This window comes from Falco rusticolus, chromosome 1 (assembly GCF_015220075.1).
Source record: "Falco rusticolus isolate bFalRus1 chromosome 1, bFalRus1.pri, whole genome shotgun sequence".
NCBI lineage: Eukaryota > Metazoa > Chordata > Aves > Falconiformes > Falconidae > Falco > Falco rusticolus.
The window spans coordinates 91,535,171-91,607,259 of NC_051187.1; the positions used below are offsets into that span (position 1 = coordinate 91,535,171).

A 72,089-nucleotide genomic window follows, 5' to 3' on the forward strand; every position below is an offset into this window, starting at 1 on the left:
ATGAAATCAAAATTAGAAATATATTTTGCATTGGATACATGGGCGCACATACAGAAATGAGATAGTTAAATGCTCTCAAGCACTGGGACCAGCAATCCACAATTTTTTTGATTTTGAATGGTAAATGGTCCACTAATATAATCCTAGGAGATGAGAACCAACAGGATATTTAGAGAGAAATCACTGAGAAATGACGTTTCTCTTCTTTGATATTTGGAAATCAGCGGGAGGTAGGAACTGTTACCTTGAAAGAAATGAAATCCTGCTCACCTGCAAATTGGTGCCATCTTTCCTCCTTCATTCACAGCAACTGTTTGATCCTGGCTGGCTTATAATTTTAGTTTTATAAAAATAAATACTACATTCAGTACTGTCCTTAAGAAAAGATGGAGCGTTTTCATCTCGTCCACTGCAGGCGGCTGAAGTAAAGTGTCACCTCTGTTTGCCGTGCTGTGTGTGCTAGCTGTAACACACAGGTTAGTTTGCCATCTGGCTGGTGGTAGGTTGCTTTTGAGTGATTAGATTAGGTGTGTGATTTGTTTTGCCCTGCTATATTGGGACTGGGCATTTTTTATTTTTGTTCTGGTTTTTGGCTGGGGTTTTTATTTGTTCGATTTGGTTGTTTTTGAGTACAAGAACAACTAGGAAGGTCATGCCACTTTTAAATACGTACACAGCAAAAGCAGAGTCTGATTTACAATTTTTGGGAGTATATAAAGTGAGAATAAATTAATTTTCAATGTTGCTACATGGGCACTATATTTATACTCAGAAGGCCACCATGCAAGTATTTGTGTTTTCTCACAAACTGGATCACTTTCATACTGGCAAGACTCCTGATACAAATACATTATGGATACAAAGGAAAGCAGACTTTGAATGCAAATATTTTGTTTTGCTTTCAAAACAAAATAAAAAATACAAATCCTAGCGCTAGTGGGTTGGGGATGAGGATGTTTACAGGATAATTTGAGTGGGGACTAAAACAAAAGGAGTGTTTTCATAATTTCTGATCAATAGATGTTTGTACAGCACCATGAAGATGAGAGCATGTTAAGTATTATTAATTAATATTCTTTCAAGATATTTATAAGATATTTATAATATTTATGTATTTGTGACAACAAAAAAGTTTCAATATAAAAGTGAATTATCCCAGAAAAAATGCCAAGCTTTTGATCTGCTTATACATCACATCACTGCAAGCCTTTTCCTTTCAACCTAGAGTTACATTCAAAAGCAGACAGATATACAGCTGACGTTTCAAACTGAACGACACTACGATAAACTAGGGTTTCTCTAGAAGATAAAATACATCATAAATCGGTGTAACACTTACCTCATTTTAAATATTACTGTCTCCTTTTATCAGGTAACACTATATAACCTCCCCTTACCTCCTTTCTTCCCATATTTTATTTGGTATATTAATTCTGAACAATGATCACAACCAGAATTTTTTTTAATTAAAATCAAATATATGGCTTTAGAGGCTTAGGTTATCTGATAAAAATATTTTAATTAAAAAGATACCAAGTCTTTTGATTCCCTGATGAATTGATAATAATTGAAACGTACAGTGTTAATTTTAATCTGCAGCCAGTTGTTTAAATAAATAATTCTTAGCCTTCTTCAAAGTCAAAAATTAAGAAGTAAAAATAAATCCCTTAAAGGGAAGGGGAATTTCTGGCCCAATGGACTTTTTTATTGTAGATTGTCAAAAAATCACCCATTATTAGAAAAAGCTTGTTATATTTACTTATAAAGTTATTTTGTTTTGTTTTGTTTTTCTAAGGATAAGGAATTACTTGTCTGACTACAGTACCTGAGTTGTTCCTACTTTCATGGCATTCTACAGGAACATTACATCTCTTACAAATATATTTGCTTTACAAAATGCTGGCTCCATCATGATCAACTGGGAACCAGATTTGCCTGAAGTGAGGATTCCCCCCAGGCCTTGCCCAGAGTATGCAGGCAACAAGGACATATTTCAAACCAAGAAAGCTATTTGCATGTCCCAAATAGGGTTGTTGTGTAGCAGCTCTGCAATGCCCTGTTAGAACAATATGGTTTAAGGAGAGGGTAGGAAATAACATTCTAACACCTCAAGAAAAAAATCAAGAGCATACAAAACCAGGAAAGAGAAAGTAAACATTGATTTTTAATTTTTTTAAATTTTTATTATTAATACTGTAAACCACTATCAGAACATTTTTCTCAGGTATTTTTGAGAACTTCTGGGTCAAACTTCTATTTGAAAATATACTTCAGTACAAGCTTTTTAAGATGGATCAGAAGTTTAGGAGTAGTTAATTATTATTTTGAATTGACACCCAGTGTAACATGATTTTGAAAATTGGGACTGAAACCAAAGTATAGCTTTTGAGTGGCAGCTACCATGTAAGAATTTCTATATAAGAAAAGTTGGAAATGCAAGATACATGTGCATAAGTTACTGAAGCATTTTTTTCCCCTTTGAGACTGTTCTATTTAATTAGATATTAATTCCAGGTGGGATGTCACCTGGAATTCTTTCATTTAGAATGATTGATTTTTAAGATCTAATCTATTTTTATAAATCACTGTATTGTGATTTTGAATGGAGCATGACTCTATTCAGGACAGTGATTTAATTCTGTTGTGACTATTTTGACCTTAAATATTAAACACGCATGGGATACTCAGTAACAACTACTAAGGAAGGCTCTTCTGAATAAAAAAAATTCTAGATTTACTTTTTTACAGAAATTTGAGATGTCTTTATTTTTCCAAATCTGATGATGACTAACCAAAATCAACTAACTACAATCAAAATCAACTAAATTCAAATAAACTGTTATGTTTTCTTTGTTGTCAGGGTTTTTGAGGGTTTTTTTTACATAAAAGTTTAGGTTAATCTAAACATGCACTGTCTCCAAACCACTGGTAAAATAAAAAGCTTGGGAACAGGGAGATGCTGTGTGTGCCTTTGAATACTATGTAAGAGTAAAAAAATGTTACTGTGCTTCCCACAGATAAAATAGCACCAACTATGCACGGTAGCAGCCCAAGTACACTGAGAGCGTTTGTGCAGATGTCAGGATATGGAGGGTTATTCCCTCCCTTTAATATGCCTTCTGCCTAACGAGCCACCTTATTTAGGCAGCTCAATAAGTGTTGCAGTTTTCAGAAGTGCAGGACACTTTCCACTAGCATTAGTGGGAATTGTTGGCCAGACTTTATTTGAGGGCCAAATAAGATCCTGAGAGTCCAGCTGTAGGCATATACCTCTAATGCTTTTGTTCAGCAGCCTGACCTTGAAAAATTTCTTACTCTATGCATAGTTGATTACTGTCAGTCTTTCCAGATCTTGCAAATATTCCCAGTGTCAAGATTTTGCCCAATTGCTTTCTTGTGTATCAATTTTCACTTTGCACACATTGTTTTGCCTTGATCCTGTAGTAGGGGAAGGAGTAGTATTAATTTATGCATACTATTTGTTATTTTATATGTTATTTCTGAAAAAGTTTCATAAATTCTAATAAGATTTGCCATTTTTAATATTTTCTGAACATGTGTGTGTGTTTAGGGTATGAGACAGGATGAAACTCAAATTGGTAAATCAATGAAATCGGAAAACAGAATTTAAGAAACAGGTAGTTAACTAATTTAACTCTGACATTAAATTAAAAAATGTTGGTGTCTAAAGTGATGTTGCTATTTTCTCATCATTTAATTGACACTTTTTTCTTCCTTGTATCCACCTGATTACCACCAGGTAACCATAATAACAGAATTAAGGAGGCATTCTGGACAGGTATTTTAAATCAACATTGATCCTTGGTGAGTAGTATTCCCAATTTAAGGTAAAATGGATTTGTTATCAGCCCCACAAAAACATGTTTGGTTGGTACTTTTTAGTCTTTTTTAGCTCTGTAGTAGGAAAAAATAGATGAAGATCAGTGTGCAAAGCTCGCCTTCCCCCTTGGTTGATAGTGTGGTTTAGAAACAGGTTTGCTGCAACCAGACATCCAATGGCTTGTCTTTCATCTCGTGTCTGTGCTGTTTGCTCCACAAGACAATGGGAACAGCCAATATGAAGAAATTTGGGCTGCTTAAAAGTTATGTCAGCCTGTGCTTTTCTTGAGTATAGCTTAAAACAACATATTTCTTCTCTCCTCTGTGATTTTTTTTTCCCTTTAATGAATTGATCTTTTTATTATCTCCCTTCACAGAAGGGCAACATTTGTTTCTTTATTTTTGTTTTGTTACTACAATAGATAACAGGATATTGCAGTCTTTGTGATGATTTAGAACCAAGGGGTGGGGGGGAGGTGTCTGTCTTTCCTTTTTTTTACGTGCTATTTCTTTACCTCCTTTGCTTTTGGTTTTGCTCATCTTGGATTGACCTGCACATGTGCTGTAGACAGTCTTCTGGCTTGCATGCATACACGCACATGTGGTGCATATACCAACAGGATCCACCACGAGAGTCTGCATGCATCCCTGCAAATAAAACTGCTCTCTCTTTTGAAAATGTGGCTTACTGACATGTCTCACAACAAACAAAAAAACCCGAAAACCAACACAACCTCAAATCCAGCATATCCTGAAAGAGGAATGCTCAAAAGCAATGCTAATGTCTGGGGCAGAGGTCTGTGCTCGTGACTGCTTGTAGCTTCCCATTTCTCTACAGGAGAAATCCTAGTACTGTGTGGGTTAGTCTTTCAGCTTTGAAAAAGACACACACACATTGCAGCAACTGCACCCTGAATACGTGCTTAGTGCATGTTTTGATGATGAATCAATTCATGTTAAGAGCGTTTTTCATTTTCTGATGATAAAGCACAAGCAATCATACAGATCACAGAAGAAAATAGTTCTAAAAATTTACATATTCACCAGTTAAAATGTCAGTGGAAAAGTCTTCTAAATAAGTACATTAAATTGTTTACTCTTGATTTTTGAAAATAATGTTATTGTTTTGAAAAAAAAATCGCAAAATTTCAGAGGAAAATGACATCAATTCCTTTGAGATAACGTCTGTCATTCTGGTTATATGTTGAGCAAAACTATAAACTCATGGAGTTATGTCTGCTTACATATTTAGGTCAGAAATTAGTTTTATTTATGAAATTGACTTTTTTTTAAAGCAGAAATAAAGGAAAAAATTTTAAACATCACAAATATTGCTGCCAAGCTTTGCATTTTATAAGTCTCTCTATCATTCTTTAAATAACTTTATTCCCACATCAGGGAAAAAAGACCCGACTTCTGACTGTGCTTTACTGCTAAAGGTATGAAATTTTTTTTTAAAAGGAAGTGTAGGATCAATTTACTGTTAAATGTATTACAGAAGTGAAATATTAAAACACTGCAATGGTATGTTGGAAGCATTTAATTTTGATAGGCATGATGTATAGCTAGGGAAGTAAGTGTACTCAAATAATTATGCTGTCTTTGAAAGACTAGGCAATTTAAAAGTAGATTATCCAATGAGACCGAAGTACTAGTTGTCAAATTTTCAGGAAGTAATTAAACAAGCAGAGGGTCTCTCTTTTTTACTGGCCGTTTCTGGGTTACATAGGGATTATGAAGAGAGACAAGAAAAATGACAGAGCAGGCTAAACAGCACATCAAACTCCCCTTGAAGAAAGCTTTTTTTTTTTTTTTTTTTTCCGACTTACAAGTAAGCTAGGTAATATTTTGCAATATTTTTTGTGCAGGTATATAAGAAAATGTGCCCTTTGGAAAAGCAGCAGACAGCATGGACATCTTTTTTTTTTTTTTTTTTTCCATACCTCTCAATGAAATCTGTGTTGCCCCAAAAGACTAGTTCTCTGCTTAGCCGCCTTTTTTTTTTCTTTTTTTTTTTTCTTTTTTTTTTTTTTTTTTAGGGCTTTTGTTTAGAACTCAGCTCTTCTGGTCGGCTGCCATCTGGCACTCTGCCTTTTCTTTCCAAAAGTAGGGCTGCAATTGTTTCTCCAGCTGCTGTCGGTGCTGCCTGAGCCTTCGCACAACTCCACACCACTCACGGGGAGCCTCAGTCCTCCTCCAGTGTACACAGCTCAGCTTCGTAATGCGCTGGTTTTTCCAGTTCACACACTGCAACACGTAATAGTTGCCTCTGGGTTTCTCAGCAAGATTATGTCAGGTAATGAGCAGATATTTACACGGGTCTTGGTTTGGCTAAGAAATTTTGGTGTCAGACCCTTGGAGCAGAGAGCAAGGGTCCAGCACGGGGATGCAGTTATATGATCAAAAAACACCCACTGGCCAGCGGCAACATGGAGGGCAGGGCTGTGTCTTTAACCCCACCTATTTCCACTTGCCTTGCTTAGGGATGGACAAAATTGCTCAATTTTTAATGATTTGTAAGCCTAAATACTTCATGGAGAAGCAAGATAACTCCATGCATCCTTTGACTTCTACTCAATTTCTTAAATTTCTTTTAAACACAGAAATTGTGGTTTCTCCTTTAACACACACACATACACACACACCAAAAAAAAAAAGAAAAAAAAAAAAAAAGAAGAAAAGTATTCTAGCCCTTTCAGGTTTTGAAAGGCACTGAGTCTGTCTTCCATTTCCTCGGTGTCTGAGCAACAGTAACACAACCATGTGCAGCTCTTTTTTATTTAGAGTCAATATAATTGCAGTTGATAAGGAACTTGATCCAGCGATTACTAGATGGTATTGTGAGAAGATATCTTTTGGATGAGCCACCTTGGGGAATTTCTGCAGAGAAATCTATGCTTTCTGGATCCTAGGTGGGGTCAGGGTTTAGTTGCAGTTATGCTGAATCAAATTCAAGGTACACAGGAAACTTTAGAATCAGAAAGTACACAGTTACAGAATTTAAGTAATATGAACACCAACTGAAAGCAGAATTAAATACCTGAGTCTAAAACTGTGATTCATAGATCTTAAAGCTTTTAGTGTGCTTAATTCATAGTTGTAGCTTTTCATTCTTGTCCCCATAGTCAGGTTTCAGCAGTCATAAACAAATCACGCAAAATGTAGTGGTTTTGTAAATTCTTCTGTAACCAACCTAGGAATCAACCCTTGAGTATCTAGGTAGTAAGTGCTGTATCAAATCAAGAGGGTTTCTGACTTCAGAAAGCTGAGAAAAAGGCTGATTTATCTGCAGTATGTATTCTGGAGCATGTCTAATAATACAATGTACTCTGAAACTTAATTGCAGGAAAAAAGAAAGGTTCAGTAGTTCGTTCTTGTCTTTACTTGCTTGCCAGGGTCCTCTGGTAGTCAGGCTAAAATGGGAAGGTCAAGCTACCCCAGGAAAAAGAATAGCCAACTTCAGTGTAGTTATAATGTTTGAATACTTTGAACTATGGTTTAGTTTTGAATTCTCTAAAAACATAAAGAGCCCTGAACAGTAAGTCCAGCTCAAGGCTGGGCTTTGGCACATAGACACTCATATCAATCTCATATCAATTGTTTTTAAGTGAAATAGAGCTGAAATCTGACGCTCTTCAGAATATACATTAACTTTAATGGTGTTTATGAATTTGTAACAATGAACGATCTAGCTTTTGGCAGTAATGCTGTACTCCTGCTGTTTTCTTAAAAAAACTCAACAACATCCACACAAAAAAAGAAACTCTGATTAATAGAGAGTAACTCCATTTCAGCCGTGCCCTGTTTTGTCCAAATGCCATCTCATCACCAGAGTTATATTCCTAAATTTGTATACACAGAGCTGATCTTCAGGGAGGAAAATAAAGCTCAGCATACCGTTGTGCACTTTTGTGTGTGCATTGCTCCTTTTCTTTCTCTTCTGGACAGGCATGTAGTGACTTTCTAAAAGCAGCCTAGCCGCTGTTTGCAAGATAGCCAAACTATTAAGCATTGCCTGAATAATGAGATGTACTACTTCTACCACAGGGCTCACAAGCTGTTTGGCAGGGTTGTTAACTCAGGCAAATAGAGACATTCTGCTTCTGCATATCTATGCTGACTGTACAAACCAGCTCACATCAGTCTGCACCACCCTCCCAGCTCTTCTTGGTCTAGCACCAGGACAGTTCTTCAGGAGCCCTGGCTCCTTATATGCTCCTTTGGGTAACAGCTCACCATCCATCTCATGACAACACCCATAGAACATATTTCCAAAGTCTGTAAAAGCAGGAATGTAGGAATCTTATACATGAGTGTCCAGCCTCGAAAATGGCTTTCATGCTTATTCTAATATTTCATCCCTCTTTCTCTGTGTACTCCAGTAAAGCAGATGCAAGAGGAGAAATCATCCCAGAAGGTGAGGAAGCAGATCAGATCACTGCAACAGGTTTCTCTGAGAAATGCCCCAGTAAAGGGTCACACGCAGTAAAAATCCCACTCCCGTCCCTGCAGGAGCCTTTGGGAAACCTCTGGCAGTGTCCTGTGCCCAGATTTGTCGTTGCACTGCCCAACGCAGTAAGCAATACCTGAGACCGCTTGGGGGGACTCAAGGTCTGTCTGACAGGACTCTCAGAAAAATAGGATGGGAACCTAAGTATTGTGAATAGCCAGACTGACAGTATAATTGCCTACAAGTAATTGTTTCTCTCTTGACTTGTTCCTGAGGCATGACTCTCCTGTGAGCAAACTGCTGACCCTGCCATTTTCAGTTGCCCAAAGAGCTAATTCTTCCCCCCCTACCAGCCAGCGCTTCTCTCACCTGGTGCTAGGAGTGGTGTGGAAAATTTCCATACTGACAACCAAGCCAGCAAAGGCTCTCTTCACCTTCTTTTTTACCCTCTTATACGATATGCAGGATTTGTCTCTAAGACATAAGGATTTATAGCTGTTTACCTTACCCATTCAATGCTTTAAACTGCAGGACATAGGCTCCTGATTAATGCTGCTGACTACTGAACAGCTGCTGTGCTCTGTTAGGATGACTGGAAGTTGCCAACATGAGCTCTTGGAGCAAAATTTCCTTTTTAAAAAGTCTATAGCTGCCTGTGCAGCAAATAATCCAACATTTCCATAACAAAACCCTAGAGGTGAACTTGTAAATGAAATGTATGCTTTCACTTTAAAAATGGGAATTTGAGAACCTCAGTAAGAAGATTTTTTTTTTTTTAATTTTGAGGCAATCCCCTTAAATGTTTTCACTTCCACATCTCATGAATGGTTATATATTTTTTAAAAACAAATTACCTTTACTCTTTTTTAATCATCTTTGTATTTCTACATGAAAACTGCATTTTCAAAACACTTTCTGGTAGTTGGAAAATTGAGATGGTAGGACATGATGACTAGAAGATGATAGCTATTTTTCTTAAGACTTTCTGCAGTTAGAGTTGTGATGGCCTGGAGTGAGGTGAGAGGCCATTGCTCTTTTGCAGTTGCACCATCTGATTAGGAATGTGACACTACATAGTGTTGATGACACTAAACAGGCCCTTTTCACCCTCTCCATGCCTGGTAAAGCCAGATATGCACCTGCATATCAAGAATATTATACACTGGTTGTAAAGACACTTATGACTGCATCCATAATATACAGGAGAGGTATCAGAAAAAAATACTACTGATATTTGTTAGGAATATGTATATGTGCGCATCAATTCCATTTTAGGACAGGTCTGTTAACGGACTGATTTTTTTTCTTAACTGAAACAGCTGAATGGAACTGGTTGTACTGTCTGTGGAGTCACCAGCCTGCTGGTTTTAATGGAAATTATGCTGGAATCAGTGTCGTGGGAGAGGCTGACCTGAGAAGAGGCCAAATGATTGCAAACCGGTTTGGGACAGGTGGGGGAGGTCCCCCTTCACGCCCCGGAGAGGGGTACCCTGACAGTCATATTTGAGCAAAGGAGTGTTTGAGAGTGGTTCTGTAGATGGCTGTAACACTGAGATCTGCAGACTGCAGATCATCGGTATATTTTCATGTGGAGGACACTGAGACATTAAATCGAAGCTGTTAATTGCAGTTGTTATCAATTACTGCGGGTGCGGAGGGATTACAGGCAGGAACATGACTGATCTGCAGTCTGAAAGCGTGTGTCCAGAGCATCCTTTGGCATCGTGCATCCTCTCAAGCTGCCGAGCGAGAGTAATTCTTTAAAAAAGAGTGGTGTGAATAACTTCACAGTTCCAGTGAAAGAGTTTGGTCATATGCATCTTCTTCTGCGTTTGGAAAATTATTGGGCGTGATTACAAATGCAGGGAGAAAAACTTGTGGGTTTGTCTGAGAGACGCCGAAAAGCCTTCCCTCGGGGAATCGTTTTCAGCCCTTTGTCGTATTAGCTCAGAGTTAGAAGGCTCTGGATTTTGCCACAAATAATTAAGATACAACTGATTTCGGGGACCTTGTTTGATCCTTTGGTTTCTGTGCAGAGAAACATGAGTACGAGTGCACTGGCCAATACACTTAGTTTAAAAAGAAAACCCAAAAAGCTCTGCCAAAGCTTTTTGGGTTTTTTTTCCTCTTTTCCCTAGCTAAAAGGCCATGTTCTTTCTTTTGCTAGTCCCGCTGCCCTCCTCGAGCAGCACAGGTTATTTGCAGATGGGGGGGCGGGAAGAGGTGTTTCCTTTCATCGGCTTTTATTTGCACGTTTGCAGCCGGGTTGCAGGTTCCCCGCCGCTCCCTGCCCCCGCCTCCCGCTGCACCCTCTCACGTAAAGAAGAAGCCCCTGGGGAAGGTTTTCGTGCCTCTCAGCCTTTCCCCCTGTCTCCCGGACTCCTCCTAATACTTTTTTTTTTTTTTTTTTTTTTTCCTTCTTTGGGGGCGGCTGGGCTGGAGCTGAAGGCGAGGGTAGGTGCCCCGCCGCGGGCTGGGGCAGGCTCCGAGCGCCCCGGCCGCCCTCCCCGGCGGCACCGCCTACACAAAGGGCTCGCTTTTGCTTTGCAATGAGTTCGCTCAGATTTATTTACTTTTGCTCTTTCTGCCGTCCCTACACGTATGTAGTGTTTGTAGCTCCTGTCAGCTTTGGGATTGGGTTGGGGGTTTTGTGGTGGTTTTTTTTCTTCTCCCTCTCCCCAGGTTGTTTATTTGTGTTTCTGTGGAGGCGGTTCTAAGTCAGATGCCGGTGCCGGGGAGGGCTCCGTCCAGCCCGACTCGACGCAGAGCCGGCTCCCCGCCGCGGCGGGCGGGTGGCGGAGCGGGCTGTCATGAGCCGTCGGGACGGGTGAGGGCTCCGGCCGGCGCAACCCCCGCCTGGGCATGGCTGGGGGCTCCCCGCGGCTCTGGGAGTGCCCGAGGAGCCCCAGTTGGGTGGGCGGCTTCTTCCCGACACGTCGGAGGGGGCATGCCGAGCCCAGCCCCAGCAAATCCCCTAAAAAAAACAAACCAACAAACAAAAAACCCCCAAAACCAAACCCAAACAAAAAAACCACACCGAACCCACCAGGGTTTTCTAGGAGAAGAAGGATTTCCCCATGACGGAGGGGCTGAGGCGAAGTGGGGTGACCCGAAGCGGCGGGGACCATGCTTGGCACCGGCGGGTCCTGCGGGACTTTCCCGGAGCGCCTTATATGGCGGCGGGGGGGGGGGGCGCCCCGGGCACGGCTCCGAACCGCGGGGGAGCTGCTGCGTGTTACACGCACGCGTGTGTCGTTCTAGGTGACAGAGGCAGCGGCTACCGCAGGAGACGGGGGATCTCTGAGGGGAGCCCGTCCCGCCAGAAGGGAGAGTAATGGCATCCCTCCCGGCCGCGGAAGGTAAACCTCATGTGGCCGCTGTGGGTTGGGGGTTGGTTTGTTTGTGGTGGTGGTTTGAGCTTTTTGGTTTGAGTTTCTCGTGGGGTTTATTTTGTTGGTTTATCCCATTTATTCGTTTCTTCTTCTTCTTCTTCTCCCCCCCCCCTTCTCTTTTTCCTTCCTCTCGGCGTTTACTGAATGGCACGGACCTGCCGGGGGAGAGGGGGCTCTGGCCCCGCGCTGGGTGGCGGGGGAGCAGCGCGGGGACGTGGCGCCCGCCCGACGCCCCCTCCTCCCCCCGGCGCCCCCCGCCCCTCGCTCCTGCCGCGCAGCTTCGCCCCCAGCGCCGCGGCCTCCGAGCGGTACCAACGGGCGGCGGCGACGCGGCGGGAGAGGGCACTTCTCCCCCGGAGCTCCTCCCGTTTCTTCCGTGAAGAAATGGAGGGTCTGGGGGCCCTGGGAGTAAAGCCGAGGGTCTGTCTATGTTGCGTTAAAACGGGGGAAAAAAGAGAAACCTCTCGGAGCGGCCACCTGCTCCTCCCGCGGCTCCCCCCACGCCGGAGCTTTTATGGTCCATACACAGTACAACAGGAGCGGCCGGTCATCGGCTCAGCAAAAAGGAGGCGTTAGAGGCAGCAGCGCTCGGGCACCGCGGGCCGAAAGCCTGGCCGCCCCCGGCGGGCGCGGGCCGCGGTGGTTCCGCAGGTGGCTGAGCCGCGCCTCGCCCCGCCGGCTGGGCACCACCGGCCGCCTGGGGGGCGGCAGCCGCCGGGCGCAGGGCTCCGCGCCGCAGTAACGGGCATTCACCGAGAGAGTTACTGCCAAATGAATGCCGGGATTCAGGCTTCCATTTAATGCCGGATAAACATCTCAGTAACCGTGAAAGCAGGCCAATAACTTTTATAGAGGAAAGAAAAATATTTAAAGTCGGTAACCTCTCCAGTAGCTGAAAACTACCTTCTGACAGCAAACGGGATTTTTCCCTCCTCGTCGAATCAAAGAAACTTCTATACTTACACTTCACCCTGAAAGGTCTACTATTTTAAAAGTAACAACACCCCGCAGGACAATTTTTCAGCTTTAGAAGTACCTTTTGAACCCAACCAAGCCGAAGCGTTGCCTGCGGGCAGCCCTGCAGGCTCAGAGCCGCGGAGAGCGGAGCATCCGCAGGGTGTGCTAGGACTGTCGCCTACCCGGGGGGGCGCAGAAGTGTCACCCTCCACTGCAGGTCCTGAAGCTTTTCCTACAAGTTTTCTTTTTGATCTGCTTGCTGTCAAACGAAGTAATTGCCGAAAGGAGTTACCCGCTCTGGCGCTGTGCCTTCAGGTAGCAGAGGTTTTACAGCTGTAAACTTCGCATTTTCTGAGCGTCTCCGGCTCATCTCCCCCCCCCCCCCCCCCCCCCCGCCTCCTCCAAGCAGCACCGCAGCTTCCGAGGGCTTTACAATTCGAATCTGGTTCGGTGTTACTCAGTCGCGAACGGGTGGGTTATGTCGCCGTCTCTGCCCATTTAAAATGAATCGACTGGTTCTAGTGACTTGGCGGCTGTGGGTGGAGGCCGAGCGGGGTTTTCGCAGCGCGGCAGCGCTGCCCCCGCCGCCCCTCACCGGGGTCCCTGCTCGGAAAGGCAGACGCGGCGTCGATGACCGCCGCTGTCGCTGGCTTCGCGAAGGCTGCCGCCTTTTGCCGTTGAAAATCCACTTCGGCAATTTCCCCAGGTGGGCCCCTGTGTATTAATATTCTCTTTAATGTTAACGTTACTTAAAAAAAACTCAAAGAAAGAAAGAAACAAACACAAAAAACAACCCCCCAAAAAGGCGCTTGCGACTTTGAATTTTTACCTCTTCTCGGACATGGTTCTAAGCTCTTCATTTTATCCGTGTGAACGAAAGCCGTAAAGATTGAGGTATGGATTCATAAAGGTAGGTACATCAGTGAACATGCAGCTATATGTGAGTGTGTGCTTATATATATAAGCAGTTTTCTCACTTGTTCATAGCACTTCCCTTGAAAAAGAAAAGAGGCTGAAACGGCTAGCCCTCCTCAGATTAAAATCTGCCTGTTATTTTTAAGTGTTTAAATCCTTTCATCGGGATTACGGTTTTATTCCAAATGAAGAAGTATAGGGATCTCGCTTGTTGCAGGAAAAAAAACCAAACCAAACAAACGAACCAACCTCAAAATATTTTCTCCACCTTCCCACCGCCAAAACAACGAAACAATGAAACCCCTGAGCATCCGAGCATTTTGGGGTTTTCTTTTGCTTTCGTTAGTCAACGCTGAGATTTAACAAACGGTTACAGGTTGGAAAACACATTTGAAAACAGTAGGGTCACGTTACGACAAAGGTCTGGCCAGCATTAATCCAGTGTTTGGAAAACAGTTGACAGTTGTGAGGGTTTCCCCCCTCCCATCCCTCTCCTTCCTTTCCTTTAAAAAAAAACCCCAACCCTTCCACAGGGAATCACAAACCCTGTCTCAGTTGCTCTAGGTGGAATCCCCCCTCCATTTCCACTTGCAACCAGCACGAAGGGGTAAATTAGAAGATCATTTAATTATTTTCATTCTAATCTCTTTAATCCCCCTTATACTAGGAGCAAATGATGATAATGGGATCCACATGGAAAAGACCCCCGGGAGGGCGGGTTAGGGCAGGGGGATCTTCCCAGCCCTACGCCCTGGCAGGTGGAGACCGGGTGGGGCGGAGCAGGGCTCGGCTCGGCTCTAAAATAAATAACGCGTTGGAGTAAGGCTCCTTCATCCCTGGGCAGCTTATTTTATTTTATGCTTTTTTTTTTTTTTTTTCCTCCCCTCTAAGTGACGCGGCTGTAAAGTGACCCAGTTGTCGCCCTGTAGTAACAGGGGACCCTCCTGAAACAGGGAGGCAGGGCGGGAGATAAGACCCCGCTGACCCCGCTCGCCCCGCTTCCCCCCGCTCTCTCCATCGCCTCCTCGGAGCCTCAGCAAGGACGAGCTGATTAATTTTCTGCGTTCGCCTCGGTAATCCCCGCGGGCACCCGCGCAGGACCCCGGCTGCAGGGGCTCCGCTCGAGCCCCGGCCGGGGAGGTGGAGAGGAGGAGGAGGAGGAAGGGCAGCTTATCAGCGGTATCAGTAATAACCGCTGCCGTAGTAATACTGCCGTCTGAGGTTGCAGGAATAGAGCCAACAGCAGGATCACCGGACGCTTGGCTTTCTTTGGATGTTTGCAGATCTGTACAAACACGGAACCTGCCGCTTTTTATAAACACGTTGCAGGACGCAGTCAATCAATCATACTGGCAAGCAAGCAGACCAGGAGCCTAGGATATATGCAAGGTAGAAATATACACATATAAACCCTGTCAACTTTGTAGTATTTACACTTTTTAATTTTTTTTTCCTGTAAGCCGTTCTAAGAGAAACTGTATCTAGAAAGATCCCAATAAAGCTAGGAAATCGCAGTGAAAAAGTAGGAGGTGTTGTTAGAAAGTTATGTATTACATTGTATGTTTTAATACCAGCAAGGGAAATGTTAGAAAAGAGAAGGAGAAAATAAGTGTTTAAGCAAGTTGGAGACTTAAAAAAAAATAAAAAAATCCTATTATACCTATGGTCAGGGACACAATTTCAAGAGTATGTGGCTGAAAAATGTGAAACCTGGTCATTTTAAAATACGAGGCAATAGATATATCTGGAAAAGACATGAGTTTACCAGATTTTCTAGTCAGCAAAGTATTCTTCATGTTGCAGTCATTTCTAGTCTTACTTTAATTTGAAACATATTTGTATCCAGGGATAGGTCCCTGCAAATGCACCTCTGCGCTTTTTTTTTTTTTTCTGCTTTTTTTTTTTTTTTATGATCTTTTGATAATAAGAGCTCTGCACGGCATGGAGTTTGTGCCCTCTCTGACACAGAGTCTTTTGCTTGCAGGAGGACATGTGTGAAGAAGGAATCCATAGCACAAAGAGCATAACAGATCTGTAGCATCCTAGTAATGCAGAAAGAATAGTTACATGCCAAGGTAGGAGAAAATCAAGGTCTGGGATTTAAAAGAGGGGCATATTTTGGGCTGGTGTAAATTAGGAATTTCACTGAAACAGAGAGGTGGCTGATACTGCAGAAATGGTGTGTGGTTGTTCTTATGTTGCCATAGTCTGAAACTGTGGCCCTTTCTTCTGGATAGTGAGCATCAAGGAAAGCCCTGGGCTGCTGTGGCCTGGTGGGAGAATGATGCTCAAGAGAGCAGAAGCTGTGCTTTGACAGGAGTATCAAGGGAAGCTTTTCCCAGCTGGCAAAACCTGCCAAACATGTTTGTAGAACTGGGGACCAGAGTGTTGGTTTTGCTCAGGAAAGACCTTGTGACTGCCTTGCTGCTATAGAGCCATTTTCAAGCATATTTTTCTTTTGTTGCAGTTACTGCATTTGTTGTAATAAAGTTTTCTTTTTGAGAACAAACTTGATATTAAACTCACCTTCATTTCATCGTAATCTGTTAAAACAAATCTTAGAAGGAGCCCGAACCAAATACTACTCATGTCAAGAGAGTGGTTTGTGGTGCTGCCCTTCCAAGCTGGCTGGGTCTTGCAGACATAAATAGGAAAGTTGGTGTCATTGGTTTCTCAGAAATTTGAAAGTATGCGTTTAAAAGGTGTGTATCATCAGCATAATAGGGATTGGGTTATTCATCTGCTTACACATAAAACCCCCTCTGTAAGGACTTGTGTTTAAAACAGATTGAATCACTTGATTGCTTAAAGGCCATTTTCATTTTTGTATAACAATTTATACTTATCACCATGTGAGAGCTTCATCAGTCAAAGCTTTATTCTTGTGAACCTGATATATGATTTTCCATAGCGACGTATTATGGAGTCCTTTCACAGAAACTTGTCTTGAGCTAAGGTAGATAAGACTGACACAGTTGGGGATAAAATTATTAATTGACAATTTTCAGTTAAAATAGTACATGAAATAAAAAATAATAATAACTAATAAAAATAACTAAAAAAAGATTCTGTAAATATTTAATAACTTTGATGTAAGTGATATTTTTGTAAGCACAGTAACACCAGTTCCACGTTCTAACTTTCTGGGGTAGTAATTGTAAGGTGACTCTCTTCTCCTCTCAGATACCAGTGGATCAGTTTGGGCTCACACAAAGTTTACAATCTTTATGCACAAAAATTCCACAGGAATGGTATTTTAATGTTACAGAAAAACTGTGAAAGCTCACACATTTTTTTTTTTTTTTATACTCAAAGATTCACAGTCTCCCCCCCTCCCCAAGTATAATTGATTGTTAAGAATGATATAAACAAGGTCTTTTGGAAATGAAGAAAGTGAAAAAGGAGGAAAGGGGGAGAGAATAATATAATACACATACCTGGCAGTGTAAAAACCCCACCCAGCCAGCCAGCCTGGTTTTCTTCAGCCTTTGAGCATACCTTCTAAACGTTGTGATATGGCAAGTGTCAAATCTCTTTCTGAAAGATCTTACCTCTGAAGACAACGCTACTGACTCACCAGACTCTGAGAAGTGCCAGCCAGAGCAGACAGGTGCTGTTCATTGGCATATGAACAAATACATTCTCCTTCGCTACGTTATTTGGTATACCTGCACCCTGAGATTTGGCTACAAAGGGGGTGAAACCAAAATGGCACTTTAATCACCACTTAAGAAAATCAGATTATAGTTTACTAAAACTGAGACACCTTTTCTTTTAGACCAATATTCTGCTATGCCTGTACAGGTGGGACTCTGCTATTTATTTTACAGACCTCCTATGCATCATGGGCATTGAATTTCATTATTTCTCTTTTCTCTGAGGTTAAATGCTTTTTGACTACGGCATTGCTTATGTTAAGTACCAGTATTACTTGCACTACTTGTAGTAAGCAGAAAGCCTCCAGAGAGTCAACCTGCTTTTGTTTCTCTGCTTTACTGAGAATAGATTATCCAAAAAGATTTGAGAATACTGCTATGTTGCAGTCGATAACACAGTGACATTTATCAGCTTAAACAGTGTGCTGAAACCATGGGTCTGTCAGAAGGTCAGGGATTAAAGATACTTCTAAGCTTTTGCTTCTTTCAAACCATAGTGACATCTTGACTCTACTCCGTGAGTTACTGATTGGCTTTTGACAGTTGAGGGGCTGGAATTTCACTAGGGTGTATCTTGGAAGTTGTGTGGTAAGGATAATGTTGATAAGGCTCTGCAACTGTTACCTCACAGTCGATGCATAATTATGCTTAGTTCGAGCATGTAGTGAACAACTTCTATAATAGACTAAAGACCACTAATCAGCATTGGTGGAATTAATTTGAGGATGATTTTGGAATAATTATGAGGTTGAAGTTATTGACATAAAGCTGTTTGATTGGCAACATAGGCTTCCTTTTCTGTTTTATTGTTGTTGTTTTGTATAATAGAACAATGTACTTAAAAAACGTTGACTCTCACTGAGAGTACATCTTAACTGCTAACTTCTCATTTCTGTTATTTAACCAGTGTTAAGAAATTGCAGAGAACATTATATGTTTTAAAGATAACAAGACTACACACCACCCATTTACTAATTTGAGGGGAAGAGCAGAGTAGGCTGCAAAGGGAGGCTGCTCAGCCTCACTGGGGACAGCTGTGGAGAGGAGCAGACTTGTCAGAAGGGCAGGAAGGCTGTTAGGTTACCGCAGGAAAGAGGGAGGATGACGTATGAATATGGCTGGGACCAGGTATCCTCTTACAGAAACCACCAATCTCACCTCTCAAAACTTCTGTCTTAATCTGCATTAAAACTAACAAGATATTAGTTTTAATGAAGCCTTTAATGAAAAGAAAATAACTTCCTTTAGCTTTCCTCCCTTTTTACTAATTTCTGTTTTCAGACCCAGGTCATAAATCTTGATTTATGTTTAACAATTTAACTTAATATTACTAAATATTACTCAATTATAGGAATTTCCAATGCATTTCAGGGTCTTCGTGATTATAAATACAATCTTTTATATATAGAAGTCAGCACAATGTCTATCTATGTACCATTTAAATCTTCAAATTAGCCCTTCAAGTGCTGTGATTTTCAGTATATGTTATGCAGCACAATGTACATTGTGAACACTTAATACCAATAAAAGGAAATAATAATATATTTATACATTTATTTTTAAAAAGCTGAAAAAAAGTTTTAGTAAAAGCTGAGTACTAATCATGTCACTTCTGTATTTTATTACACATCTAAACCATATATATAGGGAAAAAAGATTCAAGTGTTTCTTTATCATATTTTTACTGTTATAGATAAATGTTGTATATCTACTGTAAATTTTGCTGCTAAGCCAGAAAAAAACCCCACGCCCAAGAAAACCAGCTTTTGCTAGTACGAAGCAGAAATGGTACTGTCAGACAGAGACAGCATGGAACAGTAAAATATTTGTTGATATAAATTCCTAAGTGGAATTTAGAAATAATATAAATGTTATATATATAACTAACTAATTAAATAAGTTATATGTAATATGAAATGAAGAATGAAAAAACGCATGATCTTGACAGTCACTAAGAAGCACACTGAGAGATGCGCTTCCGTAGCACTTCTAAAGCAGTTCTCTGTTTTCCTTGCTTGTTCTGTCACACAGGTGATCAATGCTGCAGAAGGCAAGTAAGCTTAAGAAGTTCTGCAGTTACAAAAAAATATATTTTGATTCAGTTGCATTACATGTAATATGAGAATTAGTCTGAATTCTGGATATGGAGATGGAAGCAGCAGTTGTGAAAATGCTTTTTTCAACAGGTAAGAAATGGCAAAGATAAAAGTCATGCTAGGAACACCTGTGGCACCATGCTCCATAGGAGTATGTTCTGCCTGGTGTAGCAGAGCAGTACCAAGTCTTTTTCATCATCTACATCTCTGTGAAGCCTCACAGGAGCTTTGGCCTGCTGACTTAGTGGGTAGGACTCATGTGCAAGGGGGTCCACAGGAGCGAATGAGAAGTCAGTTTTTGGATACAGGGCTATGTGACTGCAGAAAGACTTGTGCAGCACAGGCAGATGATATATGTTTTCTTAGAAGGGGAAGGCTGCTTTTGAAATTAAAATCTCCTTTCCTGTTCTTGTTTATTTCATGTGGAAGGAGAGCACAATGCTCAAACGGTGGCCCAACAGATTAAATTTCACCAAGGAAAGTGAAAAAGGCAAATTATAAATAATTATAAATATCTACCAGACATTTCAAAAGAATTGCACATTTTCTTATGTTATGGTTACATACAACTAGTATTGCAAACTTGCTAGGTTTTGGGTATTGGCATCATGCGCACACAGCTGTGCTTGCCTGGAGTCCACCAGAGCATTCCTTGCCACTTGGCAGCCTGTTTGCATGCGTAGGGCTCAGAGGATGAGATCCCCCTAATGGAATACAGCCAGAAATGAGGCAGGTTGCATAGATGGTCTTCGTCCAGAAAAACTTACCGGAATGAGCTTTGATCATCCCTGCCGCCTTTAAAGAATTTCTTGTTTGCATGGATTATAGGATTTTCCAAATGGTTAAATATAAAGGCTATGCCTGCTCTGAAAACTTAAGTTTATACTGGTATCCACTGTCAAAACCAGACTATTGAAATAACAAATGAGGTTCACTTCCTCAGAATGTGTAAATGTCCCAACTTAAGAGTTAAACTTTCAACAGCTGAAAGACAATACCATTGACATGTACCTGGCACTAGTTACTCAGGTTTATTTTTTCCTGGAAAGCTGTTTTGGGCGACAGAGTGGCGTCCGGGTTTCCCAGGTTGTTGTGCTGACAAACTGCAGTGGTGGTAAAGGCAGGGAGTCTGACAAAATCTCATTAATCATTTTAAATTAAATCCAACATTCCTCTCCAACACTGCCAAGAAAAAAGCTAACTTTTACAAATGAATACCCTCTCTGAGAAGAACTGGTATCCTGACCGTGCTGCTTTCACATAAATATGCTTGACTTCCGTTACATACACATACTCAGTAAGCGGTATTTTTAAACTTAAAAAATAATGTATTTGTTGGATTGCTAGAAATCTGAAAAGTGCTTTTTGCTCATTCTCTGTATTAGGTGCTATGAGTGAATTACATAACTAAAAATCAGAACCTCTTCAGTCTTTCAATGAATCATAGGTTTTTGCTTTTTTAAATTATAGAGCAAATACAGAAAGTTCCTTTTCAATGCAAAAAAAATCACATAGGGAATGCAAATATTCTGTGTAAACGTTTTCTAATCCATCTCTTCTTTAAGCTTTTTTTATATGAATAAGAAAGGAAATGCAAATTTATAACATCATTGTCAGCAAAAGCACTGAAGTGATGAAGGAGCAACATGATCTCTCTGAAGCTTTTCACATACACATAATATCTGTAACTAATCCTAACTATCTGGTTATGATTAATTACACACATTGTATGGTAAATCTTAACTTTTAACATCTGATAAATATTAAGACAAATCACATAAATTTTCTTACTAAAATCACTATTTATAGGTAGATTATAAGTTTGTATATTATTTCTCTTTAAGGCAAAATGAAACCATAATGTGCCTATGGGAGACACAGGAAATCCTTTAGTCTGTTCTTGTCCATTTTAATAGTGCTTTTGAGATTAGAGTGGTAGATTTTACAATGGCAGAGAACAAGTCATCAGCCTTAATGTTTATTAGTTTTGATACTTACATGAAATATGTGAAAAGAAAAAAAAACCAATTCATATATTGCAAGTAAATCTGACTTTTCTAAATACTTACTGTTGTTATTTTGACGTTTTAACATGATCAAGTAGGTATTCCTCAATTTTGCTTAAACACTTAAAATAATTTAGTACTTGTTTTCTAAAAATAGAACTATAAAAAAAATCAGATTGCACAATGACAACCTTACACAGAGAAAAAAAAACCTATTACCACTTGAAAACAAGAGCAATTCCTGTTGATAAATTTGTTTATATAAAGAACATTAGTAAACTGCAGTATACTGAAGAGGAAACAGTAATGTTTATTTGCCTAGCTAGACAGTTTATTTTCCTAAAACTGTATTTTGAAACTGTTTATAATTTTTCTTTTTCCATTGAGGGCGAGTGGGAGGGAAAGGTTGAAGAAATTCAGGGTTTTTTTCCCTGAATGCGAATTTCTTGCCCACATCAAAACTGACAAACGTCTCTAACTTACAATTGTTTGGGCTTTCATATGTTGAAGGACCCTTGATTTATTTTAAAAAGCCAAAGCTATATAAATCTATTGTTTAGAGTATGAATGGAAAGTATTCAAGACAGAAGTAGAGTTTTGCGAAAATGTAGATTATCAGACACTGTCTATAACTAAACCACCTGAATATGTAATACATGCCATATTCCTTGAACAAATGCAGCGAGTCTCAGACTTCAATACAGGCAAAAATGAGCTGTATTGTGTGCCCCTTTACAGGGACACAGGTATACTCATTTCCTCTTCATGAACAAAAAACAATTGTCCTTCTGTCACATCTGTGCATGCTAAAGTTAGCAAAATTTCAGAAATGGCCATTCTGAATACTGCTTGAGTGTCTTTTAGGACCAGAATAACTAGTGTTTGCAGGGGGATGGGCTGCAGGCTCATTTTTTCCTTCAGCACTACGTGCAGCCGGTGTGAAGGCAACATCACATAGCCAAAGTTCCAAGGACAGGCAGTGGTGGAATCACTGTAGCTCAGGAATCACTTTGCCGTTATGAGGATGATCATGCTCATAACTTAGAGGTCTGGGATCCTCTAAGTCTCCTGAAGTGCTTCATCAAGTAACTATGCCCACATCATATCATTAATGATGCCTGGATCAATCACTATTTTCTTTTAAAGTACATGGAGACACCAATAGGACACCAATGCACTGAAGACGACACTGTCCAGCACTTCGTTTTTTGAGGGCTTTTAGTGGATGACTAAGAGAATTCAAACTTTACCTTCCACACTTTGTTACTGTTACTTTGCATTGTTACACCTACTTAAGACTTTTTTTTTTTTTCTTTCATGACAGAAATTTGCCTAACTATGAAAAGTCTAGACTCTTAAACCACAAAAAATTACTTCTCTGCCACTCTGGAGAAATACTTCAAAAGAAGAAAGGACAGAAGAAACGTCTATTGTAATTTTTTTGTTTCTTGGTTGCCTCTAATAGAATTCACACTTGGCATGTTGTGTTTGCTGTTTTCTGTTCCAGTCCGCATTAGTAGACTAGTAATTAGTAGTAGATTAGTATTAGTAATGTAGAGCGTGAGCTGGTGCTAACCATCTAACATGTTCAAAATCCTATTGTAAAGATCAGATGCTGTTATCTGCATGTGATTAGGACTATTTTTTTTTTCTTTTTTTTTTTTTTTCCCCCAGACTTGCGTCTTACGGAAACTTTAACCTACCATCCTGTGTCTGATTTATCTGCTTGGATGTTACACTGGCCTTGAAGCTTTCTAAACCTTGTTAATAGACGTACTCAATTGTTCCGAAAAAAAAGATTCTGTCTGCCTGGAGGCTTTGTTCTGTATCTCTTTGAGGTGGGGAACTAAGCTAAACTCGAAATTAAGAGAAATGTAGATTAAACATTCAATTACTCGGTGAATCAGTGCAAAATCAAAACCAGCATCACTAATGTCAACATAAGTACAAGTCAGAAGAGAATCAGACCTCACTCTGCATTTGTGTTTGAGAAGAAAACATCTGATAAATCAGTTGTAATTAAAATCACATGAATTCTTCTTTTTACATGTGTAACTTTTGAGAAGTGTTTTGTGGAAAGCCATATTCTGCAGTCTTCATATAAGAATCGCTTTAAGCAGCACAGAGACACATCCTTTATTGTTGGTTTTACAGATTATATTAAATGTTTTTCAACTTTTTTTTTAATACAGGACCAAATATGTGTGCCTTAAAGTTCCCCGCGTTCTGTATACTCTTTATTTGCATTTGAGATTGACTTGACCACTGTGGGAATGCATCCTTGGGCTTTCTGAAATCCATGAAATGACACAGGGTGATGAGAAGTTATCCTGAGAGAAGGGGGTGATATTGCAAAACCTGTCTGGAAGATAGCGGCAATACTGCTGGTTCCTGGCTTGGGTGTGTATGCTACACGAATACAAATGGCATTTACGCTTGATTAAAGGTAATGTAATCAACACCACACTTTTTCTGGGTGCATTTTTGCATATGAACCAGGGGCTATAAACAAAATGTACTAAACCCTGAAATAGGAGCAGTAGCTACATTTCTTTTTCTCCCTGTCATTTATGTAGCCCTTATGTGGACTATCACTGTCATCACTCTTCTCATATCCAAGACAAATGTAACCACCCTCTAGGTGCCAACAGAAAGCAGCACTGTGGTCGAAGTGCATGCCTGTGTAGAGTATGACCTGCATTCAATTCCTGGGCTATGCCACAGGCTTCCTACATTAAAAATCAGATTAATTTGTAAACAGAACACCTTCCTACCTCACCTCATTGGTGTGGTAGGGAAAATGACACATTTACTTGTTACCATGATAAATCCAGATGATAGCAACAGCTGAATAAGAGGTAAACAAACATAATCAGGAACAGCTCTGATTTCAAACTACGTTTACATCAATTTCAGAAAAGCACTGCTCCACGAGTTTATCTGAACAAAACCTGCAAATTCTCATTCAATTCTTGCACATGCATGGTAGCTGCACTGCTAATATTCTACATACTGCAGAAAATTTGTAAGACACAACCTGACTACAACCATTTTTACGAAAGTATTTTCGTAAATCCAGACCTATTTAAAATCTAACTACAATGACAGATTTAGAAAGAGTAATTCAGTCTCTGTGTCTGAAATAGCTCTCCAGTCCTGCACAGTCACTGCTCTAATCTTGCACAGTCAGTTTTTACCAGCTTTAGCAATGAGTCATCTGGTACTATTTGCGTAGGCATTTCCATCATTGAACTTCCAGACTGAGGGAAGCAGTTGAAAGCAGCAACAAGTTAGCTGCCCCTGCCACTTTCCCTGTTGAGATTTTTTCCTTGCTTACCATGCTGAATAGATGATTGTAGTTGTCCTACCTCTCCAGTAACTGGTGTCTGCAATAATAGGTCAGCTCTATCTATGCAAACTGGCACGACTTCCCTAGGCTATCCCTGATAACATCAGGGGTTCACCTAAAACAGTAGTTGTAATCTCTTTCAAATGAGTGAATAGCAGTGGCAACTTGCTAATTCAAGTTAATCAATATAACATTAAATAACAGCTTAGACATTTTACAAGTCTTCTGTCATCTCCTAGAATAAACTTCACTGCAGTATTCAGACCAGTGTTTCTCTAACTTAAGTAGCTGAGGTAGGCATCACTGTAAAAAAGATGCAGAAGAAAGAAGTACAACACTTTGTAAGAGATAGAAAAGGAGAAATTTTAGTTAAAATATTTTACAATAAAATAATTATGATTATAAATCTCTTTAGTTAAATATATACACATTACAGGGTATTCTAAAAAGAATGAACTTATTAAAGTTTCAAGCAGATCTAATGCACAAACTCACCACTTTGTCAGCTTAGACTGTAATGTCAGTTTAACATTTGTGAATGGCTGTATCAGACTAACGGTGGTGTTTGTGCAAACCTAAAACAATTATGAAAAGCAAATCTCCAAATCCTTCCGTTCCCACAGTAAATAGATAGAAAAAGTAGTTTACACATACACACACTTACACACACAAACTTTGATTGCATACAGAGGTTAGAATGACCAGCACTAAAATAACCCCCATTTCTACAAAATAATTAATTTCTTGATGTAGCTTTTGAAAATTACAAGTTTTAAGTGCTAGCAAATTGTGCTTTTAGGCAGCCACATGGCCAATAAGGTAGATGTTGTCATAAAGGTGCCCTACAAAATCTTCACTAATATTCTGTGCAGCTCGTCTTGTATTTCGGATGAATTCCCGCTTTGACATTTTGTTCTTCACATGAGGGCTTGTTAGATCAATGGAAAGTAGAATCAAAGAGTAACCAGTAATAAACTGCATCTAGACAAGAGAGAATAAATAAAAACAAATTTAGAAAGGCACTGTGATCATTAATAATACTGTTCCCTGTCCGAGAACCTTACAGTCTTCATCATCTGGGCTTACCATTATATACATCTACACATATGTAACAACCCAAAGGGTATCCCAGTGAATATAATATACTAATTTTCAAAGGTAATAACAGTCAGCGTCTCTGTTAATGCTTCTACATTATCCAAAAGTCCTAAGGGCTTTATGCACATGCATTGAAACAGATTCTTGAAGTTTTTGTAAATTAAGGCCACATCCTGCTAAAGCTTATCTCTAAATATGTAAGCAGTCCAACTGCTGAAAACTGGCTTTCCCCCATCAATTAGAAATGCTTGTTAAGCTTGAGCGAGGCCCAGAACTCCCTCTCATTTCTGTGGGACATCCACAAGGCAAAATGTGAAGGTGTCCTAAGTCTTATGCAAGCAGGGACTTAGAGATAGTACACAGCTTAAGCACAGACAAAAAGTGAAGGAAAGATAACATGAAAATAAACTCACTTACCATCTGGTTTAAAGAGAAGAATCTTTATGGTTTTTTTCGTTTATTTTCAACCCAAGTAGATGATGCCTGTATACTGAACCCTCCCAAGCCACGTTTGTACTTGAGAAATACTTGTTAAGCGCTGAATTTAAAACTATCACAAAACAGTATCATCATCCAGAATATAAAGGACTGAGTCCATTGAATATCGAAGCTCTATTTTGCTTACCAGGGCTAAGGCCAAGCTCTCTCATCAAATCAGGGTTACAAGCACGAGAATCTGTGAGAGAACTTTGTTATGAGAGTCTCAAGGTACGTCCCCACGCTCCTCAGGAGCATGAATGTGTCTGAAGAACTCTCTCAGTGCATTTGGCAAGAACTGATTTCTGAAGTTGTGCAGCGTCACAAGGTCATCCAAAACATCTCGCCTGGTAGAATAAAATCCCATGTAATTAGAGAAGTTTCTTTTAACTGTTTAAATATGAAAATGTAGGTTTTAAAAATAAAAAGCTTATAGTACTTTATGATCTTTGTCTCTTGCTGAAAGACAAGGAAATTATCACTAACAGCACAAAGATAATATAAACACATGTTCTTCATACACTTACAATAGTAGCCAAATACTATAAAATTATACATTCATCAGGATTCTAAGTTTCTTTATACGTATATTCAATCACAGTCTACATAGATGCTTCACTTCCTTTAAACTGTCTCACAAAGCCATTAAAAAGATAGTAAGGGGAATAGATTCATGTGTGTCACACATTTGGGGCCTAAGTAGAAAGCCGTTACAGGAGTATCTTGTTAAAAACCAGGCTTAAGTTAGATAAATTCGGTCACAAAACCCCTTTGAAGTCTAAGTCCATCAGGGGGTGTGATGCTCTCAAGTGTTTTCCACTGAACACAGAAATATCTAAAGGATTCAGACTAGCCTACATGTGCAAAAACATCTGAAGGAAATTTGGAAGCAAATTTGAAGTGAACCAAAGAATATTCCGTATGTTTATCCTTTCTATTACACATTTCAGTACTAAAAGGAGTTTCAACATTTAGAAACCTAGTTATTTTTAGTGCCTGATTACACTCTGTTTATGAAGAGAAGATGAATGGCAGTAGTGTTGCTAATATAAACTTGCAATCTCATCTGCTAAACGGTTCTGTATTTTTTTTCTGTTGCCAAAAATTGGTAATACGAAGTTTTTACAGCACAGAACTGTCAGCAGTGATAACGCTACAGAAATGACTTCTTTTATTCCTTTAGTGGTACAGGCTGAGGTAGATGAGAAGCAGGAGAGGATTCCTGCTGGAAGTGCTGCTGTCCCTCTGCTCTCCTGTTTAGGTCCAGTTATTTACTCTCCTCCTCTTTCAACCTCTTCCTGAACGTTTGGTACTCCTTTTTCTTGATACTGCACTACCCCAACCTGAAGATATCTTGGAGGGCAAGAGAAAACATTGTGGAGGTAGAAGAGCATGCTACAGCAGGCAGTGTTCCCTACTGCAGCTCATGCTGCCTCCAAGAGGATACTCCATTGCATCTTAGGAGGTGGGTGTGACTTCTGTCCGAGAAGTATCAGATAACCAAACAATGGCTAAAAGAGTTAACATTAGTTAGAAAGCTATCATCACTTGGTAAAGTGGTAACTGCTTTTGCTGATTAACACTCATACTAGACAGGAAAAAAAGAAAACTCAAGTGAAAAAACCCAACAAAATCGCTATAAATCTTCATGCTCTATGACATCCAGATTTTATCCTGCACAATTTAAATGCTCACTGCAACTTCAAAAACATTTTATGCCCAGAAATGCAAAAACACAGAAGCAGCACAGGATGTGAGATTTGCTAGTGTTATCCGTGGTATTTCAGTGATTCTTATAAAGTGTTACAGTCACTTAAATCCTTGTTAACTGTTCATATTTAGCAGCAGCGTTACTTAGTTGCATTTTCTTGATCTTTAAAATTACATCCGTACAAGCAAAATATTGTTGAATGGTGCTGTACATGGAAAATGAATAGGAAATGTCTGAAGAGAAATTCAAATTACCTTTCATCAAGGTAGATTCTCAGCTTCTTCCAATTTAGCGTTCTTGTGCAAAAGATAAACTTAGCTATTTCTTTTGGCGAATCATCTAGTATGCCCTTTGACATAAAGTAGTTGACTCCCTGAGATAAAATACATGTATGTATAAATATATTTACTCTTCATAATGTGTTTATTGTACTTGGCAATGTAGGAACATAATCCTACTAATTAGTTGGTTTGTTTTTTCAGAATTATTCTTCTTCCTCTAAATCACATTTCAACATGCATAATACACTCTAAAATTATAAATCAAATGCAAAGAAACAATTTATTGTTATGGTTGAGATTTTACACATACTCACAGCAGGAAATTTAAAATTATGAACCCCATAACAAGCATGATAGTTCTTTAATAATTTCTTCACAGTGTGCACTAGTATTTTGATATTCATACTTTTGTAATTGTATTTAAAATGCTGTGGGGACCATAACTTCTAATTTCTTAACTTCTGTAAATAAGAAAATCTTAGCCATAATGTGTTTAATCTTTAATATCTTTCTGTAAAACACTGATGTTCTCACATGTATACAATGTATCACATCAAATAGATGCAGTAAATGCATTTGTTTAAATGTGTAATAATGTAAATAAACACAAGCACACTGATTTCAAGCATAGGTAAATATCAACATATATAAATATGCATACACATAAATAAGAACACTGTACCTAACAAAAAAGTTTTAAAGATAGGACAATTGTATATATCTTATATTAATATTATGATTTCCAGAATTTTCCACACTTTGCCAAGCACACATTTCTTATAGATTCCACATGCCAAATTTAATCAAAAATATTTCAGTGATATTCTGGATTCTCTCTGTTCATTGAAATGTCTCAAAGCATAAAATTATTTTCCTTATGATCTCAGAAATCAAAACCAACCTAAATGGATTTTAAAATGTTCACATTTTTCAACAACAAAAATCTAAATCTGAGAATAACTATAAACAATTATTTCAATTCAATTTTGCAGGGCTGGGAGTAGTTCTGACCATTTGTTACAAGACGTGTTACTTAAGTACAACATTTCTTGACTATACCATAATGTTGAAATAATGTAAAAATGTGCAGGACAGTGCATTTCTGCAAAGGATAATGTACTAAGGCCACAACCTAAATAACTTTTAAAATACTTATGAAATCTTTTTTCATAAATCTTCTGATATCAGACTTCACAATATTTTGCAAGTCTGCCCTTTTAGATTACATCACATCAGGGGCAACCTGTCATTCAGTGTATAAACTAACTTCCCAGGGCTCTTCAATTTGGTTAAAAAAGAAATAAAGGGCTGAGTGCAGGTTTGGAAAGTTGTTTTATGAAGTCGCTTAGTAAAGCAAACTCTCAATTATATTAATCAAAAAATAAACTACAATATATGTTTAAGATATTGATAACACAAGTAAAAAGGCAACCAACAGCTGTAATATTACCTAGCTGTTTTCACCAGTCCATAATTGCTTACATACTTACAAGACAATAGCAGCTAATCAGCATACCTTTTTTTGTTAAAGGGATGTTTTATAAAATGAATAAGAAGGTTTTATATAGGTAAGACAGAAAAAAACCTCTACCAATTTTAGACCCCAATTTTAAGAAGAATCTTTATTTAAGACTGTAATGAAATGTGTTACACTATAAGATTACATATAAGTCCAAATTAGATCATATTTAAGTTTGACCATAATACGGGTGGACAACATAAGGTTAAGTATTTTCTTGAATTAGAGCTAAATAGTAAACTAAAAATGGGAGATCAAAGTTAACATCAACTGTGTATTAATTCCTCAAGCATTATGGCAATTTATGCAAGACTAGCAGAAGAACATCTTCACATATATCCTGACTTAATGAGACTTACACATTTGCTTTAGTAATAAGTGTTAGCTTAAGGTAATATGAACTGAAGTCTGGCAACAAAGACTCAGTAGTATTCCTGCTGCATTTATTTAACAAACACTGCACCATATCCAGAAAATACCTGGCACGTCACAGATGAGGCAGGATGAAAATAACACCTTCTTTAAGACAGACAATGGGTTGGTTTCTCTGTGACAGTAAATACCGTAAGTAATTTCTTTCATGCACTATATTTCAACTCAATGTAGGATCTTCCCCTGATAAGCTACCAATTCCTTGCAAAGCATTTTTATTCCGTCTTTAATTCCCTCTCTCTCCTTCCACCCCCTCATCCCCCATCATGCTTGATGGTATCTTCCCGTGAATGTCGTTACTAATTTTCCTCATCTCCACAAATAAACAGGGTATAAATAAAATATACTTCAGCACATGCCATCATTTTTAGTTGCTTTTTATTTCTTCCTAAGTAACCACAACTACTTTGCAACAATAGAAACCTGATTTCTCTTTAAAGTTCTTAAATTTTGACTCACAGCAAATGAAATTTATTTACAAGATTTACGGCATGCCATTGAATCTGCTTTTTGTAACACTGTAAACACTGCCTTGAATTCCTCCCTGAAGCCACACTTCAAATAAATCACTTTTGGTAGCTAAAATGGTCACTCCTGGCAGGTATACTGCCTGATATAAGTAGCTCTACACATTATTAAAATGTATGCTAAGATTATTTATCAGTCATCTGGTGATTCTCTTCGGAAACGTTTGACTGAAGTCAGGTAGGCAGATCTGTGCCACTATCTACCAGGTCTGAAAAGGTCTTTTTAACACTCAGGAAACACTGCAGGATCAGCGCACACGGTTATGTTCTTCTAATTCTGATTTAGTGGAAGAGTAGTTAGGTGAACAGTACAACAGCAAAGATTTCCAGTAGCCTTGTCTGCCTAACTTAGACGAGGAACCTGCTTGTCACCATAATGTTCTTAACATTAGAGAATTAGGAAAGATGCCTTAAGAATATTTTGCCTTTGTGACAAGAATGGTGCCACTGAGTTTCAGACAGCCCTCGATAAAATCTTAATGTATGAAAGTGCTGATTTAAATTATATATGGAAATAACAATCATAACTATACACTAGTTGTAACAACAAAAGCCATTCATTGTATTTCAATGTTATTTTCTACATAGGTTGCTCCTTTTTGTACAGTCAAAAAATGCTTCTTTTATCAAGCTATTCTATTACTGCACTGACACTCCCTGCTTGCTTTCTACCTGTTCCCAAGAGCCTTTCCATTCATTTATATCCATACAGGGTATTGAAAATTGAGAAGCTTTCTTTTTCAGTATTGGTTTCATTTCTGCATTGATTTTCTTCTCTGCTAAGAGTACTTTCAGAACATTTCAGTACAGCAGTCAACACTAGAACTTTTGCAGTTGCCTTTGACATCTCTGTTTAGATATGCATACAAAACAAACCAGGCATGTTCTAAGGTAATGGCATAGAAATTTTGGAATCAGTATTTTTCTACACATATATGTGATTTCTCTTTAAAATATTTAAATGGAATTGTTTGCAAAGTCAGAGTTGGAAGACAATGAGCATTTTACCCAATGCTTATTTAAAAGTAGTGCAAGAAAATACATGACAAATACATTTGTCAATAAAAACAAGTTCCACTTAATATTTGAAATTTCAAATTTAACATAAATGGTTGTACATATGCTCTATTTGTTTAGCTTAAATAGTTTTGAAAGGTGACTAAATCACTAGTAGCAGACTGACAGTAACATTTTTAGGTGATTTATAATTCTGTGAGTTATATGCTTTTACATTTTGGTAGGATTACATGAGTATCAACAAAAAATGCTGATTTCTTTGTAATATGTACTGTATTAGAAAAAGACGATTTTGATCACTGACCAAATTCAAGTATCCTTAAGTAAAAGCTGAAGAAATACATGAATTCAAGTTTAAATACTAGCTTAACCATTTAGATAAATTCTTTGGGGGCCGTGACTGTAATTTTATTCTGTACATACAGTGTCTGGTGTAATAGGACCTCAATTTCTAACTGGGGCTTCTAAGTAACACTAACATTATTAGTAAATAATAATTAGACATGTATGGTATTATTCTGATTTTTCCAGGGAAATGCAGTATCTTAATATATTTCATGGTGCCTCCTCTAGAACAAAATGCACAGTACTGATGCTATATTTTCTAATAGAAACTTTTAAGATTCTTTTCCTAAGTTACAAATCATTTGGTGACAAATGAGGACACAATATAGAACATACACTTCAAACAGTGTCTCTTTCACTGTGTGTCTTTAAAATATAGTCTCAGTGATACACACTTATGATGGCAAAAATCACAAGCACAACGTAGAAATACTTCTCATGTTACATGGAATCTATAACTAATAACTTACAAGATTAAATTTCTCTGCCTTTAACGTACAGTTTTAATAAGGTTTCAGCTGTCTGGTCCATTTCAACTTTTTAGATAAATCCCACAAAAGAACTTTTTCCTTCTACAACAGGGGTCCTCAAACTTTTTAAACAGGGGCCGGCGCGCGGATGCAGTGGCAGGCAGCCATCTGTGGCTGCTTGGTTTCCCCCCCAACCGCTGGCGGGGGGGGGGGGGGGGGGGGGGGGGGGGGCCCAGGGGGGTCTGTAAATACCGGGGGCCAGATTGAGGACCCTGGGGGGGCCGTATCCAGCCCGTGGGCTGTAGTTTGAGGACCCCTGTTCTACAACATACACATACTTCTAATAATCTCAGGGCGAATAAATCAATGCATCCCAAAATTGGCTTGCTTAGTAGATCACTAAATTGGGTAAGTTTAAAAAAAAATTGGTTAGAAACATACAGCATGGAAACATTCCATGATTTATAGGCTATCAATAATTAAAAGTCAGGTAAGGTAGCTTTATGCAAGTGGCTAACAATTCTTTTATAATTAAGAAAAGGTCAGAAAATTGACCCCCCTAACAAAAACTAAAGCTAGTTGGTAATGAGTGAGACATTCAGAAGAGTGGAAATCCAGCCTTACTATAAGCACTGTCTTACTGTACTTTATTGTTATTATGCTACATAAGGGAAATCCTGATCTCTATTAAAGTGTGAGAGTTTAGATATAGTCCAGATTGCAACAGATCCATAAAAACACATGCTATTAAACAGAATCAGTTAGAATAATTATTATTAAGAATGAAACAAAAATTAGATCTTCTTTCCTGACAAAGGATTCTCTTTTCCACCTTCAGTTCCAATTTTAACTACATAAATAGGTCCATGTAATAAATGTGACAAAATATTTTGTAGGGAGTTAGAAACACCATACAAAACAGTGGGAAATAACTCCTGGTTGCTTACAAATTCTGAGTCATAAGCATATGAGCTATGAAATGAGCACTGCGTGAGAAACATTTCACATACACATACAGTCTTTAGAATAGAATACAGCAGAGACCACGTAGGCAGATTAAACAACATAATATTCATATTGAAGTGTTAATACTAACACTAAACCACCCCCTTTCCCCATAGAAACAAAAAACAAGTTCCAAAATCTTGGCTACAATGGTGCTGCCATATGAAAAAATATCCCCAAACCAACAAACAAAAAAAATAATGAGATACCAAACATGCACTGGAGTTTTTTTTCAGATTATGTGTAACGTGATTAGGCACATCCTTCCAGCAGAATGTGAGCACCTGCTATGAATTATGCAAGCTCATGCACACAATCAATACATTAAATTACGGCAGATACCACAACACCATGCACACAACAATGGCTAACCAGAGAATCCTACCACAAAGTGTGTAGATGCTCTTCCCTACCCCGTGAGCCACCGCTAGCTCTGGAGCTGTTGCTGTGGAGCCTGGTTACCCATTTTCATGACATGGGCGGTGTCCTTTGGAGAATCTTGCTCCTGTGGCTGTAAGTATTCCTATTTTTATAGTAATTTGATCAGGTCTGTTATCAAATGTAAAGCAGAGTTTGGCAGGAAACTCAGAGATGCAATTTGTAATAGTGGAATGTCATATCATATATTCCAGTCACAGTGTCCTTATAATAATAATTCTGCCAATATCACAGTTGTAAACAATAAACGCAATGGTATCTGTGAATTCTCCTGAAACTCAGGTCCTCAATGATTCCTACCAGGCTATGGTGCTCCACAGGGAGAGAGGAACAGAAGCCCTTAGGAGATACCCTGAGGTTCTCATCTCTTACTAGGCCTGAAGCAGACTGTTTGTACTACTATTGTACAATATAAGCAAAATGAACCCAGAAGAAGTAAGTGTAGTATAATAAATTTAATACCTAATTTAGGTATACTATATGGTAGTTCTAATTTGCTTCATTTCCTTTAGTGTTTTTTTTACTCAGTGCCTTTTGCAAAGGCTCCAAATACTTTAAAACTACCAAGGATACTTTAAATTAGTTTGGAATATAACAGCATATTATAAACTAAGATAGTAAGTGAAAAATTACATTAAAACAAATCAAAAGACAAAAAATTGGGTAGACAAAGATGCTACCAATTAAAACGATATATTCTTGAACATAGATTTTTGTTACCTAAATATTGCGTTTCATTTATGTAAAGCTTTACATTTATTATTATCATCATCACTAAACTCCTGCTGAAAATCAAGGCTAATCACTAAAGTGGCAAGGTGCTGGTAAGATGTCTTGGCCCTGCAAATTACAGTTCAAGGCAGCATTCTACCAGAAAAAAGAAAAAATACTGTAATTTGTAACTAATAAAAGCAGTGGGTTTCTTCATTTAACAGAATATGAGATAAAGCAAGAATTTAAACAAAATCACATTATTGTAATGATGCATGTGACTGCTTTATTTACTTCACCTCGTGTCCACAAGTTCATGTTTTCTGTATTCTATCAGAGTGAATGATTTGCTCCTAGAAGTCTATCTTTTCATGTTCCTTTAACCTATTTCCTACTTTGATTTATCCAATCACCACTTCCTTGTGTATGAATAAATACATGCAGGAAGTTAACACTACTTTTTGTTCTGTACTGTGTACCTTCTTTTCCTAGGAAACATGAAGCAGGAGTATGGTTTTGTACATAAAAGACTCCCTGTCACTTGGGTGTCAATTGCGTATCTCCCAGGCAAAAGCTGCCTACTCTCACTCTTTTCTTCTTTGAAAGGTGACAGTGAAAGCAGAAACTGACTTTTCCAGGTAGTTAACAAACTAATAAATAGAAACCTTTTAGTCTGACATGAGGTTATTTTTTGAAAAGGAATATATTTTGTTATATAACACAAAGAAATATTATGTTTGTGCATAACAAACATCTACAGAAATCAAATCAAACTAATGTTTAGGATAGTTTAGCAGTACATCTTTTTCATATTTCAAATTTGCTCCTTGACAGTGGAAATATTTAAAAATCCCTTACAGGAACAGTAACTGTCATAAAGTAATTCGTGTTACTTTATATCTCATCCTGCCTTAAGTGAAGCTGGATCAAACTCATACTCTGCAGAAGCATTTTAACATTTAAAATTATGTAAGCATATTTTAATCCTTTTCAAATTCACCATATTCTCTTCAGTTAGGATATCTGTCTCATTCCTAAGTCAATACGTAGCTATGAACTTCTGGCATCCATAGGTCAGACCACTGTACAGAGAGCTCAAGAGGCAAGCCACGTAAATGACGTGCACATATACCATATGCAATAAAATATCAGGATAGGGCTGTAATTTAGTATTAATCATTCCTACAGTAAAACAAGCACCTATTAAAACTTGGCCTTTAATATGGCTATAACTACAAAACAATCACAATTATTTTAACTGTTTATCACTGTCAGCAACAGTTCACTTACCTCATCAGGGTTGGCATTAAAGGTGAGACTGCCCTCATCTAGCTGCATATACAATTTTCTAAAAGAAAATCCTAGAGGCGGATTCTTATTGTATATAGAACAGTGACCCCAAGTGGATTTGCACAACCTATGAAAATAGAATTAAGTCTATTATCAAAATTCCTTTCTGTATTTCATGTATGTTACAGAAGCAAAATGAAAACACTACAAAGCCAAATATTCAAACTATTGGAAAAGTTAGAAACAGGTTGATCGTAACACTTAGTTGTTAAGCTTTCTGCATGTGTGTTCCTGAAGTCTTCAATTCGATGATTATTGTTTTCTGCTCTCATAGGTTTTGCTGTAGTTAAGTACAATCTCAAAACATATCCCAGTAGGTGGCATCATAGCAACGTCCACACAGCTGAGATCTCTGGCATTCCTAGTGTCTGAACACTGGGTAACCGTGACAAGTTGCCCTTCCTGCTGCAGTATGACCGATTAAAACATTGTTTCTTTTCTTGTGCCCCAGTTGTGCAGTGAGACACCACATCTGACCAAAATTATGCCATTAACTCACTGCTTTCCCTGTCTGCCCTTTTTCCAGTCTTGACTAGTCCTAATTGCTTGATCCAGCCCCATCCCAATCTTCCATCACTTCTCAGTTTCTCTCCCTGCTATCCCACCCTGACTCTGTATTCATGTTTCTGTCTCTCATCTCAGTCTCCTTGATGACACTATCTGAAATTGTTGAACTTTCACTTTCTAGGCACTCTGCTACCTAGATTCCTTCCTGAACTGGTAGCTCTGCTTCAACACATGTGTTTTGTAAATAATTATGAGGCACAATGCTTAGGACCCAACAGGTAATCACTGAGACATGGGAGACACTTCGTTTTCAGTTCAGGAACACTTACTCTTTGGACTGAGTTCAGAACTGCAGCCTCAGGGCTTGCCAATACCGAAACTCAAACACATCCAATACATGTGGAATATGGAAGACTTAAGTTGTCTATAGACATTAAGCAAACTGAGATTTTTATTTATAGCTAAATCAGGATATATTTTTCACTACCAAAGCCTATACTTTGAACTGGGTATTTTTTTGGGAAGATTTCACTAAAAAGCTATTGCCCGGGATGAACTCTGAGGAAAATATGTATTTCCCCCCTTCCCTGTATGTTAAGAATATACACTGCTTGTAGTTAAGTAGCTCTAGTATCTTCAAGCTTTGGTCCAGGGAATATATTTGTATTTAATGTGGTTTTGATACTAAGAACTGAGTACAGTACAAGGCATACTGATATACATAAACTTAGAAGCTTAGCAGGATCTTCACTAGAATTCCTGTTTCCTGCCAAGACAACAGTCCCCAACAACAGAACTGTGACTAAGAAGTTATAACTGCACTGTGCTACTGCTGAGTTCACAAAGTATGATAGGAAGGGAAGCTGCTTAATTCAAATGCAGAGGGGAAGAGATAGATGAGGGAAGGAAGAGATGTAGAGCACAATAAGGAAATTGCACCTGAAAAGCTGCCCAACTATTACAGAAATACTACTTAACTGTCTGTGCAGTTAAAGGGTAAGAATACGTTGTGAAAGAAGATACAAGCTCTGCTGACCATCTACTCTAAAGATAAGCACGATTTCATGAGTCTTTCCTAGTCTTGCAAAACATAAAATATCAAAGAAAATACTTTTAATTAAATTTTGATCTTATTCTGTTTGACAGAACATTCCTTTATCTCCTGGACATATGAACTCTGCCTATATTATATAGATGTGTTTCATTTGTTAGACTGCAGAAATTTCACTTGATGCATGTAAAGAACCAACCTTTTCTTTCCCCCTTCCATCACCGTCTCCCAAAAACCATGCACTTAAGTTGCTTTAAGACAAGTATAATAGATGAGTTCTCATCCTTTTCCACCTGGACTTTCAGCTGAATACTTTTGCTTGCTAAAGCTAGATATTTTTTTGAGGTTCAGAGAAGCAATACAAACATTTGAGATGTGTTTTGAGCTAATAAAAAGGTGAAGACAAGTCCTTGTTTTTTTTCCCCACGATATATTAAACAACAGGTGTGTAATAATACACATGTACTTGCACCAAGCACACTTGTATATGTAGTCATCTCCAGTAATCCTGGACAGTAATTGGAAATCCAGAATAACATTTTTAAACTATATTCATGTTTCCCCATGTCAAATCTCATTTAACTTAGGAAACCTTTGCTAAGGTTAGAATGACAAAAAGCATAGACCGAGCCAAATTTAAAATGTAATAGTTTGGTTTTGTTTTTTTTTTTTTGCTTACCCTTGCCAGAGAAGCTCATCATTAGCAAGATCCTGCCAGACGCATGAAGCTAGACAGAGATCAGTTGCATTCAGGTACGACAAAATAGTAAAACTAAGCTCTGGTGGCAACATTTCCAGGTTAATGAATCCTTCTTGTTCTTTAGATTTTCTTGTCTTCAAGAGGTGGTAGATGTCAATGCCTCCTTGGGCTTGCTTGCGATGACTTGTGTTGGAAACACTGTTAGTAGCTATCCTCCTACCATGTTCTCTGGTAAGATAGCCTTGACTGCTGTATCCTTGGTGTTGCAGTTGCTGGCTCCTAGCAACTCTCCAGAGTCCCTGACCCATCTGCGAGCCTGCTGGACATAAAATCCAAGTTAAATGTTGACAGCTATTTATAAATATATGTAAGACAAACTCAGCACACACTGGAAAAATAAAATTGTAGGACTCATCTGAATAGGAAAAAAGTGAGTTTTGTCAAAGTTATGCTGATGATGTAATCAGTCTCCAATGGAGCAACTGAATAAACACTGAAAACAAACACCATAAAAAACTAGATTTTTAAAAAAAATTTCTATGCTTGAAGAGTTAGAAAATTAACAACGAGCTTCTGCAAACAGCACCAAACTTAACTTGTATCTTATGCAAGTTAAGAAGCCTTAATCATCAGAACATTTGGAATTATTATCTTTAGTCTTCCTTTAAAATTTAACAAAAATAGCTTATTTAGAGTCAATGAAGTGCTATGGAATGTAAGGAGAAACAAAAATGTTGTGACATTAAGACAAAGTTTAATGTCTTCAATGACAATGTGTTAAGGATTCAGTTTCTTGGCTTTGAGCACCCAAAGTATCTTTTCAAGCTTTCTTGCATAGTAGCATAAAAACTTCAGGTTAGGGCTTCTTATAACTGTGTTTGTTATTTTTTGTCAAACTTTGCTGCAGATAGTAATAATAATAAGAGATCCTGCATGTTAGTCAGTTATTAAGACTTCTGAATGCCACAACTCAAATTTCAGTAACCAACTGTATTTACCAAGAGGGAAAATTAAAGTACAATAAATCATACCAATTCAGTATGCGAATGTTGTCTTAATACTATCACAAGCAGTGTAGATATGGTGATTATCTTATTAATTTTTGCCATGATGACTGATCACTAAAGTGATCATACTAGTAATCTGCATGTTCCTGATGCCGACTTACAAAAACAAGAAACACTTACAGCCTGGCCTGGTAGGATCTCACATGTATTTGAAATTATGTATATTCCATTAGCATGGGGAATTAAAAATGAGATTTTAACACAAAGACTGGACATGAATGCAAACTGTTCTACATAAGCAGAAGAAAACAACCCATGCTGAGTGATTATGGGAGAAAAATGGAGAAATTACAGGAAAAAAAAGCATAACCAAGATGGAAGTAGACAACAGACAGGTTCAGCTGGCTGGTGAAGCAGTTCTCTACAACAGCAGCCATTCAGAGGAAGTTCAAGAATTCATTTCTAGATGAGGCCACAGTTGTGAAGAAACTGTAGCCACATGTATTATATTCAGTTTGGTAATAACGCAAGTTTTTACATAACTTCATCTTTATTTTTATTCTCATGTCCTGTACAGTTACACATTTGGCTTAATTTTGTCTTACAGGGGTAGGTTAAACCATGACTAACTGCTACAAATTATCAGGCAAGTTCAAGAAAACAAAAGCTTACTGAGTCACAGCATAAACAGAATATACAACTGCCTGCAAGAATGTATGCATAAAGAAGGTAATCTCATTTTCTTGAGACCAGCATATAACTTAGGGCTTAGGTCTTAAGTCCTTAGGGCTACTGGTAAAGCTGCTTCTCAAGAGGAAGCTATACCACAATCTGCCATGTGAATTAGCCCTGTGAATAAATTGAACACTGCCAACAAGGTATTACACTTTCAAATAGACAGATGCCAAGTTTAGAGGCAGTGTTAACTCTCAGAAGATACCAGATGATCTGAATGACTGAATAATAATGATCTTTCGATTCAATTATGTGAGAAAGTTGAGGTTTTGAAAAAGATAAACGTATACATACACATGTAGATGTAACTCACATACAATCTACATGCTTTCTCAGTGTACCTCTTCATGTAAAAACCAAAACAAAATCTGCCTGAACAATATAGCATTGACTCCATAAACAAAATGATAAAATAGCCAGTCAGCAAAGTACTAGTTTCAGGGACAGACAGAACCAGGAGTGAGGGCCTGCAATTCCTCATCGCTGTTTCAAATCCTTAACCACTAAGGCAACAAAAATCAGAAGAAAAAAGTATGTCAACATTACAATGTTAAACCTTGCCTTTTACAAAAGATGAAACAAGAGAACCTATTCTATGTAAAGTGTGTATGTCAAGTAGAGAGAAAGTTCTGCCAAATGCAGAAATTGTTTGCTGAGGTAACTTTTTGCAAGACACATTAATGAATTTGTTTTGCTAGTATTTTTGCCATCTTTCCTGACATTAGTTTATATCATTATAACAAAGCCACATTTCTATACCCATTTGTTAACCTCCAACTGTTAAAAATTGTCTGAAAATACTTATTATTTGGGCACTGTTAAATAAACAAACAAAGGAGTAACAGGAAATTCAAGGCTCTAAAGATTCATTAGGAATTATATTGTGACAAGTCTCATAATCATAATACACCAGGAAGACAAGAAAGACCAGCAGCATTATCAAGAAACTACTTCATAGAAAGGCCTTCTATTTCATAGAAAGGCTGTGCCCAGTCAATTATCAAGTGAACTTTATGCTATCAGGTAAGCATCTGGCAACTTTATAATAGCTTTCAGACCTCTTCAAAGTCACATTATCTTTCTGTTTTACATGCACTACTAGTAGCGGTCACAGAGGACCAAGGTTTCCTACCTAGCCCTAAATCAAATATCCAAATTTTATTTGCTAGTTTAATAACTTTATTGCAATACTCAGCTAGAAGTTCCTGTCCACAAAATACGTTCTATTGAGGAATACTGAGCTAGCAAGAATATCAACAGCTCTTGTTGGTGCTCACAGAGTTTTTCTCCCCACACAGAAGTTAACTACTATACATCACCAACAACATAATCAAATCTGAATTATTTAAAAAATACTGTCATTCAAGAAACTAGCCTTCTTATAATGCATTCACATATTTAAACAGAAAATATCACTGCAGAAATAATTTTAAGTCTTTTTAAATGTAAAATATATTTTGAAAAATATGTATTTGCTATTTTAGGTACCATCTGAAGAAATTTCAGAGAAGAAACAGTGAGCCACAATTTAACCCATTCCAGAACCAGGTGCAAAAAATCCATAAGCTTTCACATGTGTGTAGCAGCTCATGTGCAGTTTGTTAGATCACTTCTTATCTTCCTCATTGGGCAATTACTTTCAACTTTGTAGTAATTCAGGAGGAATGCTTTGAGAACTCACTCGTAAAACAAGAAAACCCATTGTTATTATAAAGACTTTTAACTAATGGTGTCCAGAACTATGTTTTTAAATTACTTTGAACATACACTTTCAATTTCCAGATTCAATAGGCGACTCAATTGTATGTTTCCAAACTTCCAATTAAGTAACTTTGATTATCTAATCATTAAAACCTCTTGATAGCTTGGCTGTAATAACTACCACAGTAAAAATGACATCTAGCTTGTTTATAAATTGCTGATACTCTGCTGGCTCTGTCTGATTCCGATTTTACTCATGTTTTCTTCATGTTACTTTCTTACTGCATAATAAATCTTTTGCAGTGTTGATGAGCATGATAGGATACTAAAAGCTAAATGTAATCTAGATGAATGCTGTATGGGTGTCAGCCTCTGCTTTATTAAATTAAATAAAAGCCCAACATACACTCTCGATATGAATCCCCTTCCACTTTATGATAACCGAACCCCACAGGTGCTGCTTTGCGACCACAACTATCCGCACAGGAATTCGTTCCTTCCTTCTACGCTATCGAAGCTGAGGCTTCGCTCACGCAGCAGCATCCGTGGCCGAGGCCTGCTGAGCCCCGCACCGTTAGAGCCCTTCCAACCCGGCTCCAGGCCGTTACGCCGGCAGCTCCGAGGCTCAGCCAGTCCCCCCCACCCAAGGAAGCCCCTCGGCCGAAGGCCGCGGCTGCCCTCCCGCCGCCCCGATTTGCTCCGCAGCCGCCCTACTCGCCACCTCCCCAGCGCCACACCGGGCTGCGCCTCCCCCGCCCCGGGGAGCCGGGGCCTCAGCCGGGGCAGGGCCGCCTCCTTCCCGGCGGACGCCGCCGAGCCCGGCCCCCGCGCGCCATTGGGCCGCCCCACGGGCCGCGGCTCCGGATTGGATGCGCCGCCTGCCCATCCGCGCCCGCCTGCCCGGCTGAGGGAGCCCCGCGGGGCCTGTACCTGTGCGAGCTCGGGTCCCAACCGCCGCCGCGACGAGCCCGGCCTGAGTCGGTGCGTGAGCCTCGCCGGGCAGGAAGGGGCTGAGCGGGCCCCGGCGGCGGGGAGAGGCGGCGAGAGCCGAGGAAGCCCCTCCAGCACGCAGGGAGACCGCCGTCACCCCGTCTCCTCGCCCGGCGGGTTTGACGTTCGCTGTTGTTGCCGGAAGTGACGTCACGGCGGAGGCACGCGCGGGAAGCGGAAGCGGCCGCTGGGTCTGACGGCGGCAGATTCGGTTGGGAGCTGCGGCGGGCCGGCGGGCTCCTGAGCGGAGACGGTGGGGCACCCACTGGCCCGGGCGGCGGCTGGCGCGGGTGAGCGTCAGGATCTTTCTTGGGGCAGGGGCTTGTTCCCCCTTAGGGGCGGGCTGTGCGGGACGGCCCCGAGCCCAGGGCCCTCCCTCGCCTCAAGGACGGCGAGCCCTGCGGCCGAGCGGGGGAGGCCCGGTCTCCGCCTGGCATAGGTGGGGGCAAGGAAGGGCGGGCAGGGAGCTGGGCCCGGTCCTGCTTTTGCCAGTTCTCCTCAGGTCGCTGGTGCGGCTCTGGGAGTGCAGCCGGCCTTGCCCCTGGCAGGGCCGCGGATTTTTCTTCTGTTTCGGTGGCGCCCAGGGCAACCGGCCTGCGACGCGCAATTCCTTCGCGGGCTTCGCGAACTTGTGGTTCAGTTGTTCGCAAGTACCTTGTGTGCTTCTGGTGTGTCTGTTGCAGCTGGCACGACAGCGAAACGCAGTATTTGTCCTTGACGTTTTTGTATCTCTGCATAATGCGTGACTTCCTCTCCTGCTCCCTACCTCATGTAACAGAAGAGTCATATAATACCATTAGAAAAAATCAAGTCTCTTTTTGTTAGACATTTCAAAGACAGGGTTTACAGTGTTAAGATACTTTGTAAATTGCATGGGTTTGAGATTGTTTTTTTTACATTCATTAGTTCTTTGAATACCGTATGCAATTTTGAGAGTTGTTCTTTAAACTGCTTGCAGTTCTATGTTATCATCTCTTAAAACTTAATTATATATGATTTTATTTTGGATAGCCAATGTTCTGTAACTGTTCTGTCATCCCTGAATTCCTACAGGCAAAAGCTATGTGCAACTTACTACTGTTCACCTCCCTAAGATGTTAAAAGTATTTTCTACTTACTTTGTTATTTTTTTGATCTCTTGACCTATTCTGTTTGTATTGACAGTAGTTGCCAGTTTTTACATCCAGAGGTCTGGTGTAGAAAGGATTGTTGATACTTTGGGAAGCAGCCTGTATGATTAGATTAATTCCTATGAGAGAGTCTTCTGTAAGTATTTGCGTTGCAGATTAGAGCTTCAGTTTTATGTCAGACTCCTTGAGACTTGTCTTTGAGATCTGATTAAATTGGCAAAACCATAGGATGGATCCTCTGTAAGGTAATGCAGGAAGAATAGCTGCTTCAGTGTCTAATACTTGAGGTTAAATTTTCCCAGCCTTTAATGCTGAGTGTTGTGTACTTATAACTAGCATGACTAATAACCCGTAGTAATAATTAAAGAGGAAGAACCTGATAATTAAATAGGAAGAAAATACTTTAACAAGGACAGAACACAAGTGAAGATCTTCATCTTTTGAAGACTTCTGATTTAAATACCAGAGGCACAAGGAGAAAAAAACCCAGACCATTGTGAGTGCAAGCTTTAACTGTTGGTGTTTTTTTGTTGTTTTGGATTATTTTTTTTTAATTACTCTAAGTGAAGTGTGTGGTCAAGAAGTTCCTTTCAAGAAGACTCGTTGCTTTAGTGAGTAGGACCAAATAACAAAGCTCAAACTGGAGTACCCATTGGAATTGATTTCTGACAAGGCTAGGCATAATCTCTTTGGAGTATTTGGTCTTTTGGTCTGAATCTCATATGTCAGCAAGAGAAATGATAAAAAGTTCCGTATTTTGAGGGTATCTTTTCATGTATGGCAATGCCTGTTTACTGCTCAGGTTGGTAGGCTTCAAATTATTTGTTCTCTGGCAAGAAAAATTCAGTGAAGACAGTGACAGGCAATTATCTTCCAGGTTCTTTCTGTTCTAGGGCTTTATACTGGAATAATTACTTTTACTGGGGCTTTTGGGGAAGTACTGTAGAGGATTATGCCAGTCACAAGCAGTTCTCAAGGATGTGTGAGGAAGGAGAACTGTTTGTGTGAAGTGTCAACTTTATGTACTTCTGTACTTCAACTTTGTCTATGCCCCCCCCTCCTTTTTTTCATTGTGTTTTCTCAAAACCATTCAAAAACCTGAGTTTGGCAGTTTTCTAATACACTTTCTCAAGTTCTGTCAGTCTGTCCAGATTGCTAAGATGCAAGTAATTTGTTTTCCATTGTGACCTAAGAAGCTGGGCTATCATCCTGTCTGGGTTGTAGAAGAGCTTATATTGGTTGCTTATAAAAAACGGTTGCAAGATACAGTAAACAGTACTTGTATGCTCTCTTTAAATATAAATGTATTTTGAAGCAATGGAGTGAGGGACAAGGTTCTTTAAGGTAATTAGTAGTACTGATACTTGAAGGTACAGCTTCAGGTGTTTCATTTTCATGAGCCAGGTGGAGTTGCCAGTATTTTTAGAGCTTTTATGGCAATCCCCCATCCCCCACCCCCATTTGAGAACTGACTAATCAGTTCTGTTTGGTAAAATGTATTAAAAGTGTGAGTTTCCTGTACTTACCCCTTTGACAGATCTAAAACCTGATTTGAATGGTGATTTCATGCTTTACTGACTCCTTTTTGTTACCTTTTTTTCCTCTCTTTTTTTCCCCCTTCCTATAGTTTTTTTTCTTGCAGTCTTCAGTGTCCCTGTGGGATAGTCCTGCAGAGCAAAAGGCACCTTTTTGTAGTTTGCACAGTCATTAGATGAATCCCTTTATTCTGTGAAGCAAAGCCCACAGCAAATTAAAAGCAGATTCTCAACTTGTGTGTTACAATGTAGAAGTTAAACTGGGATCTTTTTGTTATAATCTCAATAAACTTGCATCTGTTTTGAAGTATCTAGGCAGTCTGTTACCCCCTTCCCCCTGAACAATTTTAGGTGTATTTAATGGATCATCTAAATAGGGAAGTATTGTCTGTGATGAGTTGCTAGTCCTGTCTTCTGATGTTTACATGTCCAAACATTGTTCTTTTGGCCAGTGAGCTTGGGGCCAGGTGAATAAAAGAATAAGAAGCATTCTAAGCTGAAGAATGCAAAAGGTTTTCACTTCTGGTGGGGTTTCTGCTCCTTTGAAACAGCAAAGTAACTTTTTTTCACTCAGTGGATTTGGCCAGTCCTAAATTCTTATTATGCTTTCAGGTATCTTTATCTTCAGAGGTCTTTGATGGTTGATCAGATTGAGGATTACTATTTGATTCTATTTAGAATGAATGAAGATGATGACTGATATCAGTTGGTATGGAGCCGTAGCTCTGTGCTGTATTGTAACACTTAAGGAATAGTAGTGTCTAGAAAAGAAGAGCAAATCCCTTTGAATTTCAGTGATAATTCTATTGCATTTTATAATTTTTGTGTACATTTTTTTTTATTTTTAAGGAGGACAGTGTGTACTATATGACATTTATTTCATAATCTGAAAGAAGAATAGCATTTGGAATAATGGCAACAGGAGACCTAAAAGGAAGTTTAAGAAAAATTGAACAAGGACTTCGCTTGTTAAATTATCCAAGAGATGTGGATTACACAGTGTAAGTGGCAGTGTGAATAGATTTGTCCTAATACATGATGACAGCAAGATGTGTAAAGATATGTATAAATATTAGTGTTGCACCTAGTGATGAGCAAGCAGACCGTATGTCTGGGGGAAGTTGAGGTTCGATACGTGTGAACTGGAAGATAAAAGGATACAGTTTTGCTGTTCTGAGCAATCCTTAGAGTAATCCTGAAGTGTACCATTATCTTGCTCTTTCTTCTGCTTTTTTTTCTTTGATTAATCTCTCATCTCTCAACTTTCTAATTTCTTTGAAAGTACTAGCAAAAGAAAATTTCATTCTGTAAAGATTAAAAAATGTTGAATGTTGAGGTGGAAATACTGGTGGGCTTTAGACCTGACTTAAAATTATATGATGGTCACAAAAACGTTGTTTTGAGCGTTTTACATGCTGAAAGATATGTCTGGGGGAAAAAATGCCTTAAAATGAAGGAGATACTTGGTTGTAACTTGCTGACTATGTTAAAACACCTTTCAAGTTAAATGTGTGAATTCAGGTAATGAAAGGCTTTTGTTATCTTCTGCTGTGTAAAATACTTTTGTTTTTCAATAGGTTAGTAAAGGGTGATGCAGCTGCATTTTTACCTATCATCAGCTATTGTTTTACATCTTTTTCAACTTACATAGCAGAGCTTTTGGTAAAGTGCAATGTGGAACTCACAGCAAAGAGTGACTTGCGTTTTATTGAAGCTATTTATAAGGTATTTATCTTTATGTTCTTTGCAGAAGAGATAGAGTTTTGAATATGGCCTCATAAAAATGAAACATCTGAGTTTTACTATGAAGCGAAAATTTTTGGCAATGAATGTGAATTGTGATTCTATTAGAATTGAAGATGAGTAGTAAGTCATTGTGTGGCAAGTCTTCATTTAGATTTTCATGAAAATAAGTTTGGGTGTTATTAGCCAAATCTCAGATTTGAGGCAGTTGCAGAAAAAGTAATATTGTTTCATGTAGTTTTGCAGAATATCGAAATACCTATTATATAATAGGTTTTATAGTAGTGGCATTAGAAGAAATCATAACCAGCAAAAAATCACATAATTATGATGAAAGCACAATTAAGAAATACAGCTATTTTAAAACACCATGCCATATTAATATATAAAGTCCAATACTTAATTTATAAGTTGGAATAAAATTATTAATGGAATGAAAATAATTTTGAGCTATCCTAAAAAATATACATAAGTACATTTTTGTAATTGTGGCTTGATGTATTAATGAATACTATCTTATTCAGGCTAGTTTTTCATCTGAGGACAGAGGCTTTTCTACAAAGAGACTTTGTGGGAGCCTTACTTAGCACTCTGACGCATTTGCCAAAATTGATAAACTTTTTATTGTGTGTTCGTTTTAAAAAGTTTTTGTTTAACTTTTTTCATATTAATGTCTACAGTCATGTATTTAATGAATCTCAAGACTGAGTTAAATTTTACAAGAGTGATGTGAATGAAATGTTTCTGGAAGAGGCATGTTTCAGGTCTAGTTAGAAGAAACAGCTGAGAATATATAAAACAAATGAGAAAAAGTTTAACTGCTGAAGTGCAGAATGAAATAAACAATTGTAGAAAATAAGAATCTGAGCATGCCATTTCTACAGCAAATTGCGCAATCGTTTTGAAAGTGAAATAAAATCTTATTTTATTGCAGCTTCTTCGAGATCAATTTCAATATAAACCAATTTTAACAAAACAACAGTTTCTTCAGTTTGGCTTTGCGGAAAGAAAGATGCAGATTGTTTGTGACATTATCAACTGTGTGGTGAAAAAACATAAGGAATTAAGTAACTCAAATAAGGTACTGATTAAATGGTAACTTTATTGTAAGGTTTCTTTTGACATACTTGATGCTGCAGGTAGAAGATGAAGACCAGTTTGTTTGAAGATGCAGCATTGCTGATGGTCAAAATTGGGGGAAAATTAGTATGAAGTTCCATTGTAAGATGCTGGAGTGCTATCAGGTATACAAAAGACATGAAGCTGCTGATGCTTTGTAGTATTAAAACAGAAAACATTAGAATGAAGATAAAGCTGGTACTTGGTATCTTTACAGTAAGTGATGCTTTTTCTTTTACACTTCTCAACACAGTGAATGTGTAACTCAATAGACTTAGCAGGTAGATGTAAAAACAAAGCAAAACTGATGTTGAAATTCTGGTAACATCTAATTTAAACATGACACGTTTCAGTGGTGTACGATTTAAATCATTATTTTCAGTAGTCAAATTTGTTTTACATTAAAGCATAATTTTTTCAGTGTATGCTGTGTATCTGTGCTTTAATAAAAGGAATTTTCAGTTCATATTTAACATAATTTTGTTTCATTTGCATTTATAATTGTAATTTCTGTGTTTGTCACTTTTGGGGGCATAGCTACATTTTTTGGGGTGTGTTTGCTTGTCATTTAACTCTGCTGCAAGTTGTCTTTTCTGTTTATGACCGACTTTGATGCAGCCTTGCATAGGCATTAATGAGTGTATGAATATGGCGTTCACTTCCAAATATTTTCTCTGTAAATTTGGGTTGTACTTATTTTTTTATTTAGACATCACTGTACTGCAGAGGTTTAAATGTGTTTGTGTGTGTGCCATGTAATCTTCCTGCTTGTTAGTGATGTCAGATAATGGAGTGTGTCATCCCATTCCCATGTTCTGTGTGTGTCCTGGAAAATATTCCGGTGTTAGAAGCATAATATTTTCTCCTTTTCACTTCAAAGGTTAAATTGCAAACGAGGAAGAAACTCAGATCTGTTAAATGTGAAGTATGGTCAAATTATGGTAATGTCCTTGCTGATCCTAGTGGCAGTGGTCTGAATTCCAAACAGGTACAATCATAGTTTTATGTTGTATTATGTCTAAAGGTTAATCTAATCTGCAGCAAGTCAGGTTCTTTCTGGAATGTGTTTTCATTTAGGTTTTTATGCTTGTTCAGACCAGAGTTGTTGTTTGTTAGTTTTTGGTTTTCTTTAATTTACTTTTTTCCCCAAAGTGTGGTTGACTGAAATAAGCGCTCAAACAGAGAGGATGTTGCTTCTTTGTTTACTGAGTAGTTGATCTCAAAAGTTTTGGTGGTAATGATCTAGTACCGTTGTTTGCCATTAGAATTCTACCAAGTTGAGGAACAGCAATGATGATGCAATTGGAAAAAGGATATGCATCTAGTTTGGAGACTGAAGTGTGTTTGGCCTAACATTGCACTGTTTTCAACATAGCTTTGTATGTATGTAACATTCCTCTTGGCTTCAGTTTTATGAGAGTAACACTTCATCCTATGCATTATGCTACTTTTTGCCTGTGGAGGAGACACCTCTCCTAATATTTTATGCTAAAAGAGTGTAAAGCAAAGTTGTACAAAACTTATAGGACTGTGACTGCCCATAAAATGTTGGTGATTTCTATTTAGAAGGAAAATACTGCCTTTAGCAGTGAAGAAAACTTCACAGAAAAGGTATTTGGAATGACTTATCTGGCACTTCTGGTTGTGGAGTGGTAGAACCAAATGGGGATATATGTGAGCATATTAAGAATTCCCTAGAAAGACAAGTGTTTCAGCTTCACTAAAGTGTCTGGGAATCTGTAAATATTAAGATGTCGCACAAATCTAGCAATTGTGGGTTCATAATCATTAGGTAATATATTTTGTTTTGTGGCAGGTAGTGATCATAGGACTTGATCCACCTGGAAGGAAAGGCAAAATTTGTCTGTTTTCTCTAAGGGAAACATTCAAAGGAAACAAAATGTGTAGCTAGTAGTGCTATTTTGCTGACAGTTGTCAAGGAAAAAGAGTTCTGATCTTCCTAGTTAAACTTCTTTTTCTAAACATTCAAGTGGTGATTTTGATGTTGGAACTGTCTATACATATGTTAATACATACAGCGAGATTCATACCTCCTAATCAACACTTTGCATCCAGTTGGTATAATTTAGTCAGATTTAAATAAATAAATAAATGCATACTAAAATGATAGGTCTTTTGTGTCAGTTACTTGGCAGATGAATTGAAATGTTCTTGTAATAATAACACTGGTAACTTATTTTTTTTTAACATACTCAAAAAGAAGCCTCAAGTAGAACGGCACTCAGGAAATGAAGTTAATTGTGACCTTAACCCACTACCCCTTCCAGCACAGGGATGTAATGAAGAAGAATCGTACCTTGATAACGATGTTGTGGAAGTCAAATGTGAACAAGTAAGAACTTTTATTTTAAGATGCTGTCTGTATGTATTAACTTTTCTTACAGGACTTTTCTAAAGGGATAAAGGTTTTGACAAGGTATCTGGATGGTCTTGAAGTATAACGAGTAGATATCTATCAAATAGATGGAAAAAGTTAAAGTCAGTTAAATTGTACTGTCCTTTCAAGAGCCAATACTGTGAATAGTTTCTTTTAAAAGCTGAGTTCCATGAATGGGCATATTGTGGCAATTCTGAAAGAAAAATAATTTTCTAATGTAGCAGCACATGGTTACTGAACTTGAGGAAGATTCTGCTTAATTTTATTGATCAAATCATGAATTATATCTGTTTTGAAATTAGAGGACGTGTGTTCCATATTTTCAGGTAATAGAAGATAATACTCAGATTGAGTTCCTGAAGAGTCAGCTTGCTGATTGCCAGGAAAAACTTCATAAGCTAGATTGGATGGAAGGTAAACTACATGTTTTAGAAGAGAAACTGAAAGGAAAGGTGATCATAGATGAGAAGGACTGGAATAACTTGTTGAGTCGAGTTTTGCTTCTTGAAACAGAATTGTTGTTGCAATCCAAAAAGGTATGTTAACTTCCGTTTTTCTTCTATAACAAAAATTGCTCAACACAATGTTGTCAGCCTGTTTCTGCTCTTCCTGCCTCCTGATGTGTGCTTCTTCATTATTTTCAAAGACGTCATATGAAGGGGCTGTTTATGGAGTTGGTATTTTTTTCTTAACTGTTGTGTTGCTTTCTCATGCTCTATGAAGCAAAGCCGTCCATTGGAAATTGTTTTCTTGCAGGAACAGAAGGTATAGCTAAACCTGTTTTCATTAGTAATGACTGTGTGTGTTTTTATTTCTCAGTGAATTTGTAGAAGGAAGCTTTTGAAGAGTCTTAATCATGCTGTCTTTGAAAGCTTAATATTTTTGTAGCTAAGAGTTTCATCATGCTAGTGACACATTTAAGGGTTTTCTTATTCTGGTCTACATTATTCTGGCCTGCATTATTCTGTTTTTCTTTTAATGGCCTGCAAATGGTTGCTGTTGATACAGCTGAATATCTATTTGTTAATTCTCCAAACTCTAATCAGGTACAGATACTCCCTTTGGAAGATTGTCTTCAGTCTGTATAACTCATGTTGACAAAAGTAGATGGCTTGCTCGATGGAATATACGAGGTTAATGGAGAAGTTAATTCTTGATTTAGTTTGTGGCTCTTTGAAATGTCTAGCCTGATTGATGGTCTTTCTCCTTTTTGCACCCCCACTCCCTACTTTTTATTTCTTGTCCATGGTGTTCACTGCATTTTTAAATGTGTGAAAGTGCTATAGTTGTGATGTGGCTATGTTTGGCATATTTGTCAGAGTAAATCAAGTATTTTGTTGTGTTAAGACTTATTTTTTGTGCTGTTGAAAGGTCCCTGTATGCACATTATATAATTTCATATAGGTACGCATGTAAGTACATGAGTACTTGAGATGCAGTGAACCATAGCATCAATTTTGTGATCACATGCTTAATTGCAAAGTGTATTTGCATATGTATCTCCTGTATCCTTCAGACACTGTCAGATGCTTTCCAGAAGCTAAAAACCCATGTGGAAAATAGTTGATCAGTGTTGCATTTTTATTTGTAGTTGCAAAAATGTTAAATTTACTTGTAAGCAGGAGTTCTGTGTGCATTGCTGGCCCTGCAAATTTGAAAATGTTGCTAATACTTATATAAAGACATGTTTTTGTTTTTTGTTTTTCCTGTGTGCCTTGAAAGTGTGCTAGTTACGCGAAGTCTTGAAGAAGTGTTTGGATTGATCACTAGGTTGTTTCTAAAGGCTGTAGCTCAAACTGTAAGGACCTACATTCTCAATTGCTTTTTTTCTTTTTTTCAAACACACTTTGAGGTCAGTAATGGCTCAAGTGATTTACCCTTTGAAATCAATTTCTTATGGATATTGTAATTTAACTATCAGTAGACATATGTCCAAATAACACCACCAATGATAATGTTTTCTTCTGCTAGTATTCAGCTGAACAGCCACAGACAGTTTTGGTCCTGTTTCAAGTGTATTCTCTTTAAAAGGTGTTGCATTTATGCTGGTAGCAGCATGGGAAAGCTTATGTTTCAGCCTAGGCTTGTTCTTTTATTTCTGTAAATCTGTTTTATTATCACTTCAGTAACATGTTTATTGCATAAGCTTTGGAATAGTATTTGGGTAATATTTGGAAAATACTTAACATTAATATTACTAAAGAATTTCCAGTAAGATAATTATATTTCTGTACTGCATGTTACTGAAATAAGTAATCTGCAGAAACATATTTGAATGTAATTTGTGTGTGGCATTGTTGCTTGTCTCTTTCTCAAAGCAAATAAGCTCTCTTTTATCCTTAAAATAATCTTGAAAACCCTAATTTTTTTCCAATAGGCATTTGAAAATTGCCGAGAAATAACCCTTTGGGCCAGAGAATTGCTGTTTTTTTGTTTCATGAAATTCGATCCAAGTTGTGCTTCACAGATATAGAAGCAATTCAGAATTACTCTTGGAATTTTTCAGGGAACTTTTGACATCTAGCCAGCGTAGCAGGAACACGCTTTGAGATGTGTCTTGCACTGCTGCCAAAGTAGCAGTAGTTGTGCATTTAGCTCTGCGAAAGTCTGAAAGCTACCAAATCCATTTTAATGAAAGGAACCGAGCAGAAGTAGTCAGTGCAGGTATCTGTTTCTGTATTAATTTTTTTAGAGGTATTAATTACTACAGTTTTTTCCAGCTTCTTCCCACATAATATGTGTTTCTCCCTCATTCACTTGTTTGGGCATAATATTCCCCGTTAACTGATACAGTTACTCCAGTATATAAAGTGCTATAATTTACCAAAGGCTGAGATTCAAATCATAATGATGACTAGTTGGCGAAAAATGTCTAGGTGTTAAGTGTTGGATTTCTTTTATTTTGAAATTAGGAGATTGTACTAGAAAACATTATTGTTAGTACAATGTTAATTCTGATTCCTGGTTTATGAACAACCTTCTATAAGCTAGATGGAGTTAAACGGAGAACTTTTCTTAAAAGAGCCCCGTCTCATTTAGAAGCCTCAGAAACTAGCTTAAAATAGACTCTTGAATTCTATGCATTTAAGTGGAATGAATTTCAGTTCATTTATAGGCTGATTTTTTTAGGACTGAGGAGCTGCATTTCTGAGTATCAACCAGAAGTAGAAGGTACAATTATTTTGCTAAGGTAACGGCAGTCAATGTCAAGATGTAAGTGTTAGCCCAGCCAAGAACAGTCTGATTGTTCATTCTACTCATACTGACGTTATATGTACTGTCCTTGGACCTGGTTTTGGCCTGTTCATGAACAGCAATATTGATGCTTGTTGAAAAAGCGCCCGTGAATTAGACTAGGTTTTTAATGCAGTGTATGTGTGTACATGTTGGATGTTTTAGTCCTATAAAGACACTTGTGCGGTGCCAACATATCTGGATGGTGTAGCAAATACACGCATAGCTAGTACTTAAATATACTTTTGTTCAGTCAAAAGATGACTTAGGGTATATGGCTAAAATGCAGTAAACTTATATTTCAGAGAGACTTACCTACAGAGGTCAGCAACATCGGCCAAGAATGTACTGCTGGTAGGATTCCAGTTTCTGCTGGTGAGTATTATTGGTTTTCTTTAATTGACATCATATATTAAAAATTCTTGCAGATGTTGACTAAAATAGTGTTTTTTAAGTAGACAATTGCAATTTTGTGACTTAGGAATTTAAATGCATGCTGCAAATTAGAAGTTAACCTGCTAGTCACTTCATGTTTGTAATTTATTCTTCGGAAGCTTTATTTACTGAAATAGTTTTTAAAGCATTAGTGAAAATATAGTGTAGTAATTAATGTTTACAAATAACTACTAAAAATCTCAAAGATGCGAATTTAAAGTACTTTAGCTAAAGCTGTGAAAAAGCAATGTTATCTGTGCTTTAAAGTAGCTATAATGCTTTAAAAATAAGCTGCTTATTTGTAAGCACAAAAAATTATATTGCTGCAATGGGTTTGTTATAATTCAAATAGTGTCATATTTATGATTTTTTTTTGCTTTTATAATGGGGCTCAGGACGAATCAGGTCTTTCTCATTCATAATCCATGTTATTTTTCAAATCACTGCTGAATATTCTCTATAGTTTCATCCCTTTTGAAGCAGTTAGCAGGCATCCAACTAGCATGTTTACTAAACTTTCTTATTTTGAAGAGCAAGACAAAATCTTTTTTTTTCTATTTCCAACTTCATTTTGATAATGTACAAGAAGTAAATAGGACAGCCTTAAGTGGGAAAGAAATTAAAAATATTCCCCAGGCCATAAGTAATTCTGTCTTTCTCAGTCGGTGGTAGCTCTTTAGCCCTTGCGTTGCATCATTCTCTTTAGTAATTTGGCCTGTTTTCCCTATGGCAGCTGTTATTCCTACCACCAGTAGTAAGGAGGGTATTCAGTTTCCCATTCTCACTTACTAGGTTCGTCCAGTGCTGGGCTCTTGCATTGACATTAAAAGGGAATCTCAGTAATGCAGTTTCTGTGGAAATTAGGAAGGTAGTTTCTCGGTTATGTTGAAGTTTGTTTTAATTATGAAGTCTCAGAAATGGGACCTTTTTACAGACCTTAGACAGCTTGCTGCATGTTTACTTCCTTTCATATATTTAGTGGTATGTTACTGACACTTGAGGACTTTATAGTTAGCAAGGAGGCTGGTGGTATTTAATAGAATTTTCATATTTTCAGACTTCTAGAATTCTGAATTTGTTACTCCTATTTTTCTAAAATATGATTCAGGAAATTTTAGGCCGGTCTTAACTTTTCTGTCTGAGACGTACAGTACTTGGAATGCTTTGGTGCTTATTTTGGTTGTAGTGCTCTTCAGGAGTGACAGCTATACAGAAGAAACATTTTTTAATTGTATTTTATTAAAAATAATTTAATATTATTTTAATTAGAGTAGTGTAGCTAAACATGTTCCACAGGTATGATCTGTATATGATGGCCTTACTAAAAATAAGCGTAAGGGAACACTTTTTTTCCTAAATACTGATTTCTCTTCCTGACAATAGTATTCTAAAATTGCAGAGTATCAAAACCTTCGCAATGTAAAAGAAAAGTTTTTCCGCTGAATGGATGCTAAACCTATACCAACAGGAAGAAAGCTAGGGAAACAGCAAGAGGCTGGTACAAATTTTAAGCTAAGCAAGGAGGTGATTTTGTTTATATTTCTACTGCTTATAAGATGGGTTACTTAGCACAAATTAAAGACATGTTTGAACTGCAATAAATATAATATAAACTATTCAAAATTACTATTAAATGTTTGACCCAGTAATTAGGCTTAAGTCTTAAGTGTTGGTTTTACTGTAATCAGGATAAAGGTAGAATTCCTAGTAATCTTTTTTTGAGTTTGTCTGTGTGTTATACACAGTATACTGCACTTACCTTGTTTTAAGAAAATGAGAAACTTATTTTGGATCCTCACCAGTGGCTTTTTTTTTCCCCCCTTTCTAAACAATACATTCTCTTCCATTATTACATACTGTAAATCAAGCTATTTGATAGCTGACCTTGCAATAAGAGAGTGAAAAGACAAAGGTGACATGAAAATGAGTATTTCTCCATAGATACAGAGAGGAAGGAGGACATGCCAGAGAGCCTTCATCAGTTGCCTGGATACAGTTCACTGTTATCCCCAAACCCATCTCCCAAAGCCATGACCATTAATTCTCAATGTCTGACAATTTCAAAGGTAAGTAAAATGCTTAGCTGATTTCGTTTGTGAGGTCAAGAGAACAAGTAAGCATTAGTTTTAATTGTATATGCTAGTGAAAAACAAGGAAACTGTGCAAAACTACATCTAGGTCTGTCTCATAAAAATCCTTTTGATATGTAAACAGTGCTTAAAGTCACATTTTCTCTATGGATTTTTGGGCTGAAAGTCCATTTGAAGAATGTTAGCTTTGAAGAATTCACTAACTTTGTTGCTTTTAAATTGCAGGAGACAACAAGACAAAGAATGGAAAGGATAAGTAAAATGTAAGTAATAGGAAAGGGCAGCAGGAATTCATTTCCCAGGAGGGAGTTGTACTGGACTGAGGCATTATAGAGAACATACATATGTGTTCCAAACCTCAAAGGTCTCTACATCAGGTGTGGCATTTCCTTATGACTCCACTGGATAATAAATCCACTTACAGTTCTGTATTTGTGGGATGAGTCACTGTTTTGGTTTCTAAAAAGCAATAGAAAGCATTCTTAATTATTAACTAGATATTAAAGAGTGTTTAGAATCTGGTTGGTAAGGAATAGGAGTATTATTTACTTTCTGATAGGAATTCCCTGGAACTTCCAACTTTTCATCCTGAAAAATAACTACAATATCTTAACTCTCTTTTTTAGTATTTAAGGAAAAGTAAAACCAATTTCAGCCTAAGCATTGTGATAACTGTATTAAGGTATATTTGATGCTAGTTCTGAGATCCGTTACAAAAATTTTTTTTTTGTTTGAAATCTTTTTATTATACTTGAAGAGAAAACATTGCTGTGTAATGTTTCTTTAGCAAGAGATTTCTATAAGTGCCTGAACTGAAAAAAGCTGTAGCCTTTTTTGTGATGAAATTTTATTGTATGGGTTAGTTCTTTATGTATATTTAAGGTTTGTTGATATGTGGTAGGCATTTAAAATACAAAACCAATTGCAGAGGAAAAGGGGAGATGAGAGGAAACTTCAGGTTTCTTGCTGCTTGGTAGTATTTTGGATTCATTTGAGAGTTAAAGGCAGGTCAGTTATTTCCTACCACATTTTAGTAAGTGTGTGTGTAAACAAAATTTATTTTCAGAATTGAAGAAACCTCAGAATTGTTGAAAACATCAAGCAACACCACTTGAGAAGACCTGAAAGCACAGGTCTTCAGACCTGGTCTCTGTAGACTTGTGGATATCAGAACTAATATGTATGTTTGTACAGCATTAAATTTTTAAGATGTCAAATTTGTAATAAATTTTGAACAAATATTTTTCTAATGCATCTGTGTGTTGATTTTCCTCCCCTGGCCCCAATTTTTGGTTTCAAAAATTGTTCAAATAGCTTCCTCCCTGCACATCCCCCCCCGCCCCCCCTCCACCTTTGTAAAGTGAAGTCATTACAGCAGTGTATTTTTGTGTTGACATTTGTTAGCAGTGTGCTAAGCAATACGTTTTTTAGAGTGCAGGCTTGAGGACCGTGGTTTACATCCTGTTGGAAACGTTCCAGCTGGGACTTGCATATTACACCCAAGAGGCATTCTTACATACCATCCTACCATCTGTACTGTTGAATAAGTCTTAATGAAAACTTAAATACACAATTTCAAATATGTATCTTTTTTTGCTGTTTTTTTTTTTTTAAAAAAAAAACAAACAAAAAACAAATCTAAGGTTTCTTGCTGAGCTGGAGTGCACCAGTGCATTATGGCTTCCATTAACACTGGCAAAGTGAGGGTCAGTTTGATCCTAAACACTAAAATGTGCAAGTAAGTCCACAGACTTTGACTGCAAGAGATGTGTTGAGTGTTTTAGTGCTCTTACCCAATGCATTTTAAGACCAGCAGCACAGATGGAGACCATCCAGTATACAAAGAGATGCAACATTTTAATGATTTTAAGCTGTATTAAAATTTCTCTTTAGAGACGTAGGTAGATGTAAGACTCCCGTAAACATTACATAATGAAATCAAAGATGTGTGAAGTTTGATAAGATTTATTTATTACTCTTAAGTAAATTGTTACCCTATTGTATCAAGGTGTCTTTGTGCTATAATATTCCACTTATAAAGTTTTTTTGAGTTTGATTTTGCAAAACCAGTGGATTTTTTTTGGCAGGGTTTGTAAATGAAGGTAAAAGCAGCTGTTTGACATTATGCTGTAAAAAGTGATTTATATGTTTTAACTAATTATGATTTTTCTATAACCATATGGAATATAAATTGACTATTTTACATACAAACAGAAGAACATAGTGATCCATTATGTTATATAAACTAGCTGAGGTTTTTTTTACTTTTGCAATAGAATTTACTTTCCCAGTTGTTTAAAAAAAATAAATTATAAAGTTGGAAAGTTAGATGATGTGAACATGTTTTGCTCCTTAATTGTAAATAGACATTGGAAATCACTGTTCATTATCCTAACAATGAAATGAGGTTTTCTTCTGAATTTTAGACCATTTCAACAGAAAATAGGTGAAGTTTTTCTCAAATAGGACTACAGCACCATCTTGTGGAAATCCTTATACAAAGTAATTACCAAAGGAGGAAAAAAGTATTTTCTTAAACAGTTAAAGTTATTGCTTTAAACCAGTAATGATCATATATTTTGAAATATTACCTCTCTTTAATTTTTCTGCTTTGCCTTGGAATCAAAGAGGATTTTATGTTTTTATATTCTTATAATTATAATCTGCATGATAATTAGTATGTATGATATCTGATAATCATGGCAGGAACCAGGAGAAAGAATCTGTTGTTTGTTGAAGTTACGGCAAGGATGGGATGTGTTAGTCAATATAAATTATTCAAGTTACAGGGATTTATCATTGAATGCATCTGATTAATGCAGCGAAAGTTAGAAAAAGGTCTTTCAGTAGGTATGCAATTTAATATGTAGTGCTGCAAAATTGAAAATCCAGAATTGTTGAAACTGTTTCCTTCTTCTGGAAACTTAAATGCAGTACTACGCAATGGTTCAGCCTTTGTACATAAAGGCTTTGTTTCTCCTGTTTTCAGGACCAAGCAGGAGCTCACTTTGATCAAACTGAAGCCACGGTTGTTTTACTGTTAGGGCAACAGAGTGAATTTGCTAAAGGTGGTCTTCTCACATTTGCTTTCTTTTTTAAAAAATGAAATTTGGTTTTGGAAGACAGTACCATGTTCTGAAAAAGAAAAAAAAATATTAAAAAAACCCTCAACCATGTAAGGAGGGTTTGAATGCACTATTAATATTTAAGTCAGTTCTATCAGTGGAAACAATTAGTACTAGTGATGCTGTAAGTCACAGTAAAACCACCAAAGCAGTGCAATGCTGGGGAATACATGTAATGACTGAAAATAGCAACAGTCTTTGAGTAATTGCTGATGCAATGCTACTTCAAGCATTGTCACAACAGTTGAAGAGTTGACATTCTACATGTGTGAACAGTTGGGTGGGAGGATCTTGCTGAGTGCCAGGAGATGTTAGATACCTTCTGAAACATAATTTTAAAAAAAATCCTGAGACTATTCCTCCTGATAGTTTGTCACGCCTAGTTCTCTCCAATGAAGAAAAAAATTCCTGTTGTTCAAGATACATGTTCTATGGTTATAAATCATTAATCGAACCAGTGCTGTTTCTTAAAGTTACTGAATTTAATTTAGTTTAACTATAAAATCAGTAGTATAGATATATAAGAATTGTTCCGACAACTCTGTTTCCTTAAATATAAATAGAATAATTCCACCTTATGTAACAAAATATTTATGCATTATGTGGGATAGTGAAGCATAATTGCATTAAAGTAGAATGCTAAAACTGAAGCTTCTACAAAAAAAAATACTTTCTAACCTAATTTTTTAAAGCAGGTTTATGAATCTATTCAAACTTATGGGATTACCATTGAGATCTTTTTTTTTTTTTTCTACTCTTTCTTATCCAATATGACTATGCACTTACTGAAATTAAAACATGCTATGGAAAACATAGTAAGAATCCTCTCACCCCAAATCTGTAATACTGAAAAGCAGTCTGATAACCTCTCAGTTATATTTTCCATCTGTGTATATACTACTACATGTTGTGGAATGCTAGTGCTCTGGGTCATAAGTACTAAGAAAATTATTGTAGTTATGACCCTAGAATATATTCTTTATGATGTTACTTTTGATGTTCAAGATCTGATACTTGTGTTGTAGATCACTCAAGTCTGGTTGTACCTAAGTATGAGACAGGCTCAGTTCAGTTATATCCTGGTGTTTATACCTAACTTGGAGTTGGTTTGCATCTCCACAAGTGTATTCAAAGCTCAAAGCCTTAATTACTAAGTGTGTTCTATTTTCTTATAAGTATGTCCAGTTTTCTTATGCTTATTCTTGCAGTTTTTTTATGTGTTTCTGCTCTGGTTTAGTCTCATGTCCCACATCAGGCTCGATTCAGTTTCTAGTCCCAACAGCAAACGCGGTGCAGAAGAAACCTGGACTGAAAATGTTTTTGAAAGTTTTACATTCTTTTAAATTTGCCTGTTACAGAATACTTGTTGTCTTGAAATCAGTTCGATTAAGGAGAAAATCTCTCATGGAATTTGCAGAACTGTAATCTAGACTGTGAGGAGGGCGGTTACTTGTTTTTCCTTCCTTGTAAGTCTAGCAGCGATGAGTAGAGCCACCTTGTTTGAATTCTAATATAAAAGTAATTTTGTTGCTTTTTTTTCTGGTAATGTGGTATATTTATTGTAGAGTTTTGAAGAAATATTCCAATGTGAAAAATATTGTACATATATATATTTATGTATATAATTATTTTTTATAGCTTGAGCTGCTAGTAGCATGTAGTGTTGTGACAGTTTATACATGATGAGAGTGGCAGTTTTCCTCTCTCCCTGTGAATTATCAAATAGGTGATAGCTCTTTCAAATGAGGTACTCTTTCTAATTTTTTTTTTAAACAAGAGTATCTGTTGAGTTGTGGGGATGGCTGTCTGGTGCCCATACGGCTTCACAGCAAAGTTTGTGTTGCTAAAGTTGCTATTACAGCCTGTGGTAGAACCAGCCTATCAGCCTATTGCTCATACTAAACCCAATTTTTTGCTTACAGCTATTTGTTTTTCCTCTTCTCTTGCACATTTTTTTTTTTGTTTGATCTATTGTATCTATTTTTATTTTATTATTATAATAAAAAGCTAAAATCAAGGCTATAGATACACTGAAGTTTGAGAAGTACATTCTTGTGTTGTAAAGGTTAGTTTTTCTGGAGAAAGAAAAGAAAGATGGTCAAAATATATGAGAAGCTACTAATATTCGTGGAATTTACTTAGTTACTTTTCATTAGAGGTGGTTAAAATTCTTTACTAATCATCAATGAACAAGGGCTAAACCAGCTTTTTCTATTAGCTGCTTGTTTTGATATGGGAACTTAGCCTTCATTTTGAAAGTTGCAGTTGTAATTTAATCTGCTTTTAAAATTATTTATTTTACACTACCTTTCTTTCCAAACACTTATAGTTCCTTTGCAGTTTCTTTCTAGAATCTGATTTTAACCCTGTGTGGTGAAAATCTTCCTGAGACAGCAAAATGCACTTCTTCAGGAAAGCTATTAAATCTGCAAAAATTGTTGAATGATAGTATGTTGCTTCTGTGGTATCTAGGCAGATTTCTGTGCTATAGAGGCCTGTATTGTGTTCTTTGTAGGATACCTAGGATGATGCAGTCTGTCAGCTGTGAGATGAGCAATCAATACAAGGGTACTAGTTAAAACACTTGTGACTTCAGTGTTTCAAATGGGGAAAAGAAGTCATACTAAAAGTGTGATATTCCTTCACTTGAGCATCCTACAGCTGATGTCATGAGGTGTAGGAAATTTAGTATACCTGTTTATGCAATGTGACCTTATCTTAAGAGAGAAAGATGCTATATCTGTGGTTACAAACCTCATCCTCTTTGGAAGCAGTGAGTTTTTTTACTATCTGGGAGAAAACCCTTATTATAGGTTAAAAACAATAAGCAGTAGTGTGAGGCACTGTTGTTCTAATACAGCGATGTGTGTTGGTTTTCCCCTCCCCTTTACCTTTCCAGTTATTGTAAAGGAAGCTTCGTATGCTGTAAAGCAAGATAATTTTTGATGGTAGGCTCTGGAATCAGCAGAAATATAATTGTTCCCATTAGGTTTATAAAGATTAATTTTTAGTGTAAGTGATATCAAAGAATATTATGCCTCAGGGTATTTTAATCAAAGACATAATTATGTTTCTAAAACATACTGCAAGATCTTCACAAACTTTCACGCTTGTATGCTCATTTTACCTGGTGTTGCTGCGCTTCGTTGAGTGCATGTTGAAATATGAACTGGGATTAAGAGAACTGCAGTTAGTCCTGAATACTTTCCATGAATGCTGAGAATAGTTTCACAGAGCTGAAGTGTTTGGCAGCTTAAGGGATTTCCTCCCACTGCTGCTCATTCCCATCTGACTATTCTGTGAACTGCATTTTGTAACTGATGTGACTTAAGCATACTCTTCTGAAAATACATTGTGAGGGATATCGATAGTTTTTTTCGGTTTGGGAATTTTTTTTTATTGTGGTTTGTTGGGTTTTTTTTCCCCTTCACATCAGCTCTGTGGTCCAGCTTATGACATTGCATACAAACATTTGCATCTAAACTTTAAGTTGGAGCAGCATGCTGTGGTGTCAACAAGTAACTGGGCAGCAGGAGGTAGAATGGGTTAAGTTAGTGTTCTACTGCAAAAGGATTTTTTTGTCTAAGCACAGAGTGAGCTAGAAGCGAAGAAGTTCCTATGCAAAGTCCCAATGTACGTATTCATGAAGACTTGTTTATTGCATGTTTGTTTGATTTATGTTTGACTTGACTGAATGAAAGGGCAAATGTGTGTCTGAAAAAACATGGAAAATAGGATTAAAGAGAATCAACATTTTGGAATTGGGTCAGTTTTCAAGTGTTAAAATAGCTCTATTTATTACATGTACTTCTGCTTTATTTATCTTTTCCCCTCCTAGACAATTTTTGTTGATCTGGAGGCATATTTTTCATGTGTCTTTAAAAAAATATTTCTCCCTTGTTGCTATGTAAAATGACCATAAAACGTACAGGCAAATGCAAAAAGCAATCCTCAGGGAATGTTTGGAAACGTTTTGTATTGTGTTTTAACATGTATGCACGTGTAAGGCATTTAGAATAGTATTTCATATTAGTGATCACACTGTATTGTAAAAATATGAAAGAAATCCTCCCTTCAACCTTAGTTTAACCATAAAGTGATAAGCTAGACAATCTAATTAATGTAGTTTGAAGCACTTCATTACTATAAGTGACATTTAGCATATGTGAAGACTCTCCAGTTATTTTTAGCAGTGCATGTTCATTTACTTCATAGGTGATCAGGTTGAATGTGCTATGCTTTTCCTATCATACTGACTTATGATCTGGGATTACATAGAGTCTTTATCCCTATATTGTTGCATAATTCATTTATAGTAACTTCTTTATGTCTGCTTTCTCCAACTGTAAAATTAAGTGATTCCTCTTGTTTTCCTCCTGAGGGTATTATGTGGTTTGGTTTATTGTTTATGCCCACTTTAAGAATGACTTAAGAAAAAAGCTAATGGAAAAAATGTAGTCTGGTTTTAAGAGTTCACTTAATTGAAACCATTCCATTGGAACCCATGGAAGGAACTAAAGGCTAAGTTCATGAACTTATGTGAGCTTATGTATTAGTAGTAACTTAAGCTCCAGCTTCTTGTAGTTATAAAAGTAGTTGACAGCTGTGATAATTTCAGATGAAGTAGTTGTGCTTTTGTGTGAACTATAGAAAAATAGGTGCTGATATGGTGGGAGATTGCTAGCCTGAATACCTTATCAAATTCCTTTAAGCTGTGATATAACAATTTATGACAAGTGACTCCAGTTTTCTGTAGGTTTTTTCATATGTCACTGGTGGAACGCTTCTGTATTCGCTATATTATATATAGCCTTTTTCATGAAGATGTACCAGCAAACAATTGCTTTAATTATTTTGTAATTGAACACATTAAAAACTGTTAAAACTTTTCATTTGAAGCTGACTTTGACTTGCATAATTTTACATTGATGCACTGATCATAAATTGTCTTCAGTGTAAATTACTCCTTTACTTCTACAGAGGGAACGGATACAATCATTATGTTATTTTAGTATATATAAAAAAGCAATTGTTCTAGTGAATGGGAGAGCACTGAAAGAGATTAATGTCTTGTTATTTCATAGTTGGTTTTGTGACTTTAGCTTTGTGTAAAAGTATTTTTATTACAGGCATGGCTTTGATATACTTCTGGTTTTTGAGTTTAGTGAGTTTTCTGATGATCTTGCCACCAGCTTAAAAGATTGACATAAATGTGTACTAACTAATACTGATCCAGAACTAGAAGAAGCTGTGATGATCTGTAGGTGTTCTTGAAAGGCTTGTGAGCTTTGTTGTACAGGTACAGTTTCACCTTAGCAACAAATTAGGTAAATCTTCATGATGCATGAACATCTTCCTGTTTAAGAAGAGAAGCTGCTGGAGTAAAGAGCAAACTGAAGTCCTTGTAGAAGTATTTATGGCCTTGAAAAATGTATGCCTAGAATATGGAGGTCTTTCCTGATTGAAATAAGGTCTGCATAGCAGGAGATTATCCTGGATGAGATAAAAGTGGAACTGTAATGGAAGCAGGAAAAAGGCTCTGGATGAACCAAAAGCAGGTGTCAGTGGGACTTATGTTATTTAAATAATGCTTAAAAGGTTAGGTTCGTAATGTAATGTGTCTGACAGTCAAGCGAAATGAACTACAAAGGGGATGCATTTAATTAAAAGTATACTGAGAACCATTTGAAATTAGAACGGCTCAAATGAGTAGGAAAAATACACTACAGTATGATGGCCATACTGATAATGAAGTGGAATAGCTCTTTTTGTGACCAAGGCAACATGATGATTACAACTTAATCTTCAAGGGTGATGTGTGGAAAGAGAGGAGATGGTTCAGACTCGTAGACTGCTCAGAAGTTTAGCAAACATTCTACCCAGGAACCCCTCCGAAACTGGGAGAGTGGTGAGCTGTGGTGTAAAAATGAAAATGTTTGACACAATTCTGTTAAAAAAAAAATAAAAAATGAGGCTGTATGCCTTTGGAGGGAGGTGGTTAGACTTGGGAGTCTGAATTGGTGTTTCTGTTCAAAGCCTTTTTGTTGTTCTACTTCCAGGCAGGATTTGGGTAATACCCTCTGCATTCTCCATGTTTTCATCAGAACACTTCTAACTCCCTGTTAAAACAAAAATATCAAAATATCATGCTTCAGAATGTGGTCATCAAGGTCAAGGAGTAATTTGTGCCCAGTGTATGCATGATTGATGAGGTCTATCAAGGGCTTGTGGGGTATGGAATGGGCTTTTTGTTTGTCTAACAAAAAAAAAAAAGGTCCGTATTGCTAATCTTAATAATTAATTTCTGCTAATATTGCAATAAAAATTAATGCAAATTTTAATATAAATTCTTTATTGGTATGTTTTTCCTGCTTTGCTGACAACCATATGGACAGCTATTCAGGATCGGGGTCCTCTCTGACTCACAGATGGAGTGTCAAAGATCTCAGGTATTTTATTTTTTCTGCTGCATGAAGCAGATTTTTACTTACTAGCCTAATTTGGGTATATCTCAGCTAATTAGACAACCACCATTATAGAAGCTTGTTGGAGGTCCATAACCTTTGATAAGCCAAAACCAGCAGCCCTCTTTTTTTTTTTTTTTTCCCATGAAGTTCTGCCCTGACCCTTTGTCTGTCCCTCTTAATGAATTGGTTTATCAGGAAGCTCTGCACACAGAAATGTGTGAACTCGATCATTTCAGCTGCGGGGAGACCAGGTGCAAGAGAGAAGCAGATTTCAGTCAAACTGAATTGGCTAGGCACAAAGTCAAGGCAACACCAGAAGAAGATGGGAGTAAGCAGTTGGGGGTACCCAGAAGCGAGCTTGGGACAGCTATCCTCTTTGGCAGTAACAGGCTGTGATACTGCTGTGTTACAATATTTGTTGCACATCACCCTCAGTTATCTGAGCACTAAAAGTCCTTTCACTACTAAGGACTTTGTTGTGAAATTGCCTGCACAGGTTAATTTGCCTCTTCTATGATTTGAGGTGAGTGAATACTTGGGTACTTTGTCCTCTATTATAGTACCTCCTCAGAGAGGCTCTTCTCAACCTACTTTACATCTGCTGTGGTGATTTTTGAGTGCCTGTAACATTTTAGGGTATATATGAGGTCAAGGCTACTATCACAGATATCACAGTCACCTTGAATACAATGAAACCACACAGTGCTTTAGTTTTTTGGTTTGTTTTTGTTGTCGTTTGATTTGGGGCTTTGGGGTTTGTTTTTTTTTTTGGTGTTGCTGGCCAGTTATGTGTTCCTGTATATGTCTACATTTTTCTTTTCCTGTCTTAAGAACACAGCAATGACTACATGGCTGTGTAATAATAAAACATTGTAGTAGTAAGTGTAACAGTTAATAAATATTGTCATTGTTCATAGCTCTATAAAGCACACAAAACACTCTCCTTTGATCAGTAAATTAGTAACATTCAGTCACTTTAATCTTTAAATATCTTCCAACGCTTTGTAAACTTTCATTTTGTAATGGGATGAAAAAGAAGAAATAAACAGGTTGTTAAGGAAAACCAAACACTGGCATGGTAAGAAGCTCACTGCTAAAATAGTGTTTAGTACATAAACTGAAATATTTTCAAGCCTCTGAAATACAGCAAAAGATGTTCCAGTCATTCCTTATTTAGATTCTTGTGGCCATATGGTTGAACTGATATAATAGATGCATACTGCCTAAAGATGCTAGTCCTTTCCCTGCTGTTGATGCAAGTTTTCACTTGCACTTCTAAGCCTTTTCTCACCTCAAGAGAACTGTTCTAGTGTTCCATGTTTCATCTTTAAAATGAGTGTTTTGACCCTGCAGGGAACCATTGCAGCCAAGCACCTTATGCGGGAATGGAAAGGAGTTCCCTGAGAAAAGTAGCAGAACCAAGACCAAATTGGCTTACAAGACAGTCAAACTAAATCACTACAGCTTCTCAGTGAATGTGTTTTATATCTTCTCATTATCAAATCTCATTGTTTGTGTACGTATCTACCGCGTAAGTCTGTGTCTGTATTTTCTTGTAGGCTTTTGAAGTGCTACAGGTTATTTAACATGTACTGTCCTAGTACTAGAACAGTAATACTGCTTCAGCAAATGATGTCATAGACCTTTAGTCAATGTGAGGACAGAACGTGACAGTTGGTATCTTGAATTTTTTTACACAGACCTGGAAATGAGAGGAGACAACTTAAATTGACAGGTTATTTAAAATTGCACAGATGTCAGAGAAGGTTTTCAGGCTTTAGGTAAAGACTTTTCAGACCTGTGCTGACCCTCAGCAGCACACTTTAGCCCACAGATAACTTTAAGGAAGTCCACCTCACTTAAGTTGTCTTGATTACTCATTTAGCTCTCTCCTCATTTGCAGTGTCTTCTGCATTCTTCTCATGGTAGGAGTCTTGTCAGGTATACTAACAGCATTTATTTCTGTTATGCTTATGTATTTAATGTTGGGGGGGAGGGACGGGACACACAGAACGTGACGAGGGGATGATTGGATTTTTTTTGTTGTCTACCTGAGTGAGCTTTAATGTGGACACTTAAACCCTGGGTATATGCAGCAGCATAAGCTGGCTCAGGAAATCTTTGTGTTTTTCACTTAAGTCCATTTAAATAAAATTGTCACTGTAGCCTGTGTTACATACCTAAGTTACCAGTGAATTGGGTCGCTCAGGTCCTGACTTGTTACTGGGGCTGTAATATTGAGGTCAACACAAGCTACATGACCCAGGAAGCCTGTTGGCCAGGACACACCAGTCTCTGTTGCTGTAACTGTGCTCTTGCTGATAACTGCGCTAGTTTGATAACTCTAGTCTTAACAACTTGGACAGCAGCATATACATCATTAACTGAACACGGGATCTAAAGTTAAACGGTGTTCTCAGTAGTTCATGCTGCGCAGTTGTAGTATCTCATGAATCCAACAAAGATTGTTGTATCTATTTTAATGTGTTTTTCTATGGGAACTAAAGGGAAAGATATGTTTTAAAATATGAATAAAAAGCTTCAAAACATAACTTAGTTTAATAATCTTTAACAGAAATGGTAAAATCAAGTGAGGAATAATCTTTGCTTACCTTTGCATTTTTTCATTACACCTTAAAACTAATGAGTTTTTGCTGGGCTTGAACTTACCAGAACTCAAGACTTCTATTTTAAAATGGGCTCAATCCTTTCTTGATTTTGTTGAAATTGTATTTGGAGTAATGTAAGGAATAATATCCTGTTCCATGTAAAAGAAGCCTGGTCTTTGTGCAAGAATAATGTTTTTAGGTCTGAACTTTAAGTCAGATAATTTACTACAGGATTATTTTTTTTTTTGTTGCTTCCATGTTAGTCATACAAAATAAAAAGTTGACTCTTACTGCAAAGAGAACCTATAGCATATTCATCTAAATAAGGCATATAAATTTCGATAACTGTTTTCTATTTCGGTATAGTTTATTGTCAAATGTAGACAGACTTGTCTACTGCAATATAAACGGTTTAGTCTTTAAGCTACATCTTTTTTGTAAAAGATTGACATTTGCTGCTTTTTCCAGATAACAGTAGCCAATGTTGTCCTATCAGGGAAAAATGTTTGCTGCTGTTCTGTAAGTCACAGAGAAGATAAGAACATCTTTGAATAATAGAGCAATGGTGCAAGTTTGCAGCAAGGCCTTTGTGTCTGGAAAAAAGATTAAACACTAAAGAACTCAATAAGCTGACAAAATCAGTCCTTTTTTCTGCGTAAAAATTCTCAATTCAAAATTCAGACAAACGTTAAATTACATAGGTCATGATAAAAAGCTTAAGTTTTTGAACTTTAAAATTATAAAGCTGTCTACAATATAGAGAATATTTCAAAATTGTAGGGTTTTCTTTTTAAGAGAAATTCACCTATATGTTCACTTTTTGTTCTTCATGTGAACCCTTATTTTAACACTAAGCCTGTGTTGCAGTTATAAACCCTATAATTTTACTTTTTCTAACTTTTAAGAGAAGATACCCAAGAACATTTTCTTGAAATCTCTATGGAAATTTCTGTTTTGTATTTCTTGCATCTCTAAATGCATATCTACTCCCTCAATAAGAAAGATTTTCCTGATGTTAATGGCGAATACTTTATTGCCCATAATGGTGGTTAATGCCCAGTTAATTCCAGGTCTATTACTATCATTATTAGCAGGTATGTCCTTATCATAAATTCATTTAGAACTACTTTTGTAGCTGAAGGGGTGTGTTACTGCCATTTCTCTTCCTTTCTTCTACGTTCCTCATACCCACCCTGCTAATGTTTTCTTTCTTTACAAATAAAACCTATACTTTTCTGTTTCAGAAACTACTTATGCATTCCAGACATTAAATGCAAGATCTGGGAGATGAGAGAAGAAAGAGGTTCTGTTACCAGTACTAAACCTGATTCTCCTTTCAAGTTTTATCTTATATTTCCTGTTGAAAATGAAAAAGATCAACACTGCCTGCATTTTAGGATAAACAGAACTTACTCTGTGATGATTTGAAAGAAAAAGAATCCAAAAGCAAGAGCTTTAAGAAATGCCAGAAATACTGTTTCCAAACATACTATTCTAATATGGCTTTGAACATACCTATTCCTTTAAGCCTTTGCATTATATTTTTTGGGTAACATTGTGCTTAAGCTGGGTCATTTTCCTGTCCTTCAGTAAGGAAGGAGTATTAATGGTGTTTATTGCTGTATCAGGTGAGTATGTATCTTGTTTGCCAATGCTTTCTTTTTATGCCTTGCATTTCAGGAGAGAGCTATTACTGTGATGGGTTTTGTGTTCTGAGGAACCTACAAGAAATAGAGGGAATAAATAAACATATCAGTCAAGTTCCATGGCAAAAGTGCTGCTTTTATTATCTTAGCCTGTTGTATTAGTAGAGATTCTACATCACTTAGGATATTTTTCGGGAAGGGAAGACCACTGTGGGCTTTCTGCAGGCTCTTTCTGTTTGAAACCTGAATTCTTCAGAGCAAAACGTAATTTTTAAAAAATTTCAAGAAAAAAAATTTTCAAAATTCTCAGATTTTGAAAAGGAGCTGTTTTGCCTCTTAGACCCATCTATACATTCAGTATCTCCCTTTTGAATAGGGAGAATCAACTCTGAACTCATCACTGCAAGGTTGAGTTGTCATATATCTTGTTTTATGTTTGTCAGCATTGAACTTTTTTAGCAATTTTTTCACTCTGTTAGTATTTCCAGTAAATATTTTTTTCAGTATTTCCCATCTTAACAAACTAAATATTATCAGGAAAATTGTCTTATCACACAATCACATCTTCCAGGACATTTAGGAATAGATTTGGATTTGATATTTCTACTTTCTAGCAGTAGATGCTCAGCTTAACATAGCCTTCTTGTAAGTTACTTGAGCTTTTTGTTGTCTGACCCTTAAAAAAAGAGTCACTCTAGAAATTTCAGAGAATTGTCTGAAAGAAAAATTCTCAAAATTCCAGAATGTCTGTTAGCTTCAGAACTTTTTCCAAATTGAGGCCTTGTATATCCATACATCTCTGTTTCTTTACCTGTTCTTCCTGCTTTATCTAGGTGAAACAATTGTATATTTTACTGTTTAGCTTTCTTAGGTCAAACATTTAGTTTTCTTTGGCCTGTTAGCTCTATGTGAACTGTGGTCCTTAACGAAGAATATTGGAAGCACAGTATTGAACAGAAATTCTCACCTAAATATCCCTTTAAAATGAACATGCTAGATAAGGCTTCTGCTTCTCCTTTTGAGTACTTTGAGGGTATTGTGTATCTAATGCTTATATGATATGAGGAAAATTAGATATTTGTCACAAAAACCTGCAAAAAGACAATACAGATAAACTTGATGGATTCTTAGGAATGGGCATACTTCTTGTGTAAGTGCAGAAACGACAACTTTAAATAAGAGTCTAGCACCCTTCAAAAGGAACTGAATTTCATACTGTCAGTGGTGTAACATAACTTACTGCTTGGTATTTAATAATAACTGTAACCTAGGGGTAATTATTTTACATTTAAACTCCCATTAAAAAGATAAACACCTTGAAACTGACCACTCAGCTCACTTAACCATGGTGTCTGTTTAGTATAGGGGTCCTCAAACTACGGCCCATGGGCCGGATACGGCCCCCCAGGGTCCTCAATCTGGCCCCCGGTATTTACAGACCCCCCCGCCAGGGGCTGGGGGGGAAACCAAGCAGCCGCAGATGACTGCCTGCCACTGCATCCGCGCGCCGGCCCCCTGGTTAAAAAGTTTGAGGACTGCTGTTTTAGTATGAAAGACTTTATGCATTTTTTCTTCTTTCTTTTAGGTTTCTGAGGCCCTCTGTCTGGTACTAAGCTTTAACAACTTGTCTGCCTGAGACCTTAAGGCTACTCAGAAGTCTCTGATGAAATTGAGGAAGATTCAAAGCTACTTACTTACATAGCTAAAATTGCATCAGATGACCTGTGAGAAACAGGTACCATTGCAAATTCAAGTTACTGTTAAGGTTCCTGTCAGCAAAGGCAATCATTTCAGCCCTTTCTTGCAAAAGCAACCAAATAAAGTA

General features: G+C 37.6%; 2 protein-coding genes across 4 annotated transcripts; one reads left to right on the top strand and one right to left on the bottom strand.

Annotated features, from left to right (window-relative positions):
* Positions 1 to 23,488: 23,488 nt before the first annotated feature.
* On the bottom strand, positions 23,489 to 42,874 carry FBXO8 (F-box protein 8). Its single transcript, XM_037396820.1, is given in 9 exon segments — positions 23,489 to 25,642; positions 26,251 to 26,297; positions 26,385 to 26,427; positions 26,429 to 26,470; positions 26,472 to 26,583; positions 28,202 to 28,320; positions 35,983 to 36,109; positions 38,280 to 38,616; positions 42,674 to 42,874. Coding segments are annotated over 8 exon segments (1,005 nt in total). The 5' UTR covers positions 38,609 to 38,616; positions 42,674 to 42,874; the 3' UTR covers positions 23,489 to 25,456.
* A 54-nt stretch (positions 42,875 to 42,928) lies between these two features.
* CEP44 (centrosomal protein 44) lies at positions 42,929 to 57,667 on the top strand. Of its 3 annotated transcripts, none has more exons than XM_037389872.1 (11): positions 42,929 to 43,023; positions 46,256 to 46,399; positions 46,976 to 47,123; positions 48,076 to 48,222; positions 49,141 to 49,248; positions 50,482 to 50,613; positions 50,985 to 51,194; positions 54,198 to 54,267; positions 56,269 to 56,393; positions 56,643 to 56,680; positions 57,484 to 57,667. In XM_037389872.1, exons 2-11 carry the CDS (start codon positions 46,311 to 46,313, stop codon positions 57,530 to 57,532), a joined length of 1,116 nt encoding a protein of 371 aa, XP_037245769.1. In that variant the 5' UTR covers positions 42,929 to 43,023; positions 46,256 to 46,310; the 3' UTR covers positions 57,533 to 57,667. The 3 variants fall into 3 exon arrangements, with proteins under 3 accessions (XP_037245769.1, XP_037245760.1, XP_037245777.1); XM_037389863.1 differs by having other exon boundaries at positions 43,003 to 43,023; positions 46,248 to 46,399; XM_037389880.1 differs by lacking the exon at positions 42,929 to 43,023 and having other exon boundaries at positions 46,981 to 47,123.
* The last annotated feature ends 14,422 nt before the right edge of the window (positions 57,668 to 72,089 follow it).

Coding starts and splice junctions, on each gene's coding strand:
- CEP44 (XM_037389872.1), top strand. CDS start 46,311: ATGGCAACAGGAGACCTAAAAGGAAGTTTAAGAAAAATTGAACAAGGA. Junction 49,249..50,481: donor GTGGTCTGAATTCCAAACAG/GTACAATCATAG, acceptor ATACTCAAAAAG/AAGCCTCAAGTAGAACGGCA. Junction 54,268..56,268: donor TAGGATTCCAGTTTCTGCTG/GTGAGTATTATT, acceptor ATTTCTCCATAG/ATACAGAGAGGAAGGAGGAC.